The sequence below is a fragment of the Muscardinus avellanarius genome (genome assembly GCF_963383645.1).
Source record: "Muscardinus avellanarius genome assembly, chromosome: X".
NCBI lineage: Eukaryota > Metazoa > Chordata > Mammalia > Rodentia > Gliridae > Muscardinus > Muscardinus avellanarius.
Genome location: NC_137792.1, coordinates 58,803,291 through 58,875,379, shown reverse-complemented (window position 1 = coordinate 58,875,379; position 72,089 = coordinate 58,803,291).

Here is a 72,089-nt window from a genome sequence, read left to right as displayed (position 1 = left end):
TAAACTAAAATCAAACAAAACTCTAGCTGATATATATATATATATATATATATATATATATATATATATATATATAAATTACCAAAAACTTATCCCCACAGAAAACCAAAAACCAAATCAAACCCAAAGACCCAAAAAGTAAAACAAACAATACCCAATACCAAACCACAATAATAAAAAATAAAATATAAAATGATAGAAAAATAATAAAAAAATAAAAGATATAACAGTCCTACTATATTACTGATATATGGTGAATGCATCACTGTGTTGTATTTGCTTGGAGTGTCCACTTGTGGTGCCATGCAGGTATCACACCTTAAGTACCCTTTTGTGATACCGGATTTTGAGGTGGCCCACTCTGTGCACACTGGCACTCAATTATCGCACTCACTGTGTGCTCACTGGGTCCGTGGCTTTTCTGAATTCACACTGGGAGTCCAATTTGTGGCTCTGAAGCTCTGGCAGCTCTTCCGTATCCTGCTGACTTTCTGCTCCCACGGCGAGCAGATCCACTTCCCTGTCCCTGCAGATCTCTGGGCATGTCTGTGGGACCACCTTTGGTGGGCGAACAGTGCCGCTAATGAGCTCCAGTTAGCTCACTACTTCAGGTACTGGAACTCACTGGACACTTTCAGACTTTAGAGCCTTTCTGGAAGTGTTAAGGACCCAAAAGTCCCGACTGGGCCAGCGGCCCTGTGGCCATCTGCGCCTGCACCTGCATCTGTACTCCATGGGCCGCTGCGTCTCCAGCTCACTTTCTGCTTCCTTTGTGTGTTGTGGTGAATCTTGCAGTTCAGTTGTTGGATTTCTTCTGCCGTACTCCCCAAGTCTGTTTTGGATCATACATTTAATTTTTTCTTTATTAAGAGGCTTCTGTCTAAGTAGTTGAACTTAATTTGCTTCAGCTAGTGAGGAACACTGCATCTTTCCATCGCCATCTTGGAGCTCCTTCCTCTTGATTTTAAAAGCATTATTTTCTAATTGCTGCATTATATGACAGCTGCTGATTTTATATTCTTGTTTAATAAATAACCACTTTATTGAAAAGTTTTGTTATAACAGATTACCTGTTATAAAATAGAATTATAAGCTACAACATAGAATTATAAAGACACATATCATTTATAAATACTGTTAAAAGTTCTATCTTTTAGTAATTATATTTTCTAACATTGTTGCATTTATTTTTACATCATGTAATGCATTCTGAAATTACAGTAATAGTTAGCACATTGACTAGTAAGCACATTGACTAGTAAGCACCATGACTAGGAAGTGTTCAACCCAGGGATGTAAGGCTGGTACAACATACAAATGTCAATTCATATAATTAATCATATAAACAGAAGCAAAGACAAAAATCACAATGTCATTTCAATAGACTCTGAAAAAGCATTTGACAAAATCCAACATCCATTTTTGCTAAAACACTGCAGATAATTGGAATAGAAGCAAGATGCCTCAACATCATAAAGGCTATTTACAATAGGCCCACAGATAATGCCATATTAAATGGGTAAAAACTGCAAGAATTCCCCCCGAAGCAGGAACAATACAAGGATGTCCATTACCACCACTTCTTTTCAATATAGTACTTGCATAGTACTTGAGACTCTAACCAGAGCAATAAGGAAAAAAAATCAAAGAGTACAAATAGGAAAAGAGGAATTAAAACTTTCACTATTTGAAGATGACATGATACTATACTTAGAAGAGCCAATAAATTCAACCAAAAGCCTTACAGAACTGATCAACAAATTCAGCAAATTGTCTGGATACTAAATCAATCTTTTTTGTATATCAACCATAAATTCATTGAATAAGAAATCCAGAAAACTCTTTAACTCAGAATTTTATACATAAAATTAAAATACTTAAGAATAAACTTAACCAAGGAGATAAAATACCTCTATAAGGAAATTATAAAATATGAGAAAATTGAAGACTTTAGAAGATCTTCCATTTCATAAATAGGCTGAATATATATAATCAAAATGGTCATAGTTTCAAAAGTTATCTACAAATTCAACACAATATCCACTAAATTACCAAGTTCTTTTCCAAAGACATAAAAAAATCAGTCCTTAAATTAATTTGGAACAACAAAATAACAGGAATAGTCAAAGTAGTTCTCACCAACAAAAATCAAAAAGGAGGAATCACAAGACCTGTCTTTAAACTATATTACAAAGCCATAGTAATAAAAATAGCATACTATTGGCACAAAACAGATACACAGAGCAGTGGATTAAAATAGAAGACTCAGAAATAAATCTACACACTTATAACCAATTTATTTTGACAAAGGAGCCAAAAACATACAACAGAAAAAAAGATAGTCTCTTCAACAAATGGTGTTGGCAAAAGTAGTTAACTATATGCAGAAAAAATGGAATAAATCCCACTTCCTCACCCTGAACAAGAGTAAATTTAAGATGTATCAAAGACTTGGAAATTAGACCAGAGATTTTGAGGCTCCTTGAAGAGGGCATATTCCCAACACTGCAACATATTAGCACAGATAAAAACTTTCTCAACAAGACCCCAAAGGCACAAAAACTAAAAAACAAATCAGTATGTGGAATTGCATTAAACTGAAGAGCTTCTGTACAGCACAGAATACTATCAAAAACCTCAACTGAGAGTCAACAGAATAGGATAATATTTTGACAACTACTCTGATAAAGGACTAATATCTAGAATATACAGTAAACTCAAGAAACTCAGCACTAAGAAAACAAATAACCCAACCAAAAAAGAGGAAAGTGAAATAGAGACTTCCCAAAGAATTAAATTTAAATGGACAATAAATACACGAAAAATGCTCAACATCATTAGCAACCAGAGAAATGCATATCAAAACTAACCTGAGATTTCACCTAACTCCAATTAGAATGGCAATCATTCAAAGCACAAACAAAAACAAATGCTGGTGACAATGTGAAGTGGAAACTCTAATACATTGTTGGTGTGATTGTAAATTAGTGCAACCACTCTGGAAAACAGTATGGAGGATTTTCTAAAGAATGGGAACAAATATACCATTTGATCCAGCAATACCACTTCTGGGTATCTACCCAAAAGAAAGGAAACCAAACTACCAAAATAATGCATGTGTATCTATATTCATAGCTGCACAATTTACCATTGCCAAATTATGGAACCAGCCAAGATATCCATCAACAGATGAATGGGTTACAAAACTATGGGATATGTACACAGTGGAATTTTACTCAGCCAACAAGAAAAAACACAATTACATCATTTACAGTGAGATGGATGGAACTGGAGGACATTATGCTAAGTGAGATAAGTCAGTCACAAAAAATAAGAAATCACATGCTCACCCTAATTTGTGGAAGCTAGGGAGAAAATGGTTCATATAAGGAACTCTAGATGAAGGAGATTTTATAGATGAGTAATTAAGGTGATTTAACTGAGGGAATGAATGGGAGGCGGAAGAGGGAAATTCTCTAATGCACATGATGCACATGATGTACTTTAACAAGCATATAGATGTTAATCATTAAACCAAACATGAGAAGGAAGGAGTGTGAGGAAATGGGGTGGGCACTGGATAAGGACTAATTGGTGATGTGTGCATGTATTCTCCACCATCTTGTATCCCATTGAAATATATGAATATAATGTACCGATAAAAATTAAAAATAAAAACAAACAAAACTTTGACATAACCCACCAAATGATGAAAGATATTGTCACTATAAATAGGATATAATGATATCATATGTTGATTAGGTGAGGAGACACAGCATGGCCTTTTGGAGAATTCTTGCCAAGAACAAATAACCTGAATCTAATTGTGAGAAAATACAAATGAAGAAACATCTATAAACTAAGTAATATATTTTGATGTCTAAAAAACATGAGAATACTACTAGTACTGCACAAGGCAGTGAGTTACTGCATGTAAAGATATATTTAGTTATCTCAGTATTTATATTTTTATTAATTAAAACCAAGGTTATACAAATATATATATATATATATATATATATATATATGGAAACTAATATGCTGATAATAGTATACTAAAAAATATCTAGTTTGATGCATATTATAAATTTTTTATGAAACTACTTTTTACCTTTAGATAATTGAACATTTCTACTTGTTACTACTATTGTTTATAATTTGATTCTATTAATATTTATTTAGTCATCAGTTGATGACATATTTCACTGTTTCCACCATTATAAAAAATAATGCTTCACTTGAAAGCATGAGAGAGAAGGAACACAAGTTCAAGGCCAGCCTCATCAAATTATTAAGACCCTCAGCAACATAGTAAGATGCCTTTTCAAAATTAACAATAAAAATCAGGCTGGTTATATAGCTCAGATATAGAAAATTTCTGGGTTTAATCCCAGTCTCTCTCTTTTACTCTCTTACACACACACACACACACACACACACACACACACACACACACTGCTGCAATAAATAATTTAGTATATTTACTTATTTGTAACTCTGTAGTTATTTTTTTGGTAATATTAAGGTGAATAATGTTAAGAGATTTTATTATTTAGCTATATAATTTTGATAGTATTTTAAAAATATTTTCTTTCCTATTTTGTATATTTTGAGTGTCAAGTAAAATTAAGGTTCTTCATATACTAACTCAAATTTATTGTTTCTTGTAGAAAGTGGACAATACTTTGAAAAATGATGCTATTGCAGAGCTTTATTTTAAAAATTTGTGTTTTCTTGAATGCAAGTGGATACAATGTTCATTCCAGCATTATGTTTTTGAGAAAGAAAAAAATATCTTTTCAGATTTCAAAAATTTGCTTCATATATGAAGAACAACTATTAGATCTAAGAACAGAGCTTTACTATAGTCTTCAGTGTAGATAGGACAAAGATTATGACTTAAGATAGGTTTCTGTAGTATAGAAATAGGGTAAAACTTTCCCCTGCTGTCAGGAAAATGAAAGAAACCAGACATAGTATGTGCATTATCAAAATAGTGATCAGTGTCCATATCACAAAAATCTTGGTCTCTGGGTGGTTTTGGAGGTGAGATAGAGGGAGATGTAATTGATGATTGAACCCAAGGGTGTTCAACTTCTTAGCTATACTCCCAGCACTATTTTATGTTTTATTTTGAAACAGCCATTTGAATTTTTTCTTTTGTGAATTGTCTATTTAGTTCACTTGCCTTTTTTTTATTGGGTTACTTGTTTTTTTTTTAAATGATGAGTTTCTTGCGTTCTCTGTATATTCTAGATATTAGTCCTCTATCAGAGGAGTAGGTGACAAAAATTTTCTCCCATTCTGTTGGCTCTTGATTGAGGTTCTTGGTAGTTTCCTTTGTTGAACAGAAGCTCTTCAGTTTCATGCAATCTCATGTGTTGATTCACCTTTTATTATATTGTGCCTTTGGGGTCTTGTTGGCAAAGGTTTTATCTGTGCCTATGTGTTGCAGTGTTGAACCTATGCCCTCTTCAAGGAGCCTGAAGGTCTCTGGTCTAATGTATAAGTCTTTGATCCATCTTGAATAGACTCTTGTGCAGAGTGAGAAATTGGGATTAATTTCCGATGGGATATTGATAAGTTTTAGAGGCTGGACTTGGATGCACAATCTTTTTGTCTTAGCCTCCCAAGTACATGTGTGGGCCATTATACCCTGCATATTAGTATTAAAATTTTTTAATATAATAATAAAAATTTAAATAGGGTTTGAATAAAACATAAAAAGTTTTTAAAAAAATTTTACTCATGGAATTCTGAAAAAAAAAAGCTTTATAACTTCCCAAACAAACAAACAAACAAACGTGAGGTGACTTGTAGTAAAATAAGAATGGTGATATGGTAAATTTGATGAAAAAAGATGGTTTGGAAAGATTTTCTTGTCCATTCTTTCACATTTTTCCCTGGACACAAAAATGGTCCAGAGATTCCTATCAGAATCTGTGAAGAGAGTAGGAACTTTGTTAATATAGTTTCTTGAGATCAAGATGGCAAAATCCCCAACGTGTATATCCCAAGGATGAATTCTAAATGAAGTACACATATGAGTCTGAGAAGATAAGTGATAACAAAGAACCAAGAATAGAAGACTTGCCAGAAAAAAAAAAGCCTTCTAATTATCCTTCTAGGAATTCCTATCTACTTCTCTACCAAGGGAAAACACTGTAGGTTATATTAATTGTAGGCATTTTAGCAGCTGTTATGCTTTGGAAATAGAAAGTCCCCTGCAACAGATAATGAATGAGAAAAAATGTTCAGAAGTGAAATAATTGAATTATGAGGGTTCTGATCTCCTCACTGGATAAATCCATTAAAGGATTATTAGAGTGGGTTTGAGGATCATGGTTTTTAGACAGTCTCAGCTACTTGGTGAGGCCCTTTGAAACTCAGTGAGACCCTCTTTCAAAATATAATTAAAAATAGGACTGGTAGTATAGCTCAGAGGTAGAATGCCCCTGGGTTCCATTCCCAGTACTGCAAAGACAACAACAATAAAAAAGGGTTAATAAATTTATTGTGTGGTAACATAGGTAGGTAAAGTGTGGCTGGAGAAGGTAGGTCACTGGGAATGTGACCTTAGGGATTACCTCTTCTCTTCTCTTCTCTTCTCTTCTCTTCTCTTCTCTTCTCTTCTCTTCCCTTCCCTTCCCTTCCCTTTCACTCTCTCTCTCTCTCTCTCTCTCTCTCTCTCTCTCTCTCTCTCTCTCTCTCTTTCTCTCTCTCTCTCTTCTCTTTCTCTCTCTGTCTTCTCTCTCTCCTTCCCTCCCTCCCTCTGATTCCCACAACCATGCCCTGGGCTCCCCAGACATGGCCCTGTTTAACACAGAGTAAAACCTCTGAAATTTCGAGAACTATGGGCAAATAAACTTTCTTTCTCTAATTTGTGGGTCACAGCATTGGGAGTGATGATAAAAATAGAATCTGATGAAGAACAGTTTTTCATGTTCCCGAAATGAGAATAGGTGATCTATATCAAAACAAGCGGCTAATAGAAGATTCTAGAACAAGGCAACTCTTGATCTAGATACATATCTCCTGCTTTTATAATGCTGTATATGTGTTCCTTATACTCAGAATTAATCCATGGCAAAGGGAAGAAGTAGAATAAATCTGAAAAGTTTGACCATTTAGCCACAAAGAATGTTAGATTACCTGCAATAGCTTTTGAATCTTGGATAACATTCAGTTACTTTGATTTTGCAAGTTTAATACATGCCCATTGCTATTTGTGTTATTGATCAGTCCTAAACGTTTCAAGCAAATTTCACATTTGAGTAGTAATATATAAAATTTTACCTAATTGCAAAATACATTTCCAAATTGTTCTCCAAGAGTTGTGTCAATTTGCATTTTTGTTGGAATATATGGGGGTGCTTATTTTCCCATTCATATGGGGGAAGTAAAAAAGTGGCAGGAGTGGGAGGATATTAATCTCCAATAGATAAAAAGTTAAGGTGCTTTCAGTACATGGATGTATAAAGAAAATGCAGTATATACCCAAAATGGAATTTTACTTATTATTAATAAATATGCCACTTGCAAGAAAACAGAACTGGAGAATATTATGCTAAGTAAGATCAGCCAGTCTCAAAAGTAAAGGGTCATTTATTTTTCTCCTATGTAGAAGCTAGAGAGAAATTGGGAAGCAAAAGGGACTTCAGATAAAAGAGGGGAAAGACCATTAGAATAGTGGATGAGGATTAAGGGAGGAAGGTAGAAGGGGGAAATGATGATTGAAGAAGGAAACAGTTTAAATAATTCTATGACCACTTATAAAGCTATCACTATTAATATCAATAACCTGTAAAGAGTGAGGTGAGATCTGGATGAAAACACCAAGTGCTATGTGCACAGTATTTATATCACTTTGATTTCATTATGACATACAGTTACAGTGGACCAATAAAAATATACTTTAAAAAGTAAACAGTATGGTTTAGTATCTTATGACATGGTATAGTTTTATACTACTTTTTCAGAGAGATCCCATTAAATTATCTTTTTATTGGTTCATTGTCCTTATACATCATAATATGATTCAGTGTGATATAAACACACTTGCATGCAGAATTTATATGTTTCTTATTGAATTCTAGTCCCACCCTGTTCCCCTACCCATACATAATATTAAAATTGGTATTGATAATTTTATATAAAATATAAGATTATTTGAACTTGTTTCCTTGATCAAATCTCCCTTTTTACCTCTCCACCTCTATCCCAAGTCCCTTTCCACTATTCTTCTAGTATCTACTCTTATTCATTTGAAGTCCTTTTTCTTACCATAAAGTGATTAAGGGTAATACATTTCAAGTTCATGGCCTAAAATTTATGAGCTCATTAAAATTATTAAAATTATAATGGTTTGTTTCTTTTCCCATGTGATACATAACTATAGTAAATAATGTCAAATATTCTTGAAAATGTTTACTTTGGCTAAGAAAGAATAACTCTCTTTATTGCTTTCCCTTTTAAATACATTTTAATTAGCAATTCTGTCCTCTTACATCCAGTCTACTTACATAAAAATATGGCTACTAAATTAATTCAATGAATTAAATGTATTTTTTCTTTAACTATAATGGAAATTTTTATTACAAATTTCTATTTCTCTCAATTTTATTTTTCTTAGAAGATATTTGTTATATCTTCTAAGATGTTATAACATGATGCATATATTTTGTACTAGGAAGGATGAAATTTCAAGATCTTTAAATTCAATAATAGAAATGGCATAAAATATTTGCTGAAAATTCCAAGTTTAATATTTTTCTTCAGAATTTATACACTAAATTAAAATAGGCCTAAAATGAAGTGTCAATTAAAATTAGATATGAATAAATTTGGCTTTGATAAGAAGTTAGTTCTTTAAATGTTTTAAAATCCAGAGTAGCCAGGCATGGTGACACATAGAAATAATCCCAGTACTTGGGAGGCTAGGGCAGGAGGATTGCAGGTTTGTGGCCAGCCTCAGCTACTTAGTGAGGCCCTCTGTAACTTCACGAGACCCTGTTACAAAATAAAGAATGAAAAATAGTCTTGGGGGTGTAACATGTAATGCCTCTGGGTTAAATCCCTAGTCCTAAAAGAAACAAATATCAGAGTAATTTATTTTTCATTAATCTATTTACCCATGATATTCTCCTGAAATATTTGCCTCATCTTACATTTTACTGAATTGTGATAGCTTATTGTAAAAAATTGAGAATCTTTTTATTTTAGGTAATTTTATTATAATTTCCAGTTAAACATGTCAGATCAGTTGTCACTGTTATTGGAATTAGTTCAATCAATGAGAAAATACAGAAAACAGGCATATTTAACATTTGACTATTTTAAAATTATTTTATTATTTTGAAAAACTTCTATATTTTACAACTCAAGTAAGCCCTCCTTTTTAAAAGTACCTCCTTTTAAAAGTAACAATAGTTGTTATATCTCTAAGAAAGGTCATTTCATCTTTGAAGCTATTGCAATTTTTAATATATTTGCTACCATTTTATTCTTTGACATATTCATTTTATAGCTCCTCATTTTATGCAAAATTTTGCACTTTAATTGACATTTTATACACATTTATGGGGTACTATATATAATTAATACATGTATATAATATTTTTTCCATATTTTATTTTATTTATACGTGGAACATATTGAAAATGGTGTACACTTAGATTGTGCTTTGTACCCTCTCCCCCCCATTTCCCTTCCCCCTTCCCAATAAAGAGTGTCCAGGTTAGCCATGTTAGATTTATACTACTACACATATTCAGATGTAGCTCCTCCATTGAACAACCTCAGCTTTCTTCCTCTCCTATCCTTCCATTCAAGCTTTGCTGAGATTTCCCCTCCATCTTCTGAAGTCCCTCTGGTATTACCACTACTCCCTAGCTTGGGCATATTAGAGAAAACTTATGTTTCTTCTCTTTCTGTGCTTGAATAATCTCACTTAACATAATGTACACCAGTTCCTTCCATCTTCTTGCAAATGCTATTATTTTATTCTTCTTTATAGCTGAATAGAATTCCATTGTGTGTATTTCCCATAATTTTGCAATTCATTCATCTGTTGATGGAGATCTAGGTTGGATCCATATTTTGGCTATTACAAACTGTGCTGCTATGAACATGGGTATGCATATGTTAATGTAGTTCTCTGATTTTAAGCCCTTTGGAAAGATACCCAGGAGTGGTATAGCCAAATCAAATGGTGGATCCCAGTTTTCTAAGGAATCTCCACATTGATCTCCATAGTGGCTGAACTACTTTGCACTCCCACCAACAGTTCCTCTTTCCCCACATCCTTGTCAGCATTGTTGTTGTTTGATTTCTTTATGTTTGCCAGTCTGATTGGGGTTAGATGGAATCTCAGAGTAGTTTTGATTTGCAACTCTCTGATGGCTAGTGATGTTGGACATCTTTTTATGTATCTATTGGACATTTGTATCTCTTCTTTTGTTAAGTGTCTATACAGTTCATTTGCCCATTTCTTGATTGAGTTATTTGTTTTGCTAGTGTAGAGTCTTTTGAGCTCTTCGTATATTCTGTATATTAGCCCCCTATCAGAGTGGTGGCTGGTAAAGGTCTTCTCCCATTCTGTAGGCTTCCTCTTTAGGTTCTTGATGGCTTCCTTTGATGAGAAGAAACTTTTTAGTTTGATGAGATCCCACTTATTAATTCTTGCTTTATTTTCCTGCACTTTGGAAGTCTTGTTGATAAAGTTACTGCCTGTGCCTATATGTTGGAGTGTTAATCCTATGCCTTTCTCTAATAACTTCACAGTCTCCGGTCTAATTTCTAAGTCCTTGATCCATCTCGAGTTGATTATATGATAATTATAACTGTAGCACACTCCGTTTTTTTCCTCTTATTTTTCTTCATCTCTAATAACTACTTGAGGAAATAAAATACGAATACTCATCTATCAACTCTGTATTGTTTCTCTGTTAATAAATTAGTTATTCAAAATAAATAAATACTAATCAAGATCATACTGAAAGAAAAAATCTTTGTTTTAGGAAGTTTGATTTTTTTTTTTTTGGTGATACTGGGGGTGGAACCCAGAGGCTTTCTACCTCCGGGCTATACTCCCAGACTTATTTTATATTTTATTTGGAAATAGAGTCTCAATAAGTTGCTGAGAGCCTAAGTATCTGAGGCTGGCTTTGAACCTGTGTGATCCTCCTGTCTCTGCCTCCCAAGTGAGGGGATTACAAGCTTACACCACCATGCCCAGAAAAAGTTTGAATATTTTAAGAAAATAAAATTACTCAGTTTTTGAGAAATGGAGAAAAATGTAAAGGCATGAGTTTTTTCATGAAATACTTGCAAATGTGTTGTGACATACGACAGAGGAAGATTTGTGCTCCTTCCACTAAATTTGTCATTGAGAACGGGTCTTCCTTTTTATGTGCAATATAAAACCTATTCCTCCCAGCAGAGACCATAGCTCAATCTTCAGTTTCTTTCCTCACTTCTGTTAGCCATCACAAGGAAATAGTTTTGCTTGATGCCTAATGAGAGTACAATTTCTTTTTTAGATCTGTGGACAATCTAAGTGTACACAGTTGGATACAAAATTGTCAGAATCAAGCTGTTAGATGGTAAAGCATAAAAGTCAAGCACGATATATAACAGTAATCTGATAGGTCTTAGGCAATGTATTTAGAAAGGATTTATTCCTTTTAAAAACTGAATAGCAAGAGCCGGGCGTGGTGGCACATGCTTGTAATCACAGCATTCGGGAGGCTGAGACTGGAGGATCGCAGTTCGTGGACAGCCTCAGCTACTTAGTGAGGCCCTCTGCAACTCAGTGAGAGCTGGTTTCAAAATGAAGAATAAAAAAATAGGGCAGAGGGTGTATCTTGGAGGTTGAATGCCCTTTGGTTCCATCCCCAGACCCGCAAAAAACAAAAAAACAAAAACAAAATAAAACTGAATAGCTAATACACAGTATTACATTATTAATTTATACTTCAAAATATTAGTTATTTTAACCCCATTTGTGGATTGGTGTATGGGGGAGAGATGTGTTCAGGGAGTGGATTTTGTATAACACCGCATTTTAGTTTGAGTGCTTCTGTTATAAACCCAGGTATTTCAGATAAAATATTTCTTAAAAGTTTATCAGGGAAAGAAATTATGTATAGCACTATTTTTAGTCTCCTTATAATGCTATTAAATTTAGAATTCAAAGAAAAGAAAATGAATTCTGTATTTTCGTGAGAACACAGATTTTCAGAAATGTGGATGTACTAGAATTTCCTCCTAAAAGAATCAATGCTGCTCATCTAAGTTGAGAAAAGTTATTTACTAACTGAAACATTAATAAAAAAAGATTTCAAATGTCCATGGATAAAAAAAAGTCCACACTGGCACCCTCAGTTTTCACCATGTCTAGTGGCACTCACTGTGTGACTGCTGGCTCCCGTGGCTAATCTGAACTCACGCTGTTTGTTACCTGGCAGCCCAGTCAGGGGCTCTGAAGGGCTGGCAGCTTTTCCATATTCTGCTAATTCTCTGGGTGCATGGCAGGTCCGGTTCCAGGTCCTTGAATGTCTCCCAGTGCTTCTGCATGTGCCTCCTCTGGTGCACCAACTGTGCTGCTCAGGTGCTCTGGTGAACTCGAGATTTAAGATGTTAGAGCTCTATGGCCACTTTCAGACTCTTGGATAGTTCTCAGGATAGCCAAGTTTGCAGTGAACCAAAATCCTTTTTTGGGCCAGGCACTCTCTATGGAGTCAGAGGGTGGCCGCAGTGTCTGTAGCATGCGGTTGTGCTCCTTTTGTATGTGATGTGGTGACCCTCGCAGGTCCAAGTTACTGGGTATTTTGCAGTGTAGTCCCTAAGTCTGTTTTGGGTCTTAAGCTGGGCTGGGCCGTGCTCTCTTGGCCGCCCTGGTGGAACCTAGTGGGTTCAGGCTCAGACTGGGGCTGGGCTGGGGCTCCAGCTGGGGCTGGACTGGGGCTCAGGCTGGGGCTGGGGTGGGCTGGAGCTCAGTCTGCAGCTCAGGCTGCAGCCAGAGGCAGTGGCAGCGGCCAGGGGGCGCCAGGCAGAGAGGAGCCTGAGCTTCCTTGGGCCCGGGCAGCTTTCCTCTTCAGTTATTTTGCCACATTGGTGTAAGTCAAGTCCAGGGATTGGGGTTTGGGCTGGCAACCCGTGTTGGCGCCGGTGGCCCGACTGTGGCTGCAGCAGATCCGATGCTCGAGCTCCATCAAATGTATTTAAATGCACTTGTACTGAACATACACAGACATTTTCTTGTCATTATTCCCTAAGTGATACAATATAACTATTTATACAAATTTTAAACTGTAGTATATAAGTAATATAAACATGCTTTAATGTATATGGGAGGATATATGTAGGTCATATGCAAACACTAAGCTATTTTAATATAAAATACTTGAGCATCCACAGGTTTTGGTACATGCATGAGTCCTGGAACCAACCCCATGGATACTAAAAGATAACTGTATTCTAACAATATGTATGTGAATACTGGCATTAGGTTTATATGCTCAATTTCTTTTATCTGTTAGGTGTATGAAAACATAACTAAACAATGTATAGACAACAATACATTAATTCAAATCCAAATTTATTAATAAGATGCTTAATTTCTCCACTCCTGAACTCCTTTATACCTATTTACTAATCCCTCCTCTTTCATCACCTCCCATCACTTCATATCCCTTGTATTATCACATGCTCCTATGCCCACATAAGTTTCTTTCCCTTCACATTTTTGCATAATATAATTTCATCTTTTATTGATGTTCTCTTGCTCATAAATTCTTATCTCCTGTATTATATCAAAATGCTGCTAAGGCTTCCAAATCTAGCTCATTACACCTTTTATGCCTTGTTTTCTTAAGCTTCCCCAGAACTATTTTATACATTTGTGATAGTTCTTATTATAGTTTTCCTTGTAAAAGCCTCTGTCATGGTTATCTTCTTATAGGAGTTCCTCAAGGGGAAAGAGCACATCTTATTGATCTGTTTTTCCCAATTCCCAGCATAGTAAATCACATGGTATTAGCATCATCAAATGAGTTGGAGTGTATTTCTTCACAGGATATAGGAAATTAAATAAATGGCTACTGTAATTAGAAGAATAGACGAGTTTGACATAGCATAAATGCTTGCAACCAACCACCACCATAATAATGTTTTGCTCGCATACTGCTTTTAATTTTATTCTTTAGGTCTTACACTTATAAATAAACTTTTACAATAATTCTGGGAATTGATATGACTGCAATTGGAAGTATTCAAAAGATTTTATTGAACTAAGAAGCAGCACAAGAAACTGACCAGATGTTAAACATTGTGAACATGCACCTTGGGCATCTCATTTTAGTCTTGGTGAAATATGGACAAGGGAATAATTTTTCAAAATTGCATGTGGGATTCATATGCACAAAGCCTATTATTTTACTGCATGTACCTGAAATAATGGGAGTAGGGATAGCTCTGTTTCTATATTCCCTACACACATCTAAATAAGAATGAGGCCACAGAGACACATTAGAAGTACTCAATAGCTTTGCAGTTTTGTGATTCTTCTCTCAGCAAATAATGTCATTCCCAACATGAAAGTCCCTGCCACATACACAGTGAGGATAGAAATTCAGCAGTGAAGTTCAAATATGAGAATGAATATCTGTTGTCATGTCATATATTTGATCCAACATAGGATTTAAGAAAATATGATGTAGTAATTTTGATATTTAAAAGAGCAAATTAGGAGAAGTTGCTTCAATGACAGTGTATCCTGTTGTGAAAGAACACTGATTTGGGGAGGAGTCAAACATGGTTTACATGCTATATCAGCCACTAATTATCTATAGTGTTTGGGAAAAACTACATAACCAAATTTTGTCCTTTTGATTTTTTTCTTAAAAAGGAGAAGTAATAACTTTTTATTTTTTATTAGTTTTGCAGTACTAGCGATTGAATCTATGGACATATCAGCCTTATTATTTTTTGTTTTATTTTGAAACAGGTCTCACTATGCTTCACAGGGCCTCACCATGTGGCTGAGGCTAGTTTTGAATCTCTGATTCTTCTGTTCCAGCCTTCCAAGTATGGGGATTTCAATCATGAACCACCACACCTGGCTAGTAATAACTTCTTCAGAAAGCTATTTGATTCACTGATATTATGGATGCTTTGTTTATCATACAGAAGATGCATTGTTTAGATACAGAAGATGTTTAAAAAAATAGCTGCAGTATTACTGCTGGTGTTTTAGCTTAAAATTATAGATATACTTATTAAATTATTTTAATAATTTAAAATGATTGCCTACTTTAATAGGTTAAGTAGAGGTAAGACTCATATATTAGATTATATTATTGTCCTAAATAAATTATTTCTCACTGTAACTCTTAACTATGATCTTGAGCCTATTCTAATAGAAGGAAGTCAAAATGATAAGATACAGAAAAGACATAAAAGTATGAAACATGTGAATACCAATCAAACTTTAATATCATAATAACAATGTTATAATTAAGACATAAACTTTATTAAGTTTAAATATGGATCTTTTCATATGTTTATGTTCATGTATAGATTGTAAATTAGGGTCAATATCTATATGTCATTTTTGTGGTATTGGGGATTGAACTCAGGAGCATTCGTTCTCCAAGCTATGTCTCCAGCCCTATTTTTTATTCTTTATTTTAAAACAAGGTCTCACTAAGTTCTGGAGAGCCTCACTAAGTAGCTGAGGCTGGCTGAGAACTTGAGATCCTCCTATCCCAACCTCCCTAGTATGTTGTTTACAAGTGTGTGCCACCACACCATCATTTATATGTCATTTGAATAAAAAATATTTCATGCAATATATCATGAACATTGTATAAAGTTATTGTGTAGCCTAGTAAATACTTTGGTATATGATTTTATGTGCAATTTTTATTCTATCATATATTTATATTTTATGATTAATAATGAGTTGCTTTCATATTCATGAGAAGCTAATCCTCTAATATGTTTTAAATATTTTATAGTGTGCTTGACAGTTTACTATTTCTTATCAAATATATTCAAATATTCATTTTTATTGAGTGTCCTTTTTTGTGGTACTGGAGATGGCAACTCAGGGGCATTCTACCTGCAATCTACACCCACAACGCTATTATTTTTTGGCTTCTTTCTTTATTCACTTTTGAGTTTTCAGCCCTATTTTTATGCTTTATTTTGAAACAGGGTTTCACTGACACAGGGTCTCACTAAGTTGCAGAAAGCCTCACTAAATAGCTGAGGTTGGCCACAAAACGTGATTCTTATATCACAGCCTCCCAAATACTGGGGTTAAACATATACACCACCATGTCCAGCTTGAGCGTTCTTTTAAAAATACTTTTGTTGCAGCCAGAATGTAGTCATGCACAGTTGTAATCCCAGTACTTGGGATGCTGAGACAAGAGAATCACAGGTTCACTGCCAGCCTCAGATACTTAATGACGCTTTCTGCAACTTAGTGAGACCCTGTGTCAAAATAAAGAATGAAAGATAGAACTAGGGGGTAGAATGCCCATGAATTCAATTCCCAGCAAGTACATAGTGGTAGGGACATAATCTTTTCTTTACAAATTCTGTTCCATGTCAGTATTTTTATTAAGAGGACATTTATCATCTTATTTAATCAATTTTTTTGGTGCACTGTATTCATACATCATAGTGGGATACAAACTTTTGTAGACATACATGCACACATCGCCCAGTCAGCCCCCACCCGATCCCCACCCCATTTTCTCCCCATCTCTCCCATGCTTGGCTTAGTGGTTGACATCTAGTATTATAGCGATTTATCCAAAATTAAAAATGATAATCTCACATAACAGTTTCATTTGTCTGATACCAAGCTTTTGATGACTTAAAGATAACATTTCAATATTTCTTTTTACTTTCTTACCAGAGAATATTTTTTTCTATTTTTTTAGGTGAAACTATCATATATTTATATATTTATTTTTCAGAAAAAAAATCTATCCTAATATGGAAAATGGACTCTAGATACCCAAAACGATCTTGAAAAAGAACAAAGCTAGAGGATATATATTTTCTGATTTCAAACCATATAAAGCTACAATAATTGAAACAGTGTAGTACTATTCTAAAGGCAGATATATAAACCATTGGAGTTAAATAAAAGCATAGAACTAAATTCTTCCCTATATTGTCAAGTTATTTTTGACAAGGTTTCCACATACATTTGGTGGTGGAAATAATAATCTTTTAACTAAATATTGTTGAAAAATAATACTTACATGGAAAAGAATAAAATTGGACCCTTACCTAATCCCACATACAAGTATTAACTCAAAATAGATAAAAGACCTAAATATAAATCTTAAGACTATAAACTTTTAGAAGAAAATCTGGGTCATAAAACCTCACAACATTGAAATTGGCAGTGATTTCTTGGATATGATTTCAATGCCACAGGCAACAGAAGAGTATACAAACTCCCTAAAAAATAAAAAAAAATATTGTATATCCAAAGACAATGTAAACAGAGGTAACAGTTACTAATTGAATGGGATAAAATATTTCCAAATGCTATATCTGAAGGTATATTAATATTCCAACTAGAAATCCTAAAAATTAACAACAATAAAGGCAAACAATACCATTTAGAGATAGGTAAAAGACTAACATAAATAATGAATCTCCACAGATAACCAATCTTAGTTGTCTATTGGATGGAAACTCTTGTTTCTCTGGTTCTGGTGTGTGTTACCTATTTCTTCTTTGTAGTTAATCTCTTTGAGTATTTTCTCTAGTGCTGGTTTTGAAGACATAAATTCCTTCATTTTCTGTTTGTCATGGAAGCTTCTTATTTCTCCATCTAATTTGATAGAAAGTTTTGCTGGGTAGAAAATTTTTGGCTGGAAGTTGTTTTCTTTCAGAGTTTGGAATATGTTACTCCAAGCCCTTCTGGCTCTCATGACTTGGTTTGGGAAGTCTGGAGGGATTCTAATTGGCTTGCCTCTGAATGTCACTTGGCCCTTTGTTTTTGTTGCCTTTAAGATTCTCTGCTTGGCTTCCACATTGGTCATTTTGACAATTATGTGGTGTGGGGATCCTCTTCTCCGATCCTGTCAAAAGGGAGTTCTATAAGTTTCCTGGACCTGTGTATCAACCTCTTACTATATATTTGGAAAATTTTCTGCTATTACTTCCTTGAAGAGATTGTTGATACCTTTGGTATCACTTTCTTTTCCCTCCTCTATTCCAATTATTCTTAGGTTAGCTCTCTTAAAATGGGCCCATATTTCTTCAATATCAGATTCCTGCTGTCGGATATTTTTTTCTAGATTAGAAACTATGCGTTCATTTTTGTAATGATCATCTTCTAAGAGCGAGATTCTGTTCTCCATATGGTCTAATCGGTTGTCCGTGCTTTGAATTGAGGCCTTTACTTCATTAATTGCATCCTTTATCTCTTTTTGGCTCTCTCTGAGTTCTTTTCGAAGCACCTCTATTATTTCTACAGTTATTTTCCTGATTTCATCTTCTAGAAATCTCTGGTTTTCTGTTTTATCGGGTTCTGATGTTGTGGGGTTGTGGGCATTCATTGCTCTAGTGTTATTTCTCTTTCCCATGATTTTGGAAGTTTGTGCCTTCTCTGGGTTCTTCCCTTGGGTCACTATGACTTCACTTAAGGTGCTGTGGATCTCGAGTCTGTAGTATCTCAGACCCCACTACTCCTTTACTGGGTTGTATCACAGAGTCTCCGACCCAGAGAGTCAATAGAGGCTGCTTTAGACTATGGGGGGTGCCAGGTTGCAAGTTCTCCTATGGTGTGATATCTCTGCACTGCCCCTTCCCCACTGGGTCACGTCCCAGGGAGTACAGTACTGGGATTTCTCCTCTGTGGCCCGCAATTTGACTCACTCTTCTTGAGTACGCAGATGTAGCTGTACTGGATTCGGTGAATTCTCTGCTGCTGCCACCAGTGGCAATATGGCGCCGCTGCTAAGCCCTCGCCCGTGAGGCTGGCGTATTTCTTCTTGGTTTTGATTTCCACTCTGAATCCCTGCAGCGTGTGCTGAGCTCAGCCACTGGGAGCTTTAGATTTTACCTGTGGCAAGAAATCCCACCAGGCTGTTCCGCAGCGGCTCATCTCGGCTTGCTGTAGCCGTCCGGTGAAGTCGCCGCTGCCGCCGGCAGTATGGCGCTGCTGCCGCGTCCTCGGTCGTGAGACCGGTGTATCTCCTCTGTGGCTCTGAGCTCTGTTCTCAGACCGCTTTCTCTCTGGAGCCTGGTGATTTTTTTGTTTCTCTGGTGATGGTGTTTTCTGGCTATGAAAGGCGCTGATTTTGTGGTAATGGAGATTAGTTGTTAGCGGGGCTCTTAAGCCCCTCTTTTCTCGGTCGCCATCTTCCCGGAAGTTAACCTTATTTAATCAATTTAAGCAATTTAAAACTTTATGAAAACAGTCCTAATAATAAGACAAATTTATAGATGAATAAAAAAACCTTAGGGAAGTTAAATAAGTTGTTAAATACTATGAACAAAATATGTATTCTCATTTCAGTATTACATATAAGGTTAAAGAACACCAAAGCCCATACTTAACCCATAGATGCACAACATCCAGAATCCCAGTGCCATTAACAAAGGGTTTTTGCTTTACACATTTTCATGAGTTGATTGGAAATCTTGTCTGTTGAATACTCCTGGACTTGCTCATGAACTGTTTTTTTTTCTTAATACTGAGGCCTGAATCTACCCATAATTTCTGCTTAGATTCAGAAATAGCTAGGTAGTTTGCTGACCAAATATTGCTTGATTCCCAACATTCTATCTAGTTCACTGCTTGAAATCACTGAGTTATTTTTCTTCCTGAACCCATTTTGGATTGATAGAGAAGGTTAGTTTTCTTATAAATCTTGTAGTACAATACCATCCTGCTTCTAGGACCCATCAGTGCAAAAAATAAAAAGCATCCAGGTTCACATAATCTGCCACAAAAAGCAGATTACCTTCTGCTGATAAGATTGGAGTTGGGATTCCTTTGAGGACAAGAGCTTGATCTAGATGGTTTGGGCCCTGAAGGAACAATCTGGCAGGCCTGACTACCTTCTTCCAGTAGCCTGCAACAGAGGGTCCTGTCTTACAGCAGAAATGACCCAAAAAGAGGAATTCAAATGAGCTTTTGCAATGTTAGTCATGGGTATCAACACAAAACAATATAGGCACCAAACATGACTAATCCTCCACCCTAGCCCACACAACAGCCACTCATGCCATTGTCCTCTTCCCTCAAGGGGTCACAAGTGAAGAACAAGAGGCAGATATTCAACAAACCTCTTTATGCCCACCCCCTGCCCTCCTCTCACCAGTTGGCTCAGAAATTCAACTGGAAATTGGGACGATCCAGAGTTTCTGGCACTTCCAGGGAAATATCTATGGTTTTTCCTGGAAGGCTGGGGGATAGCCATGGGAAGGAGGAGAGGTGAAATGCATATCAGAGGAAACCTGGATGCTCACAGCAGTAACCAACTGAGTCCTTCCTCTTAAGAAGTCTTTTCTCCTGTCAGCTTTCCTTCTACCTAGTGTAACTGGGTCCTTGCTTCATCTGTCACTTGACTTCTTCCTTTCCAGTGGTGCTCTTCCTATGTCTTGGCAGCAAATACAAGTGTCCATCTGCAAGCTGCCCTGGGAAGCCCATTTCTCACTGCAAACATCCTGATGTGTGAGACACAGGCAATCTTTACCAGGTAGAAGGAGGGGATTGGTGTTGAGGAGCCAGGTCCTGTGTCTCCTGCATTCTTCCAGGAAGGAGACACAAAGATCTGCCTGTTTGCCTGAGGAGAACAAGTTGAATAAAGACAGAGTGATAATGGTTTCACTTTTCCTTGTTGAGAAACAAGGGTTCCTGAGGCTCAAAGATCTTCTGTTCATCTGCACCCTCATGGGTTGGAAAGTAGAGAACCCTTATCTTTGTCTCTGCCAGGTCCTTCCTATATTTTTCCTGTTTGTGCACTAACCTTGTCCTCCTCTACCTGACATGAAGTGATTCATTGAAGGCTCTGCACTTTATCAACACACAGCCGCATCACAGTCACAGTTCCTGCAAATTATATGCCTGGACCAAATCTTTGTCTTCAATCAATGACACTCCAAAGGGACACATGTCCGTCCCATCACATTTATACACAGGTAGATGGCAGAATAAGTTGTTTCTCATGAAGACAAAAGAAGCTCTGTGAGTCTTCTACAGTATGTAAATAGATGGCATAAAGAGGTTCCAGTATCAGAGCAAAAATATAAAGTCTTTGGGGATAACCAGAACCTAGAAATGCTTATATTGGAGAAGAAAGTCTAGTTCAGCTTGAGAATGCTTGTGAGCCTGTGGAGGCCCATGGTTGATTACTAGCACAACACACCAGAAAAAAAAAATGTGTCTAGCTCTATGTGTGAGCTTGTGTATGTATACACAACACACATACATGTATACACTTGTACAACCTCTGAGGGAAACTTTTTCTCAAGACACAGAGTGAAGAACAACAGAATGACAATAGAATAACCCTCCTCCAGAAACAACACTAAGAATTCCTAAGTATTAACCATGGTGGAAGAAGGATGCATTTGTGGAAGACAAAAAGAGCATGCATGTGTTTGTTTCTTGTCAGTGACCCTGTGTTGCCACTTACAAGCAGCAGGATTCCAACACCTAGTCTAACCCTGGAACAGACTTGGATCTTATGGAGGCAAATAGCATTTGTAACAAGATGGCAGCCCATGGGTGAGGACATAGAGCTGAGCCCTTTCTGGTTCTCTAGGAGAGCAATGTTAGGGGTCAAACACATGCAAAATCAATTCCTACCTCACTGTGGGGAACTATAACCTGTTAATAGGAAGTCAATTATTGGCTTAGAACATGAAGTCAGGGCACCTACTTGCTTAGGTGGTGCCTGTTCCAGGCCTTCTTTGTTTTTCTGTCCACTGGGTTTAAATATTCCTATAGCTCTGTACATAAGTGTGCACATATATCTGCCATTGATATCCAAAGACAGAATATTTCTCACACCTCAGAGGGACCTTCATACCTCTCCTGGACTGTTCCTTCCTGAGTTAACAATGCTCTGTACTCTTCTCTCAGAAATAGGTCTTAGGCATCAATCTTAATTTTTCCTTGGAATAGCAGTCTGATTTTGGTCATTGCTCAGTAGTATTTTATCACATGGATAGAGTAGAATTTTTTCATTTGTTCTTTTAAACTTCTGTATGCTTTTGTTTTTTCCCCTATTTTTAGCTATTACAAATCAATGCCAGTAAGCATTGGGGTTCAGCTGTTTTGTTGGATATTGACACTCATTTCCACTAAGTCAGAACCAGGAATGTAGCTATTGGTTCATATTATGTCTTTATTAGCCTGGGATACTTAAACAAAATATCACAAGCTGGGTTGTTTAAATGGCAGAAATGGATGGTCAACTGTGCACAGCTCCCTTTCATTCTTGTGTCCTTTTCTTTTTATACACAGCATGTAGTGATTCCTCTGTTTATAAGGGCTCTATTGTCATGAGGAGAGCCCCACTTCATGTTCTCATCTTTATCTATTTATCTCCCAAAACACCCATCTTCTAATAACATCATATTGGTGTTTCAACTTCAGTATATGAATTTGGGGGTATGCATTTCAGGACATAAAACACTACTTTCTGCTTCACCTATAACCTGGATAATAATTCTTTCCATTCCGGCATCTCCCAAATCTCATTTAAATCTCTTCTAAATCCTGTGTGGATGAGTTTCAGGAAAAATATATCCTGAGCACATTCTTCCCTAGATGTAAACCTGCATAAACAGACAAGATTTACACTTCCAAAAATATACAGGTGGGATATTCAGAGCATAGACATGCCCATTTAAAAAAGAAGAAATTTGAGAGTGGGGAGGAGTGATGGTATAAATAAGTACTGGGGATTGAACACAGAAGCATTCTACATCTGAGCTACATTCCCAGCCTTATTTTATTTTTATTTTGAAATAGGGTAATAGTAGGTTGATGAGAGTTTCACTATTTGTTGAGGCTGTCCTTGAACCTGCCACCCTCCTGTCTTAGCACTGGAATTACAGGTGTTATCCACTAGGGGTTATCACCAGGGGTTATCACCACCCCTGTTATCCACCAGGGGTTATCACCACCCATGGGGTGAAGTGATTCTTCTGCCTCAGCCTCCCAAAGTAACTGGGAGTATAGGTGTATGTATTTATGCCTGGCTTCATTCATTTTTAATGCTGTAGAATGATCTTCTTCCCTTAAAGATTCTTCCATCTAGGTCCACTGGGGTGGAAGTCTTGCCTCCATGGCTCTGCTGATTAGCTTTACTTCTTTGGCTCAGTGGGATAACCCTGCTCCCATGTCTTTCTGTGAGGGTACTGTCCTCTGAAAAAAAAGGGGAAGCAGCTTTTCCCCTTATGCCTGTGGCAGCTCTGATGATCTCTAAATTGAGTTTGGTTTGATTTTCCCCTTTTGTTGAATGATAAAATATTGTTGCAGCCTTCTTTCATTTCTTTCTGTTTTCTCTTTCTTTTAATACCTCTTGGCAGTGATTCTATTGGTGTAATCTTACCTCTATTTCTAGCTTCTGTTGAGACTGACTTTGATCTATACATTATGCTCACACTAACCTTATCAGTTTTCAGCCACACCTTTACAGTTATCTTCAGAAAGAGATTTTTATTTTTTTAAAATAATGATAAGCTTGGAATTTTTTTTAACATTCCAAGTTCAGTTCCTGTTTGCTGATCTCTTCATTTCATCTCTCTTCTCAGTTTTCAGTAACCATGCAGGAAGAATCAAGCTATTCCTCATAACACTTTGCTTAAAATTTTACTCAGCCTAATATCCAAGTTTATTGTGCACAAATCCTACCTTTCATGAAGCATTAAAACACAGTCATTTGCGATTTTATAATAAGAGTCAACTTTTTTACAGTTTTCAATAAGATAGTACTCATTTCTGGCTGACATCTCAAAAGCCCCACATCTCGTATCTATATTTCTAACATGCATTTCAGAATAATCAAGCTTCTACCCAACTACCCAATCCCATAGATACTTTCATGTGTTTGTTACACCAGTACCCCAAATTTTAATAGTTTAAAAATATTTGTATACATGTGGGTCTTCAGAAAAACAAAATCAATAAATGCATACACACGCACACACACACACACACACACACACACACACACACACACACACACACACACACTATAGGGAATGCCTAATCTATTATGGAGACCACATTCCCAAATCTGCTGTTGACAAGCTAGACATTATTAAGAGTCTATTTGTAGTCCCAATCTGGGCCTTGGGAACTTGGATAACTAACAGTGTATATTATGTTTCAAAAATTAATAGGCTGGAGCCTCAAGAAGACCTGATGTTTCTATTGAAATTCAAAGGTCAGCAAAGACCAGATCAAATAATTCAGACAGGAGGAGTTCCCACTTAGAATTTTCTCCTTCTCCAGTCTTCATTTTGTTGGATGAGACCCTTCCACATTAGGAAACAAAACATATTTTTCTCAGTCTAATAATTCACATTTTAAGTTCAAGAAGAAACACCCTCATAGACATATACAGATTTATTTAGTTTTAAATTTCTTATTGATGCACTGTAGTCATACATCTTAATGAAATACAAGATGATAGAGGTATACATACACACATCACTCATTTAGACCTTCCCCATTTTCCACCTCATTCCCTCCTCCCCTCCTTCTCATGTTTAGCTTACTGATTGACTTTTATATTTTTATGAATGTACATCATGTACATCAGAGAATTTCCCTATTTTTCCTATTACCCTCAGGTCTCCTTATTGGCTCATCTATGGATTCACTTTCCTTGTCTAGAGTTCCTCCTATGACCCCTTCTGCATATTAGGAAAAGCATCTGATTTTTTTTACTTTTAATGACAGATTCATTTCATTTAGCATAATGTTCTCCAGTTCCATCCATTTTCTAGCAAATTATGTAATGTTGTTCTTCTTTACAGCTGAGTTAAGTTCAACTGTGTACATATCCCATAGTTTTATAATCCATTCATCCGTCAGTGGACATCTTGGCTGGTTCCATAGTTTGACAATGGTGAATTATGTGGCTATGAACATAGATATGCATGCATTAGATTGGTAGCTTGGTTTCCAGTCTTTTGGGTAGATACCCAGAATTGGTATTGCTTGACCATATGGTAAGTTCATTCTTTTGAGCATCCTCCATACTGTTTTTCAAAGAGTTTGCACTAATTTACAATCCTACCCCAGGCCAGTTAATATATAAAATTCAACATTGCATGTTATTTTACTTTACAAAACTGGAAAAGTGCTTTTTGAAGTGTATATACAGATTTTTTGCCCATAATTTTCATATCATTTTAATTGCATGTTTTTGTCTTTACTTTTTAATGTTATTTTGAAAAACATAGCTATTTAAGTTTGTATGATTGCATATGTCAGATAAATATATAAGATTGTATTGTAATTATATATCATATATATGTATTACGGTGTAATAATGATCATTACATTATGTCATAATTTTTCATTTAGGTAATTCTTTTTGTGGAATTTCTACTTAGACAATCACAAAATTATGATTATTTCCTAGGCCAAATAATATATATTTTTGTTTTGTAAGATTTGGGAATATATTCATTATGTAAATTCTTTGTTGGGTCTGTAAATTATGAATACTTTCTTCATATTTAAGGCATAATTCTTGATATTTTATAAACTAATTTTCTTAAAATCAAGCTACTTCTTTATATTTAGTGTTTTCTTGTGTGCACTACAGTTATTAGATATTCTTATACGTATTCCTCTATAAACTATTAAATTGACTCTCAAACATTGGTCTATTACATAGGAAACTATTTTTGAATGTGGTATAATGCAGGGTTCAGATACATTTTAAAATTATGGATATATGTTGGGCAAGGTGTCGCATGCTTGTAATCCCCGCACTTGGGAGTCTGAGACAGGATAATTGCACAGGATCAAAGCCAGCTTCAGTTACTTAGTATGGCTCTCAGCAACTTAGTGAGACACTGTTTCCAAATAAAAATATAAAATAGGTCTGGGAGTATAGCCCGGAGGTATAAAGCCTCTGGGTTCTACCCTCAGTACAAAAAAAAAAAAATTATGGATATCCTGTGTTTTAGCATCCTTTATTTAAAGAATAATTTTGACTTCCGGGAAGATGGTGACAGAGAAAAGCGGGGCTTATGAGCCCCGCTAACAAGCAATCTCTATTACCACAAAATCAGCGCCTTTCATAGCCAGAAAACACCATCATAAGAGAAACAAAAAATGCAATTTCAAGGGACAGAGTAAAAGAGGGCTGGAAAAACAAGACACCAGAAACCAGACTGCAGTGCTGCGGCCGGAGCCGCAGCACGAAGCGGTGGGCGCCATTTTCCCTTGCAGCACCAGGCTACAGAGAGGAAGGGAACTCATAATGGAGCTCAGAGCCACAGAGAAGATACGCCGGCCTCATGCCCAAGGACGTGGCAGCAGTGCCTTACTGCCAGCGGCAGCGGCGAACTCACCAGACGGCACCAGACCAACGCACTCAACAGCCCACCAGGCTCCAGAGAAGAGCGGCAGACAGTGAGCCAAGGTGGGCCACTGCGGATCAGCCAGGAAGAATTCGGCAGATTTCTCGGCGCAGGGAGTGTCTAAAGCTCCCAGGCTGGGCTCAGTACACCCTGCAGGGACTCAGAGAAGAGCTCAAAAACAGAAAAGAAATACTCCAGCCTCACAGCCGAGGGAGTGGCAGTAGTGCCATATTGCTACCGGCAGCAGCAGAAGCAGCAAATTCACCGAGTCCACTACTCCATCTGCGCACTCAACAACAGTGAGTCAAATTGTGGCCCCTAGAAGAGAAATCCCAGTACTGTACTCCCAGGGACTTGACCCAGTGGGGGAGTGTTGGTGGCAGAGATATCACACCATAGGAGAACGCCCAACCTGGCACCCCCCCACGGTCTAACGCAGCCTTAATTGACTCCCAGGGTCTGAGACTCTGCGATACAACCCAGTAAAGGAGTAGTGGTGACTGAGATACCACAGACTCGAGATCCACAGAACCTTAAGTGAAGTCGTAGTGACCCAGGGAAGAACCCAGAGAAGGCACAAACTTCCAAAATCATGGGAAAGAGGAATAACAATGGAGCAATGAATGCCCACAACCCTATAACATCAGAACCTGATAAAACAGAAATTCAGAGATTTCTAGAAGATCAAATCAGGAATATAACTTTAGAAATAATAGAGGTGTTTTCAAAAGAATTCAGAGAGAGCCAAAGAGAGATAAAGGATGCAATTAATGAAGTAAAAGCCTCAATTCAAAGTACAAACAACCGATTAGACCACATGGAGAATAGAATCTCGCTCTTAGAAGATGATCATTCAAAAAATGAACACATAGTTTCTAATTTAGAAAAAAAATCTGACAGCAGGAATCTGACATTGAAAAAATATGGGCCCATTTTAAGAGAGCTAACCTAAGAATAATTGGAATAGAGGAGGGAAAAGAAGTTGAAACCAAAGGGATCAACAATCTTTTCAAGAAAGTAATAGCAGAAAATTGTCCAAACGTAGACCAAGAGGTCGATACACAGGTCCAGGAAACTTATAGAACTCCCTTTAGAGAGGATCAGAGAAGAGGATCCCCATGCCACATAATTGTCAAAATGACCAATGTGGAAGCCAAGCAGAGAATCTTAAAGGCAACAAAAACAAAGGGCCAAGTGACATTCAGAGGCAAGCCAATTAGAATCACTCCAGACTTCCCAAACCAAGTCATGAGTTCCAGAAGGGCTTGGAGTAACATATTCCAAACTCTGAAAGAGAACAACTTCCAGCCAAAAATATCCTACCCAGCAAAACTTTCTATCAAATTAGATGGAAAAATAAGAAGCTTCCATGACAAACAGAAACTGAAGAAATTTATGTCTTCAAAACCAGCACTAGAGAAAATACTCAGAGATTAACTACAAAGAAGAAATAGGTAACACACACCAGAACCAGAGAAACAAGATTTTCCATACAACAGACAACTAAGATTGGTTATCTGTGGAGATTCATTATTTATGTTAGTCTTTTACCTATCTCTAAATGGTATTGTTTGCCTTTATTGTTGTTAATTTTTAGGATTTCTAGTTGGAATATTAATATATCTTCAGATATAGCATTAGGAAATATTTTATCCCATTTTATCAGTAACTTTTAACTCAGTTTACATTGTCTTTGGATATACAATATGCTTTTATTTTTTAGGGAGTTTATTTACCCTTTTGTTGCCTGTGCCATTGAAATCATATCCAAGAAATCACTGCCAATTTTAATGTTGTGAGGTTTTATGACCCAGATTTTCTCCTAAAAGTTTATTGTCTTAAGATTTATATTTAGGTCTTTTACCTATTTTGAGATAATATTTGTATATGTATTAGGTAATGGTCTAATTTTATTCTCTTTCATGTAATTATTATTTTTCAACAATATTTAGTTAAAAGATTAGTATTTCCTCCACCAAATGTTCGTGGAAACCTTATCAAAAATAACTTGTCAATATATGAAAGAATTTATCTCTAGGATTTTATTTAACTCCAATGGTTTATATATCTGCTTTTAGAACAGTACTACACTGTTTTAATTATTGTAGCTCTATATGGTTTGAAATCAGAAAATATACATCTTCTAACTTTGTTGTTCTTTGAGATTGTTTTGGGTATCTAAAGTCCATATTCCGTATCAGGATAGATTTTTTTTCTGAAAAATAAATAAATAAATCTATGATAGTTTCAACTTAAAAAAAGAAAAAATATTCTCTGGTAAGAAAGAAAGCAAAAAGAAATATTGAACTGTTATCTTTAAGTCATCAAAAGCTTGGTATCAGACAAATGAAACTGTTATGTGAGATTATCATCGTTAATATTGGATAAATTGCTATAAAACTAGATGTCAACCACTAAGCCAAGCATGGGAAGGAGGGATGGGGAGGGAACGGGGTGGGGATCGGGTAGGGGCTAACTGGGCTATGTGTGCATGTATGTCTACAAAAGTATTTTCTTTATTCCATTATGATGTATGAATACATTGCACCAATAAAAATAAATTAAAAAAGAATATTTAACAGCTTGTGTAACTAGTAAGAGAAAAAAATTAATTTTAAAGTATTGCACTTATACTCATATGTTGTTAAAATTTTATTAATTCTCGAACTTTAATATTCTTTTCAGTTTTTAATGAAAATAACCATGTTTTCACAGAAAACATTTTATTTCTCAGTTTTAATCACTGTATATTTTTCCTGTCTTTATCAATCTTATTTTGTGAGCAGGTCCTTGAATAAAATGTTGAATGCCAGTTGCTGAATAGAACCCTCCTGTCTTCCACCCGGCTTGAGAGAATAAAAGTTTAGTAATTTGTCTTAAAGAATCATCAGAACTATATAGTTTTTATAAATATCCATGACATATATTAACAAGTATCTTTTAATCCTTGTTGGCTGAACCATTTTTCAATATATAAGACAGATTTTTTCCCATAACATTGCAAGTTAATAGATATGTAGTAACATTAAAAAAAAACAACTAAAAGAAGACAGGAAAACAACCCAAAACATGAAGTAAGCAGCTTCAGCTTATCAAAATTGTAAGCCAACAGTTCCTTCTGCACAAACACCAGCTACAACTTACAGCTACAGAGCTCACCACACCCTCCAGAGATCCAGACTTGTGCTCAACCACACCACAAGTGAAGCCACCATCCCTGCAGGATAACACCCAGTGTGGGATAACACCCAGAGCAGGACCCCCAGTGACTCATGTAGCTGCGATAAGCTTCCTGTGTCTGAGGCTGTTCAACCTGGTAAAGGTAGGGGTGGAGTCTGCTGTTGGACACAGCAGAGGCTTAGACACTCTGACTCTGCATCAGTGTAAAGTGTGTGGGGAGACCTATGTATAACACTAGATCTAACTAGTAGGATTGCTGTGATCACCACAGACAATCGTGGTGCACAGAAAGAAGTCAGACCAGCCCAACTCTAGCTGTTGAGAACAGAGGCTCTTAAATTGAGTTTGGTCTCAGAGAAATATGCTTCCTACAGGGGCAGGGAAACACTAAGTCTCCACATCTGTGGAAAACATGGAAGGTGATGTGAGCTGAACACTAGATCCAGCCCAATTGATACTGGACATCTACATAGACTGAGAAAGACTGAGAGAAGCAGGGTAGTAGCAGATAATGTGCTGGTGGCACATGTTATCTATACAGAGAGAAACTGCAGAGGCTTAGTCTGCTGAATATTCATATATTTGTAAAGTTCTATTAATTTGTTGTTGCTTTCTTTTTATTCATTTTTGTGTTTGAGTGTGTATGCTTGTTTATTCACTCTTTTTCCAACCCCTCTCCCAAACTTCTTTTCTTGTAAATACCTATTCTCTTCACTCTATCCTATTTCTTTTTTTCTCTTTTCTCTTCCTTATCCTGTATTAAATCCACCTCATATCACTATACTAAAAACTCTACATTGTTTACTAGAATACATCTACATATTCACAATATCTAAACTCTATTATATACTACCTTACCACACTCATGCTCTCATTCTATGTAATCCAATCCGTGGCTTTACCTTATTCTTGCATTTACAAATTCACTTCCCTTCTTAATCAAACTTCATTATTGACTACAACACAACTTGCCTTTGGATATGACAGCTGACACTTAGAGACTGAGAGAAATCTATCAAAAGCAAGAGATAAAAACTTCTGAAATCATGAGAAGGAGGGATAACATGAAAGCAATGAGCACCCACATCTCTACAATAACAGAACATGACAACACAAAATTCCTTAGATAACCAGAAGGTGAAATCAGGAATGTTACTGTAGATATAATACAGGAATTCAGAAAATAATTTACAGAGTCTGGAAGAAATAAAGGATGCAATCATTGAAGTGAAGGCATCAATTCAAACTATAAACAATCAATTAGACCACATGTAGAATAGAATCTCACTCCTAGAAGATTATCACTTCAAAATTGTCTACATAGAATACAATGTAGAAAAAGTAATTTGGCAGCATGAATTGGACATTGAAAAAAATATGGTCCCATTTTAAATGAGCTAACTTAAGAATAATTGGAATAGAAGGGGGAATAAAAGGTGAAACAGAAGAAATCAACAATATTTTCAAAGTAGGAATAGAAAAATTTTCAAACATAAAACAAGAGGTTGATACATGGTACAGGAAACTTATAGAACCCCCTTTAAACAAGATCAGAGAAAAGGTTCACCACACCACATGATAGTTAAACTGACCAATGTAGAAGCCAAATAGAGAATCTTAAAGACAACAAAAACAAAGATCAAGTGATATTCAGAAACAAATCAATTAAAATCACTCCAGATTTCCCAGATCAAATTATGAAAAGCCTGGAGTAACATGTTATACACTTTGAAAAAAAAAACAGATTGCAGCCAAAAATTTCCTGCCCAGCAAAACTCTCTCTCAAATTATACAGAAAATAAAAAATCTTCCACGACAATCACAACTCCCCAATAAAAAGACATAGGTGGCAAAATTGATTAAAAACCAAAATCCATCTATTTTCTGCTTACAAGAAACACACCTTACAAGTAAAAATAGTAACAAACTAAAGGTAAAGGAATGGGGAAAGGTAATCCAAGCCAACAGAACTCAAAGAGAGGAAACATAGCAACTATGATAACAGACAAGTTAGAGTTCAAGCCAAAGCTTATTAAAAGAGACAAAAAAGTCATTTTTTTCATAAAAGAAACAATCCAGCAAGATAAAATAATGTAGTCAACATTTATGCCCCAAACATAGGTGCAGCTACTTTCATAAAACACATTCTTTGTTTTAACTCTTAAGTCAAACATATATTTCAATACACTAGTAATGGGAGAATTCAACACCCCTTTCATACCATTATACTGAACTTCTAAACAAAACTTAAGCAAAGAAAGATACCTCAGATGTTAAGAACACCATCAACCAAATGGATCTATTAGACACATATAGAATATTCCACCAAACTACAGCAGAGTTCACATTTTTCTGAGATGCTCACGAAATCTTCTGCAATATAGATTGTATCCTGGGCCAAAACGTGAGCACTAGAAAATCAAAAAGTGTGACATACTTCCCTGCATCTTTCTAGACCATAATGGATTGAAACTAGAAATCAACTATAAGAAGACCCAGAAAAACTGCATAAATATATGGAGACTGAACACCACACTGCTGAATGAAGAATGGGCTATAGAAGAAGCCGAAGGGTTGAAATCAAGAAATTTCTAGAAACAAAGAAAAGAGATATGCAATATATCAAAAATTCTGGAACACTTTGAAGGCAGTGTTGAGAGGAAAATCCATAGCACTGAGTGCTCACATAAGAACAGAAAATCACACACACACACACACACACACACACACAAAAAAAAAACAATGACACACCTCAGGGTCCTTGACCAAAGGAACAATCATACCACAAAGTCAGTAGAAGATAGAAAATTATTGAAATCAGAGCAGAAATTAAAAAAATACAGAAAATCATCAAAATTAAAAGCTATTTTCTAGAAAATATTAACAAGATAGATAAACCACTATTCAACTTAACCAAAAGAAAGAGAAAATTTATCCAAATTGCAAAGATAAGAAATGAAAAAGGAGATATTACTACTGACACTGTAGTAACCCAAAAGATTATCAGGAACTACTTTGAAAAACTATCCTCCAACAAAAATGGAAGATCTTGAAGAAATTGACAATTTTCCAGATAAATACATCCTTCCTAAACTGAGTCAAGAAGACAAAGAAAATTTAAGCCAACCAATAGCAGTCAAATAGGTTGAATTTTATAAAACCTTTATAAAAGAGCTAATCCTAATATTCTTCAATCTATTTTATGAAATAGGAAAAAGGGCAATCTTACAAATACATTTTATGAAGCCAAAGCATTTGACATACTCCAACATCCATTTATACTAATGGCTCTGTATAATAGAATAAACATACCTCAACATCATAAAGGCAATCTACATAGCCCCAGCCAACATCATATAAAATGTAAAATCTTGAGAATTTCCCCTAAAAACAGAAATATGACAAGTATGTACATTATCTGAACTTCTTTTTAATACAGTACTTGAGACACTAGTCAAAGCAATAAGGCAAGAAAAGAAAATCAAAGGAGTACAAATAGTAAAAGAAGAACTCAAACGTTCACTATTTGAAGATGATTTTGATATGATTCTATACTTAGAAGATGCAACAAATTCAACCAAAAGGCTTATAGAACTGATGAACAAATTCAGCAATGTGCCTGGACATAAAATTAATCTTAAAAACTGGTAGCTTTTTGTATAACAACCATACATCTAATGAAAAACAAATCCATAAAACACTTTCATTCAGAATATCCCACATAAAAATAAAATAATTAGGAATAAACTTAACCAAGGAGGCAAAAGACCTCTACAAAGAAAATTATAAAACATTGGAAAAAGAAATCAAAGTAGAACTTAGAAGATGGAAAGATCATTCATGTTCATGGATAGGAATAATAAATATCATCAAAATAGCCATACTTCCAAAAGTGGTTTACAGATTCAACACATTAAATTGCCAAGGTCATTCCTCACAGACTTGAAAAAATCAGTTCTTAAATTTATTTGAAACAACAAAAAACCAAGAATAGCCAAAGTAGTTCTCAGCAACAAAAACCATGCAGGTTGAATCACAATACTTGACTTTAAAGTGCACTAAAATACATATTAATAAAAAGATCATGGTACTGTCACAAAAACATAGACAAATGGAGCTGAATAGAAGACTCAGAAACAAATATGCACACATACAACCAGTTGATTATTGAAAAATTAAATCCAGAAACATACACTAGAAAAAAAGATATCCGGTTCAATAAATGAGGTTTGCAGAACTGGCTAACTATATGCAGAAAAATAAAAATAAACTGCACTTTCTCATCCTGCAGAATTGTCAATTCAAGATGGATCAAAGACATGGAAATTAGACCAAAGACTTTGAGGATACTTGATGAAAGCATAGGTCCAAAACTGCAACACATACGCACAGGTAAAACTTTCTCAATGAGACCCCAAAGGCACAAGAACCTATATGGTGAATCATTATCTGGGATTGCATTAAATTTAATAGTTCTTTACAGCATAAGAAACTATCAAGGACCTCAACCAAGAGCCAAAACAATGGGAGAAAAATTTTGCCAATTAATCCTCCAATAGAGGACTAATATCTAGACTATACAGAGAACTCAAGAAACTCAGTACTAAGAAAACAAATAATCCAATTATTTTTATTCTTTATTTTTATTTTTATTTTTTATTTTTTTTTTTTTTTTCTTTTCTTTTTTTTTTTTTTTTTTTTTTAATTAATTTATTTTTTAAATTGGTGCATTGTAGTCATATATCAATCACATTGGAGTACAAGACTTGAGAGGATATACAAGCACACATCATCCAATTAGCCCTCCTCCAGCCCCCGTCCCATTCCCTCCCCCACCCTCCATCCCACACTTCTTTGGTGATTTACTTTGATACATTTGTTTATGTACCTCCTGCATTTTAAAGAGGCTCCGTCCTCCAGTATTACATACCCTCTGATTGATCACATTAGTTGCTTCACTATAGGGCCCTTTCTATAGCTCAACCTCTTCCTGTTGCCCTTTTCCTCCTAGTTATTGCTGATTAAGAGAAGCGTCTGATTTATATTTTCTGCGATATTTCTCTGTGCATGCTGCGTTGCAAGTACCAATCCCACTCTTGATGGTCCCAGTAGTGGCCTGGCTACTCAGTGGACTGATCCAGACCTCGCTGGCTCACGCAGCGGCCTTGCCTCATGGGAGGACCCAGTTCTGGTCTCGCTGGCCCCTGAACCGGTCAAACCTCTAAGCTGGCTTTGGTCCCGACCTTGGAGGCCGCAGGAGTGAACTTGCCTAACGCCAGGCTCCGATGCTGACCATTGGCCCCTGCACCGGTCTAACCCCTTGGCAGGATTCCAATCCCGGTCTCGGAGGCCCCAGCACTGGTAATGTCTCAAGGCAGGCTCCGATGCCGGCCTCACTGGCCCCAGCACCGGCCTAACCCCTTGACAGGCTCTTATCCTGGCCTCAGAGGCCCCAGTACCGGCCTTGCCTCATGGCAGGCTCCGATGCCGGCCTCACTGGCCCCAGCACCGGCCTAACCCCTCGGCAGGCTCTTATCCTGGCCTCGGAGGCCCCAGTACCGGCCTTGCCTCACGGCAGGCTCCGATGCCGGCCTCGCTGGCCCCAGCACCGGCCTAACCCCTTGGCATGCTCCGATCCCGGCCTCGGAGGCCCCAGGACTGGTCATGCCTCACGGCAGGCTCCGCTGCCGGCCTCGTTGGCCCCAGCACCGGCCTAACCTCTCGGCAAGCTCTTATCCTGGCCTCGGAGGCCCCAGTACCGGCCTTGCCTCAAGGCAGGCTCCGATGCCGGCCTCGCTGGCCCCAGCACCGGCCTAACCCCTCAGCAGGCTCTTATCCTGGCCTCGGAGGCACCAGTACCGGCCTTGCCTCACGGCAGGCTCCGATGCCGGCCTCACTGGCCCCAGCAGCGGCCTAACCCCTCGGCAGGCTCCGATCCCGGCCTCAGAGGCCCCAGTACCGGCCTTGCCTCAAGGCAGGCTCCGATGCCGGCCTCGCTGGCCCCAGCACCGGCCTAAACCCTCGGCAGGCTCTTGTCCTGGCCTCGGAGGCCCCAGTACCGGCCTTGCCTCACGGCAGGCTCCGATGCCGGCCTCGCTGGCCCCAGCACCGGCCTAACCCCTTGGCAGGCTCTTATCCTGGCCTCGGAGGCCCCAGTACTGGCCTTGCCTCACGGCAGGCTCCGATGCCGGCCTCGCTGGCCCCAGCACCGGCCTAACCCCTCGGCATGCTCCGATCCCGGCCTCGGAGGCCCCAGCACTGGTCCTGCCTCACGGGAGGCTCCGCTGCCGGCCTCGTTGGCTCCAGCACCGGCCTAACCCCTCGGCAAGCTCTTATCCTGGCCTCGGAGGCCCCAGTACCGGCCTTGCCTCACGGCAGGCTCCGATGCCGGCCTCGCTGGCCCCAGCACCGGCCTAACCCCTCGGCAGGCTCTTGTCCTGGCCTCGGAGGCCCCAGTACTGGCCTTGCCTCACGGCAGGCTCCGATGCCGGCCTCGCTGGCCCCAGCAGCGGCCTAACCCCTCGGCAGGCTCCGATCCCGGCCTCGGAGGCCCCAGCACTGGTCATGCCTCAAGGCAGGCTCCGATGCCGGCCTCGCTGGCCCCAGCACTGGCCTAACCCCTTGGCAGGCTCTTATCCTGGCCTCGGAGGCCCCAGTACTGGCCTTGCCTTACGGCAGGCTCCGATACCGGCCTCGCTGGCCCCAGCACCGGCCTAACCCCTCGGCAAGCTCTTATCCTGGCCTCGGAGGCCCCAGTACTGGCCTTGCCTCACGGCAGGCTCCGATGCCGGCCTCACTGGCCCCAGCACCGGCCTAACCCCTCGGCAGGCTCTTATCCTGGCCTAGAGGCCCCAGTACCGGCCTTGCCTCAAGGCAGGCTCCGATGCCGGCCTCACTGGCCCCAGCACTGGCCTAACCCCTCGGCAGGCTCTTATCCTGGCCTCGGAGGCCCCAGTACCAGCCTTGCCTCACGGCAGGCTCCGATGCCGGCCTCGCTGGCCCCAGCAGCGGCCTAACCCCTCGGCAGGCTCCGATCCCAGCCTCGGAGGCCCCAGCACTGGTCATGCCTCGAGGCAGGCTCCGATGCCGGCCTCGCTGGCCCCAGCACCGGCCTAACCCCTCGGCAGGCTCTTGTCCTGGCCTCGGAGGCCCCAGTACTGGCCTTGCCTCACGGCAGGCTCCGATGCCGGCCTCGCTGGCCCCAGCAGCGGCCTAACCCCTCGGCAGGCTCCGATCCCGGCCTCGGAGGCCCCAGCACTGGTCATGCCTCAAGGCAGGCTCCGATGCCGGCCTCGCTGGCCCCAGCACCGGCCTAGACCCTTGGCAGGCTCTTATCCTGGCCTCGGAGGCCCCAGTACCGGCCTTGCCTCACGGCAGGCTCCGATGCCGGCCTCGCTGGCCCCAGCACCGGCCTAACCCCTCAGCAGGCTCCGATCCCGACCTCGGAGGCCCCAGCACTGGTCATGCCTCAAGGCAGGCTCCGATGCCGGCCTCGCTGGCCCCAGCACCGGCCTAACCCCTCGGCAAGCTCTTATCCTGGCCTCGGAGGCCCCAGTACCGGCCTTGCCTCACGGCAGGCTCCGATGCCGGCCTCGCTGGCCCCAGCACCGGCCTAACCCCTCGGCAGGCTCTTATCCTGGCCTCGAGGCCCCAGTACCGGCCTTGCCTCAAGGCAGGCTCCGATGCCGGCCTCGCTGGCCCCAGCACCGGCCTAACCCCTTGGCAGGCTCTTATCCTGGCCTCGGAGGCCCCAGTACTGGCCTTGCCTCACGGCAGGCTCCGATGCCGGCCTCGCTGGCCCCAGCACCGGCCTAACCCCTCGGCAAGCTCTTATCCTGGCCTCGGAGGCCCCAGTACCGGCCTTGCCTCACGGCAGGCTCCGATGCCGGCCTCGCTGGCCCCAGCACCGGCCTTACCCCTCGGCAGGCTCTTGTCCTGGCCTCGGAGGCCCCAGTACTGGCCTTGCCACACGGCAGGCTCCGATGCCGGCCTCGCTGGCCCCAGCAGCGGCCTAACCCCTCGGCAGGCTCCGATCCCGATCTCGGAGGCCCCAGCACTGGTCATGCCTCAAGGCAGGCTCCGATGCCGGCCTCGCTGGCCCCAGCACCGGCCTAACCCCTCGGCAAGCTCTTCTCCTGGCCTCGGAGGCCCCAGTACCGGCCTTGCCTCACGGCAGGCTCCGATGCCGGCCTCGCTGGCCCCAGCACCGGCCTAACCCCTCGGCAGGCTCTTATCCTGGCCTCGAGGCCCCAGTACCGGCCTTGCCTCAAGGCAGGCTCCGATGCCGGCCTCGCTGGCCCCAGCACCGGCCTAACCCCTCAGCAGGCTCTTATCCTGGCCTTGGAGGCCCCAGTACCGGCCTTGCCTCACGGCAGGCTCCGATGCCGGCCTCACTGGTCCCAGCAGCGGCCTAATCCCTCGGCAGGCTCCGATCCCGGCCTCAGAGGCCCCAGTACCGGCCTTGCCTCAAGGCAGGCTCCGATGCCGGCCTCGCTGGCCCCAGCAGCGGCCTAACCCCTCGGCAGGCTCCGATCCTGGCCTCGGAGGCCCCAGCACTGGTCATGCCTCAAGGCAGGCTCCGATGCCGGCCTCGCTGGCCCCAGCACCGGCCTAACCCCTCGGCAGGCTCTTGTCCTGGCCTCGGAGGCCCCAGTACCGGCCTTGCCTCAAGGCAGGCTCCGATGCCGGCCTCGCTGGCCCCAGCACCGGCCTAACCCCTCAGCAGGCTCTTATCCTGGCCTCGGAGGCCCCAGCACCAGCCTAACCCCTCGGCAGGCTCTTATCCTGGCCTCGGAGGCCCAAGTACCGGCCTTGCCTCATGGCAGGCTCTGATGCCAGCCTCGCTGGCCCCAGCACCGGCCTAACCCCTCAGCAGGCTCCGGTCCCATCCTCGGGGGCCCCAACACTGGCCTTGCCTCACGGCAGTCTCCGATGCCGGCCTCGCTGACCCCAGCACCGGCCTAACCCCTCAGCGAGTTCCGGACCCGACCTCGGAGGCCCTAGCACAAGCCTTGCATCATGGCAGGCTCCAATGCCGGCCTCGCTGGCCCCAGCATCGGTCTAACCCCTCTGCAGGTTCCAATCCCGGCCACGGAGGCCTCAGTAGTGGCCCTGCCTCACAGCAAGCTCCGATGTCGGCCACTGGCCCCGGCGCCCGCCTAACCCCTCAGCAGGTTCCGATCACTGTCTCTGTGGTTAGTATTTCAAAGGTTCCAGTTGTAATGTATCAGATCTCTGCCTCCCCCGAATATTGGCCACTGGCATTGCCACTGCCTCCACCGTTTCAAATCCTTCCCAGGCTCTTTTTCCACTCTGAATGTTGTCCAGTGTTCCTAAGCATGCGTGATGGTAGCATTCGACATTTGGTGTAATTTCTCCAAAAAAATAAAGTTGGTAAGATCCGGTTTCTGCTTCTCCTGAATACAAGTCTCTACCACCATCGCGAAGAACTCTTTCAACACCGCATTTCTCCTTGGTCTCCGCTAAACTCTCTCCTTATATGTGATGTCTGAGATTCTTAACAATATAGAGAAATAGCAGTCCTCTTTCACGGCGAATTTTTCCATAAGTTCCAGTGCATTTAGATAAGTTTTGTCTGCATCTCCAGTGTCCTGGCATCCATAACGGCTTTCTTACCACCTCTCCGATATTTTTCTTTATCTTTTTCTGTTCTGGGCCCGGTTTCTCCAGGGGTCTGGCGTGCTACTCGCAGTTCGGCCGGGACCCAGAGTCCCGCGATCCAGGCCCCGGCTGGCGTGCCCTGTACTCGACCCCCGCCCAGAACCCAGCGTCTTACTGGGCCTTGTTTCTCCAGGGGTCTGGCGTGCTACTTGCAGTTCGGCCTGGGGCCCAGAGTCCCGCAACCCGGGCCCCATCTGGCGTGCCCAGCCCGCGACCCCTGCCCAGAACCCAGCGTCTTACTGGGTCTGGTTTCTCCAGGGGTCTGGCGTGCTACGCGCAGTTCGGCCTGGGGCCCAGGGTCCCGCGACCCAGGCCCCGGCTTTTGTGCGCCGCGCGCGACCCCTGCCCAGAACCCAGCGTCTTACTGGGCCTGGTTTCTCCAGGGATCTGGCGTGCTACTCGCAGTTCTGCCTGGGGCCCAGAGTCCCGCGACCCGGGCCCCATCTGGCGTGCCCAGCCCGCGACCCCAGCCCAGAACCCAGCGTCTTACTGGGTCTGGTTTCTCCAGGGGTCTGGCGTGCTACGCGCAGTTCGGCAGGGGCCCAGAGTCCCGCGACCCGGGCCCCATCTGGCGTGCCCAGCCCGCGCCCCCCGCCCAGAACCCAGCGTCTTACTGGGTCCGGTTTCTCCAGGGGTCTGGCGTGCTACACGCAGTTCGGCAGGGGCCCAGAGTCCCGCGACCCGGGCCCCATTAGGCGTGCCCCGCCCGCGACCCCCGCCCAGAACCCAGCGTCTTACTGGGCCTGGTTTCTCCAGGGGTCTGGCGTGCTACGCGCAGTTCGGCCCGGGGCCCAGGGTCCCGCGACCCAGGCCCCGGCTTTTGTGCGCCGCACGCGACCCCTGCCCAGAACCCAGCGTCTTACTGGGCCTGGTTTCTCCAGGGATCTGGCGTGCTACTCGCAGTTCTGCCTGGGGCCCAGAGTCCCGCGACCCGGGCCCCATCTGGCGTGCCCAGCCCGCGACCCCAGCCCAGAACCCAGCGTCTTACTGGGTCTGGTTTCTCCAGGGGTCTGGCGTGCTACGCGCAGTTCGGCAGGGGCCCAGAGTCCCGCGACCCGGGCCCCATCTGGCGTGCCCAGCCCGCGACCCCCGCCCAGAACCCAGCGTCTTACTGGGTCCGGTTTCTCCAGGGGTCTGGCGTGCTACACGCAGTTCGGCAGGGGCCCAGAGTCCCGCGACCCGGGCCCCATTAGGCGTGCCCCGCCCGCGACCCCCGCCCAGAACCCAGCGTCTTACTGGGCCTGGTTTCTCCAGGGGTCTGGCGTGCTACGCGCAGTTCGGCCCGGGGCCCAGGGTCCCGCGACCCAGGCCCCGGCTTTTGTGCGCCGCACGCGACCCCTGCCCAGAACCCAGCGTCTTACTGGGCCTGGTTTCTCCAGGGATCTGGCGTGCTACTCGCAGTTCTGCCTGGGGCCCAGAGTCCCGCGACCCGGGCCCCATCTGGCGTGCCCAGCCCGCGACCCCAGCCCAGAACCCAGCGTCTTACTGGGTCTGGTTTCTCCAGGGGTCTGGCGTGCTACGCGCAGTTAGTCCCGCGACCCGGGCCCCATCTGGCGTGCCCAGCCCGCGACCCCCGCCCAGAACCCAGCGTCTTACTGGGTCCGGTTTCTCCAGGGGTCTGGCGTGCTATGCGCAGTTCGGCAGGGGCCCAGAGTCCCGCGACCCGGGCCCCATTAGGCGTGCTATTCTTTATTTTTAAACAGGGCCTTAATAAGTTGCGGAGGGCCTCATTATGTCCACTAACTGTATCCTCTGGTCTCAGCCTCCCGAATGCTGGGATTACAAGCATGCACTTTTATTGTATGTATACCCCATAATTTAGTAATTTATTCATTTGTTGATGGACACTTAGGCTTGTTTTATAATTTGACTATTATCAATTGTGCAGCTATAAGAATACTTATGCATTGTTTTGTGGTCTGATTTCAGTTTTATTTATACCAGAGTGGTATAGTTGTATAACTAGGTCATATGGGAAGTTCATTTCCATTTTTTCTGAGCACCCTTTACACTAAGTTCCAAAGAGCTTGCACTAATTTGCAAAACCACCAATAATGTACCAGAGTCCATACTTCTCCACATCTTCACTAGCATTTATTATTTAAGTTTTTTATAATTTCCATTCCACCTGGGGTTAGGTGAAACCTCAGAGTAGTATTGCTTTGTAGGTCTCTGATTGTTAATGATAAACAGTGTTTATGTATTTACTGGACTTTTGTATTTCTGCTTTTGTGAACTGCCTATTGAATGCATTAGCCCATTTTTTTAGTCACTTTTTGGTGGTAAGTTTCTTGAGTTCTTTGTTTAAAGTAGGTATTAGTACTCTATTGGAGGAATATCTAACAAAGATATTTCATTTTGTTAGCTCTCTATTCTGTTCTTAATGGTTTCCTTTGCTGCACAGAAACTCTTCCGTTTAATACAATCCCATGAGTTAAAATTTATTTTAATTTCTTGTGCCTTTGAGGTCTTATTTAAAATTTTTTAAGGCTGGGCATGGTGGTGCAAGCTTGTAATCCCATTATTCTGGAGGTAGAGAATGGAGGGTCATGGTTCCTGGACAGCCTCAGCTACCTACTGATGTTCCTTGCAACTTAATGATATCCTTTTTTAAAAATAAATAATAAATAATAAAATTTAGGGCTGTGGGTGTTGGTCAGAGATTATATTTCAACAGGGTTGTAGACACTGTATATTTAAATGTAGCAGTCAAAGGTAGAATCAGAGAAAATGATTAAGCTGCAGTAATTTAGGAATTATTTCAGAGGTAAGATAATCATGGTTTAGATAAAAAATTGTTTTGTTACGGACAAAGAGGAGAAGTCTGAGTGGACCAAAGTCAGAAATGTAGGGATAGGGAGAAGTGACTAGATGCTAGCTACATTGTAAAAGAAACACATGCAAGATTTTCTAATGAATTAGGTGTGAGGGGGAGACCTAAGAATCAAAGATTACTCCAAGGTAAAATCTGATCATCTGGGCAATTGGTGATGTCATATATTGAGATGGAGAAGGCTGGTAAGAAAGTAAGATTTATAGGAAAAGAACCAGTAGACATGCAAATATAGAGGACAAGTAAAGTGTTTTCTATACAAGTCTAGAATTCAGGAAGTAAGGTCATGCCATGAATAAAGAGGAAATGCATCTGCTTTTGAAATTCCTACACTTTTTCACTCTTTAATTATATTCACTTTCTGAAATGGAAACTAAGTTTAATTTAAAAAATATTATTTTTGCCATGTTGAGAACTGAACCCAGGATCGCATATATGCTAGGGAAGTGCTTTATCACAGAACTACACCCCTAGAAATTCTTGCTCATTTTAGATGCACAAATATTATACTCTCCTTCTGTAGTCTTTTATACATCTCTATGTTGTAGTGCTATTTTTTCTTTATTTTTCATTTTTTCATTTTTTGGTCTATTTTTCTATCTTTCATACTAAATAATGATCTAATTCAAGGTGTGTTCATTTTATTTTTATACATTTATTAGTGAATTGTAATCAGGCATCATTATAAGAGCCAATGTTATGCAAACAGGCATACATGTGATGTGTTTCTCTCCACCTTTGTTATGGTTAATTACATAAGGTTCCTTCAGTAGCTCATGTATTATCATGCAATATTCAGAGTTGATGTGAATAAGTCACAAAGTTTGTAATCTCATAAATGTGTAAATATTTTGTGATGGGTTTAATGGGCAGGAACCTAGACAAGTAGTGTGTGGCTGGAAAAGGTAAATCCTTGGGAATGTTTAAGGACTGTAATTTTGTCTTTGATGCCCCTTGCCTGCTTACTTTCTCTGGTTTGTGGTATCCATGATAAGAAACATCAGGGCTCTTGCTCTCTTTTCTTTGCTAGGCTCTGAGCTATGAAGATGTAACCTGGCCTGATATGAAATGAAAGTCAGAGATATCTTAGAGACCTTGAGCAAATAGACCTCACATTCTCTAAGTTGTGTGGTCTTTTGATTAGAGCAGTGTGAATGTTAATGGAGACAACTTCCCACTCTCTTCCCACTTTCCCCCATACATATTGGTGAAAATGGTAGTAATTCTTTCATATATGGACATAGTATTATTAGAACTACTTCCTTCATCAGTTCTCCTTTTTTTCCCTCCCCACATTCCTCTCTAAAACTCTTTCACTATCCTACTTGTCTTTTTTCTCACCTACTTAAATTCCCTTTCCTCCTATTTTCTTTCTAGATTCTACATAGGAAATTATATATATGATCTTTGACCTTCAAAGACTGCTCTCACTTAGTGTAATATTCTCTAGTTTCTTCCATTTAGTTTGCCTGATTTTTATTTGAACCTTCACCATGTGTTTCTCTCCTCACTTGCTTGACATAATTTTTGAAAGTGCTGAATATTATGGCAGATGGTCAGAAAGAGTAAACTACTTCTTATGTATTCTTTGCCCTTTGTAGTTATCATTCTGCATTGTTCTTATATTAAATATATTTATCTGCCTGACAATAAGAATATGATTGTGTTTTCTCTATTTCAATTACATCTTGTTCTTACAAAATAAATGTAATATAAACAAAATATTCTATTTTCTACAAATCAAGGACAAAAAACTGTTTACACTTCATTAAACTTTACAAAATCTTGTCACATCAAATAATGCAACAAGCAAGAAGAGCTTAGTTTAAACTTGCAATTTTTTGAATTACATTTTTTACAGTATTGTGAAATTTTTATTACAAGGCAATAGGAGACGAAATAGTTATTTTAAGTCAGTCACTAGATGTAATTCAAACTTCAGAAATTTGCACTTGAAAAGTTTCTTTCAGTTTGTGAATAATAATTATTATTTTTTGGTGGTACTGGGGTTCCTGGAAACCCTTCTACCTCCGGGCTACACTCCCAGACCTATTTTATACATTTGTTTGGAAACAGGAACTGTTAAGCCAGCGTGGCTGGCTTCGAACCTGCGCGATCCTCCTGTCTCTGACTCCCAAGCGTGGGAATTACAAGTGTGTTCCACCATGCCCAGCCCATTTTTATATTTTTATTTGGAAACAGGGTCTCTTAAGCCATCAAGGCTGGCTTCAAACCTGCGCGATCCTCCTGTCTTCACCTCCCAAGCATGGGGATTACAAGCATGTGCCACCACGCCCGGCATGTGAATAATTATAAAATGAAAATATTTTACATATTTCCCTTAAAATATAATTCTTACAAGAAAATAAAATGCATCTTCTCAAGAAATATTTGCAATTTTTGCAAAGGTTAGAAATTTCTAGTTCTAGGCTCAGTATAGATATCCTAACAAGATGTAGAATATTCTTTAAGGTACGAATATTAACTCATACACTTAAAAATATACTCTGTCGATTGTGCGGAGCACGACAGACTCCTGGAGAAACGGGGGCCTGGTCTCAAGGTCCTGGGCCCCGGGCGGGTGTCAGGCGGGGCACGCCAGACCCCGGAACAGTCGGGGCCTGGGACATAGGACTCTGGGCCCCAGGCAGAGTCATGCGGAGCACGCTGGATCCCCGGGGAAACCGGGCCCGGGTCACAGTGCTACTGAGTGCCTGATCCCACAACCTCCTCAAACCACACATACTGTCTTCTCTTATTAAAAAAAAAAAGGAAAAGTAAAAGAAAAAAGAAAAATATTGGAGAGGGGTCAAGAAGGCCATGGCAGATGCCAGGATACTGGAGATGCAGGCAAAACTTATCCAAATGAACTGGAACTTTTGGAAAAATCCTCCGCGAAGGAGGACTGCTTCTTCTTTACATTCTTAAGAATCTTGGACATCACCTGTAAGGAGAGAGTTTCACAGAGACATAGGAGGAAGGCGGTGTTGGAAGCGGTCTCCGCGATGGTGGTGGACACTTGTATTCAGGAGAGGCAGAAATCTGATCCTACCAACCTTATTTTTTTTTGAGAAATTACACAAGACTTTGAATGCTAGCATCGTGCATGCTTAGGAACAGTGAACAACATTCAGAGTGTAAAAGGAGCTTGGGAAAGATTTGAAATGGTGGAGGCAGTGGCAATGGCAGTGGCCAGGACTAAGAGGAGGCAGAGATCTGATGCATTATACCTGGAACTTTTGAAGTAATAACCCGAGAGGCATAATGCTACTACCACACACCCTTGAGAACTTGGGACAACTGGCTGGGTGAAGATGGTGCTTGGATTGAACCCTACCGAGGGGTGAGGCTGGCGACAGAAATAACAAAGATGGGATTGGAGACTGCTGTGAGACAAAGCCGGTGCTGGGGCCTCCGAGGCTGGGATCGGAGCCTGCCGAGGAGTTAGGCCAGTGCTTGGGCCGGCGAGGCCGGGATCGGAGCCTGCTGTGAGGCAAGGCCGGTGCTGGGGCCTCCGAGGCTGGGATCGGAGCCTGCAGAGGGGTTAGGCTGGTGCCAGGGCCAGCAAGGCCGTTCTCGGAGCCTGCCATGAGGCAAGGCCAGTGCTGGGGCCTCCGAGGCCAGGATCAGAGCCTGCCGAGGGGTTAGGCCGGTGCTGGGGCCAGCAGCTAGCATTGGAGCCTGCCGTGAGGCAAGGCCACTACTGTGGTCTTCGAGGCTAGGATCAGAGTCTGCCATGAGGCATGGCTGCTACTAAGGCCTCCAAGGCTGGGATTGGAGCCTGCCAAAGGGTTAGGCCGGTGCCAGGGTCAGCAAGGTCGGAATCGGAGCCTGCCATGAGGCAAGGCCTGTGCTGGGGCCTCTGAGGCCGGGATTGGAGCCTGCGGAGGGATAGGCCCGTGACGGTACCAATGGCTGAAATCGGAGCCTGCTGTGAGGCAAGGCCAGTGCCGGGGCCACCGAGGAAGGGATTGGAGCCAGCCGAGGGGTTAGGCTGGTGTGGGGGCCAGCGAGGCCAAGATTGGGGCCTTCCATGAGGCAGGGCCGCTGCTTGAGCCAGCGAGGTCTGAATCAGTCCACCAGGTAGCCAGGCCACTACTGGGGCCGTCAAGTGTGGGATCGGTACTTGCAACGCGGCATGCACAGAAAAATATTGCAGAAAATAAAAACCACACGCTTCCCCTAATCAGCAATAATTAGGAGAAAAGGGGCAACAGGAAGCGGTCAAGTTATAGAAAGGGCCCTATAGCGAAGCAAATAAGGTGACCAATCAGAGGGTATGGAATAGGGGAGGATGGAGCCTCTTTAAAACTCAGGACATACATAAACAAATGTATCAAAGTTAATCACCAAACAAGCATGGGATCGAGGGAGAGGAAGGGAATGGGATGGGGAGTGCATGAGGGCTAATTGGATGATGTGTGCTTGTATATCTTCTTAAGTCTTGTATTCCAATGTGATATATGATTACAATGCACAAATAAAAATAAATTAAAAATATACTGTGTCATTACAAAATATTCTAAGAATCCCCAAATTTCTCCTTACTAAGAATTTGAAAAGGTAATTAAATATATTTAAATATATTTAAAATATATTTTGAGCCTGAGTAGTAAAAATTTGAACTAGTTATTAGTACATATTGAACATCAATCAAATGTTAAATAAATATCCCAGTCTAAATAAGATAATCAAGGGTTAATCTCTTAAAAGAGAAAGGCCAATATTATTTTGAATATCATAAAAATTTCACCATCATGATTGTTATATTTTTGGCAGGAAGAAAAAGATACAGGTTTATTTAGAAAAATGCAGAATATATGCTCAAAGAATAGAGATTATTTCAAGGGGAAAAAAGCTCCTGATCTTAGCTTCTGACCTTACAGTAAATTACTCAGCTCAATAACTTAGGCCAGATTCTCTCTCTCTTCTTTAGATTAGTTAGAATGGACTTCTGATCTCTGGCTAGTCAAGGTTTTTGTCTCTTGTCAGTGTTGAAGAATCTACAGCAGATGGACTTTTATCCTTAATTAACACTTAAGATTAATGGATCCAAATATCATAGAGATAAAATTAGGTAGGATAGAAAAAATAAAAAATATTTGGTAAAAGAAAAGACAAACTGAAAAGAAAACAGAAATTATACTATTATTTTTAAAAATTATTTTATTTGTACATTGCAGTCATCTATCGTACTAGGATACAAGATGATGGTGGCATACATACATACATCACCCAAATAGCCCTTATCTAATTCCCACCTCATTTCTTTCCTTCTCTTCTTCTCATGTCTGGCTTGGTGATTGACATTGATATATTTGTTAAGTTGCCTTATTTGTTCATCTATAGAATCTCCTTCATCTAGAGTTCTTCCTATGACCCTTTTTTTCCCCTAGCTTTGGCTTATTAGAAGAGGATCCAATATCTTACTGTTTGTGACTGACTAATCTCACTTAGTTCCATCCGTTTCCCTGTAAATGATGTAACTCTGTTTTTCTTTATGGCTGAGTACAATTCCATTGTGTGCATATCCCACAGTTTTGCAATTCATTCATCTGTTGATGGACATCTTGGCTTGTTCCATAGTTTGAATATGATGAATTGTGCAGCTATGAACATAGATATGCATGCATTAGTTTGGTAGTTTTGTTTCCTTTCTTTTAGGTAGATACCCAGAAGTGGTATTGCTGGATCATATGATAAGTTTGCTCCCATTCTTCTGAAGATCCTCCATACTGTTTTTCAAAGTGGTTGCACTAATTTGCAATCCCACCAACAATGTATTAGAGTTTCCATGTCCTTGTCAGCATTTGTTGTTGTTTGTGTTCTGAATGCCATTCTAATTGGAGTTAGGTGAAATCTCAGGGTAGTTTTGATTTGCATCTCTCTGATTGCTAATGGTATTGAACATTTTTATGCAATTATTGGCCACTTGAATTTCTTCCCATGAGAAAGTAAAGTTTTAAATCTAGCAACTTCATAATTTTTACCTTAATTCTTCAAACCCTGCTTCTTACTTAGGAAAAAGTCCTTAGTAGGCCCATATCCTTAATGATTGTTATATTTTAAAGATTCTATATGCTAAATATACCTACATCTCAATCTGTTCTCTGTGTTCACTTAAATATCAAATTATTTTGAAAGTGCCACTAGTCTACCATGACATCACAAAATATTTTTAATAAATAATTCTATCTCAATTGATATTGACATTCTGAGAATCATTGTAAATTCAAATTTTTATTGTTCAGGTATTTGGATGTTTTGCTGTATCTATAAACTTTACCTAAAAATGATATCTTCATGGAAATTATTGCTTAATGGTGATGAAGTTACCTTTGGATATTATAGTTCAATCCTATCTTGCCCTTAGAGAACTTATACCCACATCTGCAAATTGAGAAGAGTGGACATTAAAAACATATATCAAAAACTAAGACTTAGATAGTTCATTATAGTACATAATTTTAAAGATAAATATAGTTCTAAATATAAAATTTCTCCAACAATGTGATATTACTGGTGTCATACTCAGAATTTTATAACCAAAATTTACTTAATGTTCAGAAGTGCAACAGAAATCATAGTCATTTCAAAGCTTTCTCCTTTTGTGAAGTACAAGATAGTGAATCTCAAAATGTTCTGATTCTAAGAATTACTGGTGGCATTTGGTAAAATTCATGCTTGGTGGCTTTTAATGCCCTGAAAAATCTTTAATTTTTACATACTTTTCTTATCCAGATGCAGGTGGTATTAGAATAAATTTTGAAAAAACTATAACTTTCCTAAGAGGTCAATCTAATTAAAATCACAACTGAACATAAGTTTCACTCAATACTTGGCAGGTATCTAAATTTCTTGTTTTGTGTGCCTCATAACTCATAATTAGATATGAAAGAAGCAGTTATAAATCCAATTGAGAGTTGTTTGAATAATAAGTTAGAGCCTGCTAAAAGCTCTTATTACTGATACTAAGTCAAACTGTTTAAAAATATATTTCATGGTCCAGAAGAAAAGGTTTAGTGGCCAAATAACTTTAGGAAACATTGCAATTCATTATTCCTAGAAAGAATTCCCAGGCACACCAAAGACTCCGAGTAGTTTTTCAGCAAAGAGATGTGGTTAGCTTTAATCTAGCATCCAATATGGTTATCTGGTCAGAGAACCACTTTTCCTAACAAAAACCTACAAGTTCCAGTCAAACTAGTACTCCCTGTAAACTATGTTGCAATAAATCAATTATCCTTTACATAGAATCACATAATCGAGGATTTAAAAGGGATTTACAGATATTCCAAAATGTAACCTCATCTGAACTTTTATCAACATTATAAACTCATTTATGTGGTACATAAACACTCATCATCTGTTTGAGCCTTCACAATAATCAAAGGAAACCAAGATTTTATATATAGGAGAGATTTAGCAAAGACAATCTGTTTGCCTGCCAGATTCACAGCAACCTTATAATTTCTGAAACTATTTGGTTCTGTCTTCCTGAATAATACATAAAAAGTTAATTCATGAGATAAATAATGCTTCCTGTAAGTATTTTGTCTTGAAGATACAAGTTTACCCTCTTTTATTTTAACCTTTAAGAGACAAAAAAGTCTTACCAGGATATTAGACAGAACATGTCCTGAAGTAGTTGCAAAAAAATTATAGAAGTCATATGACATTTTTATTTATTTATTTTCTACTTATGTTAGTGCATTATAGTTTCATATCATATTGTAGTTCATAGTAATATTGAAGTACATTCACACAAAACCTGGTGAGATTTCCCCTGGTTCCCTCCCTAATCTCCCTCTTTCTGATAAAAGTGGTGAAAATTACATTGGTATTCTCACATATTGCTTCACTAATTGATTCAACTTAGGATTTTTAGGGACAAATTAGCATTTACTATTGTAATTATGTATATTTATAAAAACATACAATTTGATTGCTAGCAGATACTATTAGGTCTTCAAGACCTTCATGAGATCATTGTAATATTACACACTAAGTAGTTCTCTTGAAATATTTTGATTAGTTGTCCACTGAAATTGGAACAATCAGGAGAAAGGAGTTGCTTCTAAGACAGAAGCAATCCTTTACTCCTACAGAAAATTTTATAAGGTGAAATTTTTGGCTTTAAAATAAATATGGGTTAATAAATATGCCATATAGAACTAGAATCAGAGAATCTTTAGAGCACTATGTAGTATAGTGAAGCAAATCAAAGTCTTGTTCCTCCCAAAATGCCAGTAGTGATTCTTTTGAGGAACAGAGTACTAGATCCATGTAGATTCTCTCAATCTATGATTCTAATGGTATAATTTAAAAATATTAATTTTTCCTGAGGAGGTGTTTTAATATTCTTTTTGTTACATTATAGTCTCACATCATAATGTAGTTTATATTAATTCTCCTCCACTTCCCCGTCCCCCTCCCGACAATAAGTGTCCAGGTTATCCATGCTACATTCATACTTTTAAACATATTCAGATGTAGGTCATCCATTAAACAACTTCAGCCTTTTTTGTCTGATACCCTTCCATTTCAGCTTTGCAGAGGTTTTCCCACCATTATCTGTAATTCCTCTTGTATTCCAAATAGTCACTAGAAGCAAAAAAAAAAAAAAAATCAAATAACAACAAATGCTGGCAAGGATGTGGGGAAAGAGAAACGTTTTACATTGCTGTTGGGAGTGCAAAGTGGTTCAGATGCTGTGGAGATCAGTGTGGAGATTCCTTAGAAAACAGGGAAGGGATACAGCTGTGCCGCTTCTGGGTATCTTTAGAAAGGGGTTGAAATCAGAGAACTACAGTAACATATGCATGCCCATGTTCATAGCAGCACAATTCATAATAGCCAAAATATGGAACCAACCTAGGTCTCCAACAACAGATGAATAGACTGCAAAATTATGGAAAATACACACAACACAATTCTACTCAGCTATAAAGAAGAACAAAATCATGCCATTCATGAGAAGATGGAAAGACCTGGAGAACATTATGTTAAGTAAGATGAGCCAAACACAGAAAGAGAAGGGACATATGTTTTCTCTAATTAAGGAGTATTTTCGAGTCGCGAACAGTAACACATGCCTATAATAATATTTGAGAGACTGACATGGGAGGATTTGAGGCCAGCCTCAACAACTTAGTGAGATAGTCAACAACTTTTTGAGAGCCTGTTTCAAACAAAAATAGGGTTGGGGATATAGCTCAGCAGTAGAATAATTCTGGATTCAATCCCCAGTACCAAAAAAAAAAAAGAAAAACTTTTATAATCTTATAAGATTCCTTATTGGTATTATTTTATAAAATACTAGTATTTCATATGATCACAATGAACAAATATTTCCCCAAGTAGATACTTTTTTTTCTACTCTGAAAGTTTAAAACATAGATGAATGAAACTCAGATCCTGATTTCTAGAATAGATTTAGGTAAACAGAAAAGATTTTTAAAGCAAAGATTTTTTTGTTAAAAAATTGTAGCATTCATAGAAATACAAAATGAACACATTTCAGTGATTTTATTTAAGTAATTAATTAATGATCTATTGAGATGTAATAACTAATTCTAAGAAGAATTCACACATATGTAGGTTATTCAGAAATATTGAAATTAATCTATAAATAGACATAAGTTCACTTTGTCCTCACAAAAGAAAATTAATTCTTCCTCCACTTGATATAATTCATTTGCATATAAATAGAAAAGAGTAACTTGCTTGGTTATTAGTTATCAAAATTTGCAAAATTATAAAATGCTTAAAGACATGTATTGAAAAGTATAAACTCTAGAATCAGAAAACCCAGATTTAAATTATATCTAAATTTGCATTGTAAACACTGAGAACACTTTTGGTCCATTTCAGATTTTCATAAATTTTTTGGTCAGTGTTGCCTTTCAGTTATAATAATTTTAAAGAAAGATTATCTTGCTCACAAAATAAGGCTGGTTTCAATAGGTTTTTCTTAATTATTTACAAAAGTTCAGGAATAGTGTTAATTTACTATGTAAACTTCCTTAAATTTGTTTTGTACATCTGGGGTCATAACATACTGAAATATTTGTAAGCCACAAAGGTAATTACTGTGTCTATGCATTTTCATAATTACTTTTAGACAGGGCTTAAAAAAGGCACTTGCACTTCTAAGTCACTGTATTTTGCCACTGCAAACTCAGGAATCAAAGCTAAGTAAACATCACAAAATTGTACCTATAAATTGTACCTATAAATCCTATAAATTTGGATAATTTTAATTTTATCTTTTTTAAAGGTTAACAGCATGTTATAAGATTTCTGGATTAATAGAAATAATTTACTTAAAATCTGTAAGTCTGGAGCCCTGAAAGGCATGTAGTAGACTGATATTTCTGGGAAAGTCTTGTAAGTATTGACTTCAAATGTAAAGTTGATCTCTTTATTAAAGGTGGTTTATTTTACCTGACCTTAAGAGAATTGCTTTTCTAAATGATACTTCAGATAAGGGTTTTATTGTACTGTTCAATATTTTTTTACCTAATAATAAATTAAGTTATTTAATTTTTTGGTAAAAAGAAAAGTACATTGTTACTGACCCTATACAAATACTAAAATTATAAAAACACTTAAGGAAACATAGTAAGCTTTTTGGTACCGAAAAGGAATAAAAATCAGATATTTAGCAAATCTTTTATTTCAAGGAGTTTTAAAATTATTGCAAGTTAAATATAGGTTAAAAAGAAAGTGAAGGGCTACATAATATTCAAAATAAGAAGGTTAAAACATCATCGACATTTTAAAAAATTACTGCAATAAACATATCCTTGTATATTTTGTCCTACACAAATAATACTCCTGCTTTAATATCTTAAGATATCTTGAAGCCATTGTCCAAAACCTTTAGTCCATCTAATAATATATTCTGAATGCTTTATATTTGATGATATAAAATATGATGAGAGTCATTTTTCCCCAAATGTCACTAGCTTAAGTCATTTAAAGTATCTGATACAGTTTGTGTTTGTACTAGTTGGAGACTTTCCTTTAGTGAAAACAAACTCTGTCCTGTAGTTGATATCAGAGATTTTTTTTTAGTGGTACTGGGGTTGCTGGAAGCCCTTCTACCTCTGGACCTAAGATATATATACATATATATGTAACGGGGTATGTAACGGGGTCTCTTAAGCCAGTGAGGTTGGCTTCAAACCTGTGTGATCCTCCTGTCTCTGCCTCCCAAGGGCGGGGATTATGAGCCTGCACCACCATGCCCAGCTAGATCAGAGATTTTATACAATCATCAAAGGACAAAAATTACCTATAAGAAAAAATTTATGGTTCTGTGGTTAATTTATTACTGAAAAAATTTTAATGTAAAAGGTCTTATGAGGGTTCATAATAAAAATAACCTAACTGAAAAAGAAAATTGATCATTTGGGTGATTTTTATTACCTTAAAAATAAAGGTAATAAAGTCATTCAAAAGAAATGGCAAAATATATCCAAGAAAATGTTTATGTCTAATTTCAAAGGAGACAGTAACTATTACAACATATTCATAAAAATGGATAAGCATACTATTTAGAGATTAAAAACCCTTTCATGTAACATAAAATAATTGTACATTTATAATATCAATATAAAGAGATTCATTAATTTTGGCACAAAGCCTATGCATCTGAATTTTTATAAAATTTCATAGTAGAGTATGATGTACATCTATGGTTGGGAATTACTGTATATGGGAATACTCGATTAATATTAAAAAAGTAGTGATATAAACCTGAACATTTTATTTTTTATTTTTTGTAATTTTTTATTTTTTATTTTTATGTGGATCATATTGAAAATGGCACACATCCAGACTGTGCGTGGTGCCCTTTCACACCACCCCTTCCCCTTCACCTCCTCCAAACAATGAGTTTTCATACTTTTATACATATTCAGATGTAGCTCCTCCATTAATCAACCTCAGCTTTCTCCATCTCTTACTCTTCCATTCTAGTGTTGCTGAGATTTTCCCTCCATTATCTGGAGTCCCTCTGGTATTCCTAATACTCCCTAGTTTGGTTATATTTGAGAAAATATATGTCCTTTCTCTTTATGTGCTTGGCCGATCTCACTTAACTTAATGTTCTCCAGGTTTTTCTATTTTCTTGCAAATGTCATGATTTTGTATTTCTTTATTGCTAAGTAGAATTCCATTGTGTATATTTTCCATAATTTTGCAATCCCTTCATCTGTTGATGGAGACCTAGGTTGGGTCCATATTTTGACTATTATGAATTGTGCTGCTATGAACATGTGTATGCATATGTTACTGTAGTTCTCTGATTTCAACCCCTTTGTAAAGATACCCAGGAGAGGAATAGCCAGATCATATGGTGAATCCATTTCCAGTTTTCTAAGAAATATTCACACTAATTTTCATAGCAGTTTAAATGTTTGCATGTCCACCAACAGTGTAAAAGAGTTCATTTCCCCACATTCTCATCAGCATTTGTTGTTATTTGATTTTTTTATGCTTGCCACTCTTACTGGGTTTAGATGGACTCTCAACATAGTTTTCATTTGCATCTCCCTAATGGCTAATGATGTTGAACATATTTTCATATATCTATTGGGCATTTGTATATCTTCTTTTATAAAGTGTCTATGTAATTTAGTTGCCCATTTCTTGAGTGTGTTATTGGTTTTGCTAGTATAGAGTCTTTTGAGCTGTGTATAGTCTCTGTATTAACTCTTGATCAGAGTGGTGGCTGTAAAGATATTCTCCCATTCTGTGGGCTTTCTCTTTAGGTTCTTGATGGTTTCCATTGATGAGAAGAAACTTTTTAGTTTGATGTCATCCCACTTATTAATTCTTGCTTTAATTTTCTGAGCTTTGGATGTCCTGTTGAGAAAGTTGCTGCCTGTGTCTATATGCTGGAATGTTGAGCCTATGCCCTCTAATAACTTCACAGTCTGGTCTAATTTCAAAGTCTTTGTCCATCTCGAGTTGATTCCGTTGCATGGTAAGAGGTAAGTATTTAGTTCCATCTTTGTACAAATGGATAACCAGTTCTCCCAGAACCACTTGTTGAAAAGGATGTCTTTTATACAGCCTATGAGTTTAGCTTCTTTGTCAAAGATTAATTGACTCTAGGTGTGTGGGTTTGTTTCTGTATTTTCTATTCTGTTCCACTGGTTGGTATGCCAGTTGATGTACCAATACCATGCTGTTTTTTTTTGTTTGTTTTTTACTACTATTGCTCTATAATATAATGTAAAGTCAGGGATATTTATGCCTTCTACATGGTTTTTAGTGCTGAGGATTGCTTTAGATATTCTGGGTTTTTTCTTTGTCCATATAAAATTCATGACTGATTTTTCTAGGTCTATGAAGAATGTCATTGGTATTTTGATAGGAATTGCATTGAATCTGTAGAACACTTTTGGAAGAAGGGCCATTTTGATAATATTTATTCCGCCTACCCATGAACAAGGGGGATCTTCCAACTTCCAAGGTCTTCTTCAATTTTTTCTTTAGTATTTTATAGTTATTAGTGTAGAGTTCTTTTATATCTTTGGTTATGTTTATTCCTAGGTATTTTATTGGTCTTGAAGTTATAGTGAACAGAATTGTGTTCTTTATTTCTTTCATTGTGGTTTCATTTTTGGCATATGAAAAAGAAACTTGTTTCTTTAGTTTGATCTTATATCCTGCAACTTTACTAAGTTGGTTATTCAGCTCCAGTCATCTTTAGATTGAGTTCCTTGGGTCTTCTAGATAAAGGATCATGTCATCTGCAAATAATTATAGTTTTAATTCCTCTCTTCACATTTGAATTCCTTTAATTTTATTTTCTTGTCTTATTGCTGTGCCAAGAGTCTTGAGGAATATATTTAAAAATAATGGTGATAGTGGGCATCCTTGTCTTGTTCCTCATTTTAGAAGAAATTCTTGCAGATTTTCCCAGTCTATATGATGTTGACTTTGGATTTATTGTATATTGCCTTAATGATGTTGAAATACGTTCCTTCTCTTCCAATTTTCTGCAGTGTTTGTAACATGAATGGGTGTTGGATTTTGTCCAATGCTTTTTCAGCATCTATTGATATGATCATGTTTTTTTGTTCTTAGTTCTATTTATGTGGTGAGTAACATGTATTGATTTGCTTATGTTGAACCAGCCTTGTTTTTCTGGGATGAAACCAACGTGGTCATGGTTTACAATTCTCTTGATATGGTTTTGAATGTGTATAGATAGTATTTTGTTTAAAATTTTTGCATGTATGTTCATCAAGAATATTCGTCTCTAATTTTAATTTCTTGAGGTATCTTTATTTGGTTTGAGGATTAATGTGATACTGGCCTCATAAAAGAAATTTGGGACTTCCGGGAAGATGGCAACGGAGGAAAGCGGCACTCACAAGTCACGCTAACAATCCAACTCTACTACCACAAAACCAGCGCCTTTCAGAGCCAGAAAACACCACCAGCAAAGAAATAAAAAAGGTAAATACAAGGGACAGATTAAAAGGGCTGGAAAATCAAGACACCGGAAAAAAAAACCAGCCTGAAGTGCGGCGCCTGCGTGGCGCGGAGCGGCCAAAGCCTCAGCACAGATTTGGGGGAGCCGCGGAGCGGATCGGCCAGAGCAGCCAGAGCGGCCAGAGCCGCAGCGCAGATTGGGGTGAGCCACGGAGCGGAGTGGCCTGAGCGGCTGGAGCAGCCAGAGCCGCGTCGCGGAACCGCCTGAGCGGCCAGAGTGGCCAAACCCGCAGTTCAGAGCAGCCGAGCAGAGCGGCCAGAGCAGCCGAGCAGAGCGTCCAGAAGAGCCGGAGCAGCCACAGCCGCAGCGCGGATTGGCTGGAGCGGCGGCGCGGAGTGGCCTGAGCCGCGGAGTGGAGCGGCTGGAGCACCTGGAGCGGAGCGGCCAGAACAGCGGTGCAGAGTGGCCAGAGCAGCCAGACCTGTGGTGCGGAGCAGCCAGAGCCGCAGCACAGAGCGGCCAGAGCGGCGCGGCCTACATCTCCCCTAGCAGCACCAGGCTCCAGAGAGGAGGGAGACTCAAAACAGAGCTCAAATCCAGAAGTTAGACTTCAAACCCAAACTTATTAGAAGAGACAAAGAAGGTCACACTTTACTGGTAAAAGGAATAGTCCAGCAAGAGGAAATAACAATAATCAACATCTATGCCCCAAACATAGGGGCAGCTACTTTCATAAATCAAACTCTTTGTGATATGAAGTCACACATAAATCCCAACACAATAATACTGGGAGACTTCAACACACCTCTCACAATACTAGACTGATCTTCCAGACAAAGGGTCAGTAAAGATGTCTCAGAACTAAAGAACACCATTAACCAAATGGACCTGTTGGACACATATAGAATATTTCACCCAACTACAGCAGAGTTTACATTTTTCTCAGCTGCTCATGGAACCTTCTCCAAAATAGATCACATCTTGGACACAAAATGAGCACTAGCAAATTTAAAAAATGTTACATACTTCCCTGTGTCATTTCAGACCATAATGGAATGAAACTAGAAATCAACTATAAGAAGACCCAGAGAAACAACATAAACATGTGGAGACTGAACACCACACTTTTGAATGAAGAATGGGTCATAGAAGATGTAAGAGGTGAAATCAAGAAATTTCTAGAAACAAATGAAAATAAAGAAACAACATATCAAATCCTCTGGGACACTTTGAAGGCAGTATTAAGAGGAAAATTTATAGCACTGAGTGCTCACATAAGAAAAACAGAAAATCTTCAAATAATAGCCTTATGACACACCTCAAAGCCCTTGAAAAGCAGGAACAATTGAACCCCAAAGCCAGCAGAAGACGGGAAATTATAAAAATTAGAGCAGAAATTAACGAAATAGAGAATAAAAAAAACAATACAGAAAATCAACAAAACCAAAAGCTGGTTTCTTGAAAAAATTAACAAGATTGATAAACCACTAGCCAACCTAACTAAAAAAAAGAGAGAATCAACCAAAATTATGAAGATAAGGGATGAAAAAGCAGACATTACTACTGACAGCGTAGAAATCCAGAGGATTATCAGAAACTACTTTGAAAAACTATACTCCAACAAAATGGAAAATCTGGAGGAAATCGACAACTTCCTAGATAAATACAACCTTCCTAAACTGAGTCAAGAAGATATAGAACACTTAAACCAACCAATAACAATCAAAGAGATTGAAATAGCAATAAAGAGCTTACCATCAAAGAAAAGCCCAGGACCAGATGGTTTCCCAAGCGAATTCTATAAAACCTTTATAGGAGAACTAATCCCAATACTACTCAAACTATTTCGGGAAATAGAAAAAAACGGGACTCTCCCAAATACATTCTATGAAGCCAACATCACACTAATACCCAAACCGAATAAAGACAGTTCAAGGAAGGAAAACTACAGGCCTATATCTCTGATGAACTTGGATGCAAAACTATTAAACAAAATACTAGCAAGATGCATTCAAAACCACATCAAGAAAATCATTCACCATGACCAGGTAGGGTTCATCCCAGGGATGCAAGGCTGGTTCAATATACAAAAATCAATCCATGTAATTCATCATATAAACAGAATCAAAGACAAAAACCACATGATCATCTCAATAGATGCTGAAAAAGCATTTGATAAAATTCAACATCCATTTATGATAAAAACACTGCAGAGAATTGGAATAGAAGGAACATATCTCAACATTATTAAAGCAATCTACAATAAGCCCACTGCCAACATCATATTAAATGGGGAAAAACTTCAAGAATTCCCCTTAAAAACTGGAACGAGACAAGGATGTCCACTATCACCACTTCTCTTCAATATAGTACTAGAGACTCTAGCCAGAGCAATAAGGCAAGAAAAGGAAATCAAAGGAGTACAAATAGGAAAAGAAGAACTTAAGCTTTCACTATTTGCAGATGACATGATACTATATTTAGAAAACCCAACAAACTCAACCAAAAGGCTTATAGAACTGATCAACAAATTCAGCAAGGTATCTGGATACAAAATCAATCTTAAAAAATCAGAAGCTTTCCTGTACACCAACCATAAATCCACTGAAAAAGAAATTCAGAAAACACTTCCACTCAGGATCTCCCACAAAAAAATAAAATACCTAGGAATAAACTTGACCAAGGAGGTAAAAAGATCTCTACAAAGAAAATTATAAAACACTGAAAAAAGAAATCGAAGAAGATCTTAGAAGATGGAAAGACCTTCCATGTTCATTGATTGGCAGAATAAATATCATTAAAATGGCCATCCTCCCAAAAGTGATCTACAGATTTAATGCAATGCCCATTAAACTACCAAGATCATTCCTCACAGACATAGAAAAATCAGTCCTTAAATTTATCTGGAATTACAAAAAGCCCAGAATATCCACGGTAGTTCTCAGCAACAAAAACCACGCAGGAGGAATCACAATACCTGACTTGAAACTATACTACAAAGCCATTGTAATAAAAACAGCATGGTACTGGCAAAAAACAGATATATAGACCAATGGAGCAGAATAGAAGACCCAGAAACAAGTCCACACACTTTCAGCCAATTGATTTTTTGACAAAGGGGCCAAAAACATACACTGGAAAAAAGATAGCCTCTTCAACAAATGGTGTTGGCAAAACTGGTTAACCATATGCAGAAAATTGGATGTTAATCCCACTTTTTCACCCTGTACAAAAGTCAACTCACGATGGATCAAAGACTTGGAAATTAAACCAGAGACTTTGAAGCTCCTTGAAGAGGGCATAGGTCCAACACTACAACACATAGGCACAGACAAACATTTCCTCAACAAGACCCCAAAGGCACAACAAATTAAAAGGAGAATCAATACATGGGATTGCATGAAACTGAAGAGCTTCTGTTCAGCAAAGGAAACTATCAAGAATCTCAATCGAGAGCCAACAGAATGGGAGAAGATTTTTGCCACCTACACCACTGATAGAGGACTAATATCTAGAATATACAGAGAACTCAAGAAACTCAACACTAAGAAAACAAAGCATCCAATAACAAAATGGGCAAATGAACTAAATAGACACTTCACAAAAGAAGAAATTCAAATGGCCAATAAATGCATGAAAAAATGCTCAACATCACTGGCAATCAGAGAGATGCAAATCAAAACTACCCTGAGATTTCACCTAACTCCAACTAGAATGGCCATCATTCAAAACACAAACAACAACAGATGCTGGTGAGGATGTGGAGAAGTGGGAACTCTAAGACATTGTTGGTGGGATTGCAAATTAGTGCAACCACTTTGGAAAACAGTATGGAGAATTCTCAGAAGAATGGGAACAAATCTACCATTTGATCCAGCAATACCACTGTTGGGTATCTACCCAAAAGAAAAGAAACCAAACTACCAAACTAATGCATGTGTATCTATGTTCATAGCTGCACAATTCACCATAGCCAAACTATGGAACCAGCCAAGATGTCCATCAACAGATGAATGAATTACAAAACTGTGGGATATGTACACAATGGAATTTTACTCAGCCATCAAAAAAACTCAATTACATCATTTTCAGGGAAATGGATGGAACTGGAGGACATTATGCTAAGTGAGATTAGTCAGGCACAAAAAATAAGAAATCAGATGCTTTCCCTAATATGTGAGAGTTAGGGAGAAAAGAGGAGCAAACAAGTCAACCTAAAGGAGGAGAAATGAGGGGGGAAGAGGAAAATCTCTAAAGCTCACAATGTCCTTAAATATATCGAAGTCAATCACTAAGCCAAGCAAGGGAGGGAGGGACAGGGAGGGAATGGGGTGGGATTAGGGTAGGGGTTAAATCAGCGATGAGTACATGTTTGTACACACAAGTTTTTTACCCCAATAAGTTGTATGAATATAATGCACCAATAAAAAAATTTAAAAAAAATTGGGAGAATTCCATCTCTTTCAATTGCGGTGAACAATTTGTGAAGTATTGGGATTAGTTCTTCACTAAAGGTTTTTTTTAGAATTCAGCTGGAAACCCATCAAGGCCTGTGATTTTCTTTGATGGCAGAGTTTTTATATATCTCTTTCTATATCTTTGCTTGATATTGGTTGGTTTAGGGAGGCTAAATTGGTTCAATTTAGGTAGGTTATATGTCTATCGATTTCTTCCATGTTTTCCAGTTTATTGAAGTATAAATTTTCAAAATATCAAAATAGTCTCTGATAATCTTTTGAATTTCCCCACTGTCTGGGGTGATGTCTCCTTTTTCATTTCTGATTTAATAATTTGAGTTGATTCTTTTGGTTAAGTTGGCCAAAGGTTTGTCAATCATATTAATCTTTTTTTTTTTTTTTTTGCAGGTTTTGGGGATGGAACCCAGGGGTATTTGACTTCCGAGCCACACCTCCTGCCCTATTTTTTATTCTTTATTTTGAAACAGGGTCTTACTAAGTTGCAGAGGGCCTCACTTAGTAGCTGAAACTGTCCACAGTGATCCCCGATCCTCCTGTCTTAGCTTCCAGAATGCTGGGATTAGAAACATGAGCCATCATGCCTGGCTAATCAAATTAATCTTTTTAAAGAACCAGCTTTTTGTTTTGTTGATTCTTTGAATTGTTTTTTTTTTGTTCTTCTCTTTCATTTATTTCTACTCTGATTTTAATAATTTCTTGCCTTCTGCTGGCTTTGAGGTTAGGCTGTTGCAGTTCTTCTAGATCCTTGAGATGTGTCATTAGGTTGTTTACTTGGTGACTTTGTTCTTTTTATGTGGGTGCTCAATGCTATAAACTGCCACAGCTTCACTTCCCTTGGAGTCTGCAGTGTCCCTGCATGCATGATGTGGCACAAACCTCAAGGAGGAAAAGCCCTGAGGGAGCATCATCCCTGGTCAGACTACTCCTTGCTCTTAGATATTCTTTCATAGCTATTGTTCTTTTGGTAACGATTCTATTAACTTTCCACACAAATGGCTCCAGTGATATAAAACGAGGTCCCCAAAATCAGGACTATGGGAGAAACTGAGTCCGTGGAAGATAAAAAATCTGGTAATATATGTCTGAGCCCTTAGACTCCCCTTGCCTTGCTCCAAGCTATATAAAATCTAGTCAGAGCTTAGGTGCTGTGCAAGCATTCAGGCTGCAGCAATTACAATGCAGAGTTCCTCTCTATCTTTGCTCTTGATTCTAATCATTAACCTATAGTAAAAGCCTTATGAGTCAACTGAGGCCATTAGCCCTAAAACTACAAGAAAGGCAACCGGTGCCTCTGTTTACCTCCTCTCCTCGTGATCCTGCCCGGATATAGGAAAGGTAAACTTTGTGTGCAGGTTCAAAGCACCCTCGTTGATGAGCAAACAATACTGCCCAATACAACAGAGCCAAGGGCCAGGTAGATTCTTGACCCTTGCACTTAGTGTGTGCACTGTCCAGAGACAAAGAGGCACCAACTGGCTAAGGAATAAGTATGTCCGAACAAAAGACAGATATAATAAGTGTGCAGGTATAAAGTTTCGATGGAGATAAAGAAAGGAAATCTTGTGAGAATAAGAAAGCATTTTGTATGAAGTAAATTTTATCCTAAGATTTCCCCAAATATGAAAGAAAGAACCAGGATAAAAAACAGGAAGGTTAAAAGCAAGTTGCAGAATGTTTGTGGTATGTTTATTTGCATATGTGATGAAGATAAATTATTAAAAGAACAGTAGGTTTCTAATAAGCCTACCGCTTGTGTATTCCCAAGAGGAAAGTGCTCAACAGCAGGAGCATACTATGGATAGTAGAGGCTAGAGGAGTACATCTGACAAATCTAAAGACTCCAAAGTCTGCAATGACATTTATCAGAGAATAGTTACAGGAATCAACTCCCCTGTGTCTTCTTGTCATGTTGCTTTTTGGGCCCTGTATGCTTAACTGTGTTGTGAGTGTTGTCTCATAGGCTTGAAGCTTTCAGACATCAGATGGTGTTACAGACAGGACCTGGCAGACATCTCTCGCTGCCCTTTGGATCATCATACATGTACACAGCATGGAACCATCTGATTCCCCCATGTCAACTACATGCATGTTACCCTAAAGCTGGGACCCCCAACTTTGTCCCCATCCAGCTCAAAGAAGTTACTAGACAGAGGAGGACATGGACAAAGCCTAAGGAACAGAAGGTTCTGAAAGGGTTAAAGGAGATTCTAAAGGCTGAATTCTCCAAAAACTCTGGGTGTGACTCCTGTCCTTTATGGAATTTGCCCTCTAAGGCCACCCATCTGCAAGGCCAAGGGGCTGGCCTTAATCACAAGATCCGGGGCTAATCTTAATCACAAGACCAGTGATGTTACAGGTCTCCCTTTTGTCTTGTTTACATGTCCTTCACTATAGTTCTTTGGTGTTTACACTTTTCTACTAGGAATCTCACTGAAGAAGAGTATAAGAGTCTTGATTTTGGAAAATAAACTGTCAGTTGCACGAGAGGCAATTGTCCGTGTCCAATTATTTCAGATTTCTCCCTCCCAAGTCCTGGAGAATGATCTCCACAGTTTGGACCATGAATAGGAACTTGAAAAAGTCTTTTTGGTAAGGGGGAGAAATCGCTGCAGAAAAACCTCTGCAGAACTAAGCCGAATTCCTTTGCCCATCTTCGAAGAACCCCGTCCCAACGGTTTCAGTGCCCAGCCGAGCTGGTCCATTGCAGTAAACTTTCCTTTTAACACCATCTTCAAATTGTCCCATAGATTTTGGAAAGTTTTGCCTCTATGTTTATTTAATTCCAGAAATTTCATTATTTCTCCCCTTATTTCTAATCTTAACAACTCATTATTCAGTAGTGTATCATTCAATCTCCATTTGTTTAAATATTTTCTTTTGGTCTTCCTGTTGTTGATTTCTACTTTCACTCCATTTTGGTCTAAAAAGATGCAGGGAATTATATTACATCTATTGAATTTTCTTGTGCTTGCTTTGTGGCCCAGGATGTGATCTATTTTTAGAAGGTTTCATGAGCTGAGAAGAACTCGTATTCTGTGGTTCCTGGTTAAAATATTCTTTATATGTATATTAGGTCTGCTTGGTTTATAGTTTTCTTTAGTTCTAAAGAGTCTTTACTCATCTTTTGCCCTGAAGATCAATCTACTGGTATGAGAGCTGTATTGGAGTCTCCCAATATTATTGTATTTGGATCAATTTGAGAGCTGATGTCCAGGAGGTTTTGTTTTACAAATGTGGCTGCTCCCATATTTGGGGCATAAACATTTACTATCATTATATCTTCTTGGTGAATTGTTCCATTCATTAAAAAGAAGTGCCCTGTTTTGTCTTTTCTGATGTTTTAGCTTAAAGTATGTTTTGTTTGATATCAGCATTGCTACCCCTAACCGTTTTTGGTTTCCATTAGCATGATATATCTTTTCCATCCTTTCACTTTCAGTCTGTGAATATCTTTGGCTGTAAGGTGAGTTTCTTGCAAACAGCATATATTTGGGTTATGTTTTTTAGTACACATTGCCAGTCTATGACTTTTGATTGGTGAGTTAAGTTCTTTGACATTCAGAATTACTATTAAAATATGATTTTTATTTCCAGTAATTTCGTGTTCTATATTCTGTTTGGTATAACGTTATTTCTTCTTTACTTAGATACCTCACTGATCAACTTCATCACTCCTCTGGTTCTGAAATTTGTTTCTTTTTTATGATTTTAAGTATTTTCTCCAGTGTTAACTTTGAATTCATGATTATTTTTCAGATTCTGCTTATCTTGAAACTTTTGTTTCTCTTTCAATTTTGAATAATAACTTTGATGAATATAACAATTTTTGTTGGAATTTGTTTTCTTCCAGGGTCTAGATCATATCATACCAGCCTCCCCTGGCATTTATAGTCTGGGGTGATATTTATTGTTTTGCCCCCATATTTTATCCATTCTCTTGTTCTCACTGCATTAAGATTCTTTCCTTGCCCTCTATGTTTGTCATTTTGATTATTAAATGGCATGAGGAGGGCCTTCTTTATCTTGTCTTAGATGCTCTGTATGTCTCCTGAATGTGTAAGTCCAAGTTTCTTTCCATGTTTGGAAAATTCTCTGAGATCATTTCTCTGAAGAGATTACAAATAACCTTGGTATGTACCTCTGTCCCTTTTTCAATGTCTTTTATCTGTAAATGTTGTTCTATAGTTGATGGATGTTTAGGTTTTGTTTTTGTAATGACTCCTGTATGCTATTGACTTTGCTTTCAATTTTGAGTGAACTGTCTTCTAATAGTGATATTCTGTTTTCTATTTCACATAATCTTCCAGAATTTCTTTCTATTACTGTCTTCCCTTCATTTATTGACTCTCATTTCATAGCAGACCACTTTCTTATTCTTGCTTAGTGCATTCATTTCATTTCCTGTACACATGCTTTGAAGTCTTTCATAATATTGAAGATCAGGATTCAGAATTCTCCTTCCATTTCTTGTAGGTCAGTATTTGTGATTTCCATTATTTCTTCAATGTTCCTCTTTCTCAAATTTTCAGGATTCTCATGCTTGTTTATTTGATGTTTTGGCATCATGTCTTTTGTGGATATTATGTCTGATCCAATCTTAGTAGTAGGAATTTAGAGGTGTCAGCAGATAAGCATAGGAGTCTCTGTTCTCCACAGCTAGAGCTATGCTTGTCTGTAGTGATACCAGCGATTCTACTAGTTGGATCTAGTATTAAGCATAGGTCTCTCCACACACTTTTCACTGATCAGAGCCTGATTCTGTCAGAGCAGACTCTACTCCCACCTCTCCAAACTGTAACACAAAGTCTCAGATCCAGGGAGTTTATCAGGACTATGGGAGACCACGAGGGTGCCAGGCTGGGTGATTTCCCACAGAACCATGACTTCACTTCTGGTGTTATAGAGAGCTGCTTTGGATCTCTGGAGAGTGTAGTACTTTCAGCTGCGACTACTGCTTCACTGGGTGGAATTGCAAAATCTCAGACCCACAGAGTTGATTGCAGCTGTGCCAGTCCCTGGGGGTGCAGCAGTGGGAGTTCTCCTTTGGGGACTGCAGTTTCACTTACAAATTTGGTGAATACTGGTCTGAATGTCTGGCAGGCATGGTAAGCTCAGCTGCTGCTGGTAAGATTTCACTATTTTAAATAATAATAAAAATTAAGACTATTAACCGTAGATAGTTTAATATCATCAAATAAAACACCACTAGGAAAACATGATAGAACTACAATTGACAACTTGATTTTAAAGGTTCTATATTTATGGATTCAAAAAACTATGGATGGAAAATTATTAATTTTTTATTTATACTAAACAAATAATAATTTTAATTGGTATTATTTCCTGAATATTATAGTATGATTTATTCATATGTTTATTGTATTATTTATCATAATTTATCTAGAAGTAAATTTTAAGTATTACTAGAGGATATATGAAGGTTATATCTATCTATCTATCTATCTATCTATCTATCTATCTATCTACCTATATGCAAAAACTATGGTAGCTTATATAAGTGATTTTAGTATCCACAGATTTTGTTATCTATAGATTGTTTTGGAACCAACATTTCACAGATTTTGAGGGAAGACTAGTTTATCTACTGTATGGAGAGAGAACTGAATTGTTTCTCCAAAAGATCAGAAGTTTATAGGCAGAAATAATTTGCATTTTTATCAGTTATCTACAAAATAGAATTGTAAAGAGATCAAATTATAATAAAAAGTCATATTACATTGAATAAAATCATGCCTAGTTTTCCAAAGAATATGCCCCTTTTTTCTATTTCAAAGTCATTCACAAATTTTTCTGAAACGATCAGCATTTTGATATATTTTTCTGCAAAAACCAGCTTATTGGATATTTATAGATTGATTTTGTATTTCTTATGTCAGCCTAAAAGGGAAAGCAGAGAACATAGATCAAGAAATTCTTCTATATATGGTCAAGTTATTTTGACAAGGTTTCCAAGAACATTTGGTGAAGAAAATAATGATTATTTCACTAAATATTGTTGAAAAATAATAATTACATGAAAAAGAATTAAGTTGGACCCTTATCTAACACCATATACAAATATTAACTCAAAATAGATAAAAGAACTAAATGTAAATCTTAAGACTATAAACTTTTAGAAGAAAACCTGGGTCATAACACTTCACAACATTGAAATTTCTTGGATATGATTTCAAAGGCACAGGCAACAACAGAATAAACAAACAAACTTTCTAAAAAATAAATAAATGTTGAACATCCAAAGACAATGTAAACAGAGTTAAAAGTTACTGATAAAATGGGATAAAATATTTTCAAATGCTATATCTGAAGGTATATTAATATTCCAAATAGAAATCCTAAAAATTAGCAACAATTTGGAAATAGGTAAAAGACTAAAACAAATAATGAATCTCCAAAGATTTTAACCAATAAACACATGAATATATTCTTCTTTGTTATTTGTCTGCTGGATGGAAAATCTTGTTTCTCTGGTTCTGGTGTATATTACCTATTTCTTCTTTGTAGTTAATCTCTTTGAGTATTTTCACTAGCGTTGTTTTTGAAGACATAAATTCCTTAAGTTTCTGTTTGTCATGGAAGCTTCTTATTTCCCCATCTAATTTGATAGATAGTAGTGCTGGGTAGGAAATGTTTGGTTGAAAGTTGTTTTCTTTCAGAGTTTGGAATATGTTACTCCAAGCCCTTCTGGCTTTCATGACATGGTTTGGGAAGTCTGGAGTGCTTCTAATTAGTTTGCCTCTGAATGTCACTAGGCCTTTTGTTTTTGTTGCCTTTAAGATTCTCTGCTTGGCTTCCACACTGGTCATTTTGACAATTATGTGGCGTGGGGAACCTCTTCTCTGATCCTGTCTAAAGTTAGTTCTGTAAGTTTCCTGGGCCTGTGTATCAACCTCTTGCTCTATGTTTGGAAAATTTTATGCTATTATTTCTTTGAAGAGATTATTGATCCCTTTGGTTTCACCTTCTTTTCCCTTCTCTATTCTGATTATTCTTAGGTTAGCTCTCTTAAAATGGGCCCATATTTCTTCAATGTCAGATTTCTACAGTCTGATTTTTTTTCTAAGTTATAAATTATGCGTTCATTTTTGGAGTGATCCTCTTCTAGGAGCGAGATTCTATTCTCCATGTGGTCTAATTGGTTGCTTATATTTTGAATTGAGGACTTTACCTCAATAATTGCATCCTTTATGTCTTTTAAACTGTCTCTAAATTCTTTTTGAAGGTCCTGTATTATTTCTACAGTTATTTTCCTGATTTGATCTTCTGGAGATTTCTGAATTTCTGTGTTATCAGGTTCTGTTAATATGGGGTTGTGGACATTCACTGCTCTATTGTTGTTCCTCTTTCCCATGATTTCAGAAGTTTGTGCCTTCCTTGGATCACTACAATTTCACTTTGGGTGTTCTGTATCTTGAGTTTGTGGTGATCTCAGCTGCCACTATTCCTTTACTAGGTTGTATCACAAAGTCTCAGACCCAGGAAGTTAATTGAGGCTATGCGAGACTGTAGGGAATGCTGGGCTGGGTGTTTTAACATGGGGAGCTGCGACTAAGGTGTGGTATCTCTGCCACCGCTGCTCTTTCACTGGGTTGGACTGCAAAATCTCAGACCCAGGGAGATTATCAAAATCCCTGGGTGTGCAGTACAGGGATTTCTCCTTTAGAGGCCGCAATTTCACTCACGGTTATTGTTCGTGTTTATCAGGAGCTGTCGAGGGTGCGGTGAACTCACTGTATCTGCTGGCAATATGGCACCGCTGCCACACCCTTGGTTGTAAGGCTGGCATTGCTGGCAATATGGCGCCACTGCCACACCCTTGGCTGTGAGGCTGGCTATTGTTTTTTGGTTTTGAGTTCTGTTCTGAGTCCCTGAAAGGCATGATGAGCTTGACCACTGGGAGTTTTAGGCATTCTTTGCGCTGAAAGAACTGCTGAATTACACCCAAATGATCTGCAACTGCTCATTTCAGCTCCTTATTTACTTTTCCACTCTGGATCCTGGTGCTGTGAGGGAAGATGGTGCTGGCGCGGCCCTACTGCTGCATTGTGGGCTTGATTTCTGGTCTCTGGTTGTTCTTCTAGTCTTTTTTTTCTCTTTCCCTTGTGTTTACATTTTTTATTTCTCTGCTGATGACATTTTCTGGCTATGAAAAGCATTGATGTTGTGGCAATAGAGATCGAGTTTTAGCAGGGCTCATAAACGCTACTTTTCTTGGTTGCCATCTTCCCGAAGTACAGGTTAAGTTCTCCATTGTGTATCTTGAACATATCCAGGGAAAAAGAAAACTACATGTTGTTTTTGAGGTGAAATGAGAAAAATTAAATAATTTTTTTTTCTGGAGTAATCCTTGGTTAGAAATAACAATAACAGGGGTGAGATCAGTCCACAATTGAAGAGAAAATTTTTGGTAGACATTTTATTTTTTAAACAATTTTTGTGGTATTGGGAATTGAACCCAAGTATGTACTACCTCTTATCCAGTATACATATATTTTAAAAATTTGAAACAAGGCCTTGCTTAGTTATTTATTGGCCTCAAACTTGAAGTACTCATGTCTCAGCCTCCTAAATTTTAAAATTACAGTGATGCGCTACCATGTCAAGCAGTTGGGTAGGCATTTTCATAGAATTAAGTTTGTGTGTGTGTGTGTGTGTTTGTGTGTGTGTGTGTGTGTATGTGTGTGTGTGTGTGTGTGTTTGTATGTAAGTGCATTTGTATATGTCTGCAGTTAGCTTAGTTCAAGATCATGATTTTGAATCAAGGTATTTCACCAAAAGTGGAATGAGAAAAGGGTTCTAGGGTAGGGAGTTGGGTGAAGGTAACACTTTAACTGATACCATATGCATATACAAAAACATAAATTCCAATCTCAATATCATGTATGGAAAAGGTAATCCACATTGCCAGTCTATGTCTTTTGATTGGTGAGTTAAATTCTTTGATGTTCAGATTTGCTATTGAAATATGATTTTTGTTTCTAGTCATTTTGTGTTCTATCTTCTGTTTGACATCATTTTATTTCTTCTTTACTTAGATGCCTGCTGATCAACTTCATCTCTTCTTTTTTTATTTTTTATTTATTTTTTTATTGGTGCACTGTATTCATACATCATAGTGGGATACAAACTTTTGTAGACATACATACACACATCACCCAGTCAGCCCCCACCCGATCCCCATCCCATTCTCTCCCCATCCCTCCTTCCCATGCTTGGCTTAGTGGTTGACATCTAGTATTATAGCAAATTATCCAAAATTAAAAATGATAATCTCACATAACAGTTGCATTTGTCTGATGCCAAGCTTTTGATGACTTAAAGATATTCTTTTTTATTTCTTTCTTTCCAGAGAATATTTTTTTCTATTTTTTAGGTGAAACTATCATATATTTATATATCTATTTTTCAGAAAAAAATCTATCCTAATATGGAATATGGATTATAGATACCCAAAACATTCTTGAAAAAGAACAAAGCTAGAAGACATATATTTTCTGATTTCAAACCATATAAAGCTACAATAATTGAAACAGTGTAGTACTGTTCTAAAGGCAGATATATAAACCATTGGAGTTAAATACAAGCCTAGAGATAAATTCTTCCATATATTGTCAAGCTATTTTTGACAAGGTTTCCACGAACATTTGGTGGTGGAAATAATAATCTTTTAACTAAATATTGTTGAAAAATAATAATTACATGGAAAAGAATAAAATTGGACCCTTACCTAATCCCATATACAAGTATTAACTCAAAATAGATAAAAGACCTAAATATAAATCTTAAGACTATAAACTTTTAGAAGAAAATCTGGGTCATAAAACCTCACAACATTAAAATTGGCAGTGATTTCTTGGATATTATTTCAATGGCACAGGCAACAGAAGAGTATACAAACTCCCTAAAAAATAAAAAAAAATATTGTATATCCAAAGACAATGTAAACAGAGTTAAAAGTTACTGATAGAATGGGATAAAATATTTCCAAATGCTATATCTGAAGGTATATTAATATTCCAACAAGACATCCTAAAAATTAACAACAATAAAGGCAAACAATACCATTTAGAGATAGGTAAAAGACTAACATAAATAATGAATCTCCACAGATAACCAATCTTAGTTGTCTGTTGGATGGAAAATCTTGTTTCTCTGGTTCTGGTGTGTGTTACCTATTTCTTCTTTGTAGTTAATCTCTTTGAGTATTTTCTCTAGCGCTGGTTTTGAAGACATAAATTCCTTCAGTTTCTGTTTGTTATGGAAGCTTCTTATTTTTCCATCTGATTTGATAGATAGTTTTGCTTGGTAGAAAATTTTTGGCTGAAAGTTGTTTTCTTTCAGAGTTTGGAATATGTTACTCCAAGCCCTTCTGGCTTTCTGGGTTCTTCCCTTGGGTCACTGTGACTTCGCTTAAGGTGCTCTGGATCTCGAGTCTGTAGTATCTCTGACCCCACTACTCCTTTACTGGGTTGTATCACAGAGTCTCCGACCCAGAGAGTCGATAGAGGCTGCTTTAAACTATGGGGGGTGCCAGGTTGCACGTTCTCTTATGGTGTGTTATCTCTGCCACCGCCACTCCCCCACTGGGTCAACTCCCAGGGAGTACAGTACTGGGATTTCTCCTCTGTGGCCCGCAATTTGACTCACTGTTCTTGAGTACGCATATGTAGCTGTACTGGACTCGGTGAATTTGCTGCTGCTGCCGCCGGTGACAATATGGCGCTGCTGCTATGCCCTCGGCTATGAGGCTGGCTTATTTCTTCTTGGTTTTGAGTTCCACTCTGAGTCCCTACAGCGTGTGCTGAGCTCAGCCACTGGGAGCTTTAGATGCTCCCTGCGCTGA